This window comes from Podarcis raffonei, chromosome 5 (genome assembly GCF_027172205.1).
Source record: "Podarcis raffonei isolate rPodRaf1 chromosome 5, rPodRaf1.pri, whole genome shotgun sequence".
NCBI classification, from domain to species: Eukaryota; Metazoa; Chordata; class Lepidosauria; order Squamata; family Lacertidae; genus Podarcis; species Podarcis raffonei.
Genome location: NC_070606.1, coordinates 68,716,757 through 68,788,845, shown reverse-complemented (window position 1 = coordinate 68,788,845; position 72,089 = coordinate 68,716,757). Strand labels below are relative to the sequence as shown.

The following is a 72,089-nucleotide window of genomic DNA, read 5'->3' as shown; positions in this document are numbered from 1 at the left end:
TCAGGTTGCTAGTGGTTAACTGTTTAGTTGGGGTTGGCGGTTATTTTAATTTGGGTATAACTGTAAACTGTTTATTATTGTTGCTATAATTGTTGTTATTGGTTTCTATTGATTTACTGGTTGGTTGGTTGGTTGCTTGGTTGGTTGGTTGGTTTCTCATATAGGATATCTTTTTTTTAATGTTTGATGCTTGTTGTGTTTTTATATATGTTGTAAGCCGGCCAGAGTGGCTGGGAAACCCAGCAAGATGGGTGGGATATAAATTTTAAAAAATAAAAATATTATTATTATTATTACACAAAGTAAGCCCCATCAAATTCAGTGGGGCTTGCAGCTGAGTAGACAGGCACAAGATTTCATGTCTAAACTGCTAAACGATGAAACTGTGTCCGGCATTATCTGGATTTATTAACCCCAGGCTCTATATCTATGGAACAGAAATATGGCAACACTAGACATTGTAGCAATTTTGAATACACCATGTGCAATTAATGCACGTTAGTCATGAATGATAGAAATTCATGTGTGTATTAAATAGCATAAAAAGAAAAAAGATGAATCAACAGATAACCAGTTTTCTTGATCAGCATCACCAAGGCATGAGAAATGGAATTTCCAGTGTTTTGGCAAGACAATTCTTATCTTCATCCAGAGAAACAAGCCAAGGCAGATTCCTACATTAGACAGTACAAACTAATCCTAGTATTGCAAGAAAGATGCACACATTCGGGAGAAGACGTGGAAATGCTGTTTATAAACACAAATCTTATATTTCTAATAGACAGAAATGTTTCTGTCAGGACCCACCACCAGAGCTGGTCTGATTAGAGCCAGAAGATGAGAAAGACAGCAATAGATATATGTTCTTCATAGAAAAGATTATGATGGTAAACCCACTGGTCAGAGGAGCATCCTGGGCTAGGAATGCAAGTGAAGTAACTTTCAATTGCCATCGTCTTGAGCTTCGGGTTTGGTTAGAGTGGCAGAGCAATGGTTACAACATATACCTGGAGCAAGGAAGCTATAAGCAAAACACACAGAGACAGAAGCAAAGTGAAGGGTAGTTAAGGTCCTAGAAGGAAAGGAACGGAACTGAAAATTCCTGGTTCAGCCATCCCAGCAGGTCACCATGACAACAAGCCCAAGAAGGAAGGGCGGGAAATTAGGGTTATCCTAGTCGATTTGCACATACACTACAGTCCAGCGCACAGGGCCCATCTGCTGCCAAAACCATCTTGCTACATTTCAATGGGATTGATTCATTCAAGCATTCACAGGGCTCTACATTATTTATTACATTTACTTAGTGTCGTTGGTGTACATAGAGCTTTATGAGTGACATAAGCAAAAGAGAGAGATTCCAGCCCAAGGAGCTTGTGATCCAAATGCTATTGGTGGTGGTAGTATTTATAGGCAGTCTTTCAGGATTGCCCTTCTCAGTAGGGAAGATGACAAAAGAGGGATACATACCCCCAGTGTCCCCATTTTCCAGGGACCGTCCCAGAATTATGAAAGCCATCCCAGCTTCTGATTTAATCCCAGAATGTCCCTCTTTCCACCACCAGTGCTGCCGCCATCAAGCTCAGGGAGGAGGGTGAGCCGGCGCTTATCCCAAGTGGCAGTGGCAATTGCTGCAAGGAAGCATCCCGTTGCCTCTCCATGGCTGCCACTGCTAGCCTTCTCCTTTGGGCGGCTTGTAGCGGATGCCAGGGATCTCGAGGGCAAGGAGGAGAAGCTGCAGCCTGTTACATGGGGCTGGGCCTCCTCAGTTGCTGCCTCTTCTCCTCCACAAGCAGCTGCTATGCGCTGCCCGCTCTGAGGTAGAGAGCAGGGCCGCCCCACACAGGAAGAAAGGGGAAAGGAAGTAATTTTCACTAAAATGCAGAAAGCCCACCTTCAAAGTTTCAAAAGTTTTTGTTTTTATAATGGGCCTTAGGAATTCTCTTCACATTCAGGCAAAAATACTTCTTCGGAAAAAATAGGGATTTATTCCCAGAACATAGTTGTGTTTGAGATATTGAGGGTTTTTTGTAGCTGTTTGGGAGAGATTTGGAACAATGCAGAATTTCAAATACAGCCATAGTGACTGTTATCGCACAAAGATTGGTGTTTTATGTTTTAGCATTATGTGGGTTTCTCCTACAATGAGGAAGAACCTCCACACCACACCAAGTATCATCACATGTGTGAATAATACTCTGGCAGTTAAGCATATATAACAATGTTTCCTTTATATAAAAGGTAAAATGGGAACCTTGAAAGAAGTAAATAAGCTTTGTCTGACATACATTATCTGTCCCTTGAGTTTGTGAATTTTAGATACATGTGCTTTCTGTGTGTAGTAACAATAGATCTTCCTTCTATTTTGAAATATGTTAATTCATTTGAGATGTGATGGTTGCTGAATGAGAATTAATAATAATAATAATAATAATAATAATAATAATAATAATAATAATAATAATAAATACCCCACCTTTTCCCCTGACAGATACTCAAAGCAGCTTACAAATAAAATAAGAATAGCTAACCACAATTGTTAAAAAACAATTAAACATTATATATATTATTTAAAACATACGGAAAATTACAATAAAAACAGCACGGTACCAGATCCTTCATTAAAACTTCCCCAAAGCCTATTGGAATAATAGGTCTTCACCTGCCCCCAGAAGAATAACAAGGACAGAGCCAGTCAACTTCTCTACGGAGGGAGTTCCAAAGTCTGGGAGCAGCCACCAAGAATGCAGCTGTGGTCTTGCAGTTAGCTGTTTACTATTATATTTGAAATATGCCAGTTATAATTGTGGTAGTGCAGAGGCATTTTCACTGGTGACACTGGTAATGTGGAATACACTCCCTGCTGAAAAAGAGGCGCCCATCTATATTGGCATTCCACTGCCTTTTGAAGACACATCTGTTTACATAGGCATTGATTTGCTCTCTTGTCCCAAGCTTCCTGCTTTACTTGCTGTGCTGTTTTAACAGGATTGTTTTATTGCATATTTGATCATGAGTATCTTTATTTTAATTGGATTGCTTTGTTGTGTTTTTAAATTATTGTGTATTTTTTAATTATTTTCTATTTTAACAACAATAATACTATGGTCACAATGCTGCAGCAGGCTGCTGGATGATATTTTTTGCTATGATACATTCCACTACCATGGTTGAAAACAAATCTAGCTGTTACATCCACCACAGAGACTGGCTGATTCTCCACCAACCCCAGTCATATCTCACTGCACAAGGCAGGCCCATCATGTGGATTTCTTCACCTGCAGTCCAATCCCATGGCATTCACCATCTGACAAAGGGTAGGGAAGTGTGGCATGATGGCCTTAAGTTACATGGTAAGTTCTCTAAATGGGCAATTCAACAAGAGGGATACTCATCCCTGTGAGTTGCGAGATATTTTGCTGCCTGAGGCAAAAGAGAAGATGGTGTCTCCATTCCACAGAAGCTGAGCAGCCTGGAGATCTTAATTTTTAATCTTACTGAAATTGCAGTAATTATTTGTAAATTTGAATTTACACACACACACACACACACACACACACACACACAAACATATGTATATTTTATGCAAAACTGTGTCCTCTGTTTCTGTGATGAATTTCCCCCCTTTTTTGGCAGTGCAAGAGTTGTCAGCCTATCACCCCGGGATGTGCCACCTGAGGCAGCCACTCCACATAAAGGGAGAACCATCTCCGGTGGCATGCACAATGCCTAGATGACTGATCAGCAGCCATGCTGAGGACAGTCCTAACTCATCCTATATCAACATCATGGGAATGGAAGAAACAATGGGGGAGGACCATGTTGTTTTTGTGCAGAGACTTCTAGCAACCTGCATTCTGCTTCTATGATACCTCCTCTGGCATATGAGTGAAGTTTCCAGGAAAAGTTTACAGATAACAGCATAGAACTTGTATGAGATCACAAACTATAATTTTCATTTGTCATCCAGATCAAGTTCCTGCATTGCTATTATGCCATGAGAAATTCTCAGTAGCTCAGGTTTTGACATTCACTATAATAGAACTTCCTGCGTGAGTCAGACTTGAAAGATCTGATGGCAAATCAGTATCTGAACCCATCTCGATACAGGTTGGAGACTACAGTCTTGCTATTAACTTGGCAACATCAGCAAGATTTATGGCACCACTTAGTATTACTGAGTCCTCCCCCCACCCCGGAAACTCTTGATATAAAAGCTCAAATAAAATTGTGTTTGCAATGAGGCCTCTTACTGAAGCTTAGTCCCCATAAACAAATGGCAAGGTGGTGAACCTATCTCTGGACTATAACACTTCTTCAGATTACAGGTTAGAGCGCACATGAGTGTACTCTTCCCCCATACAAAACAGAATCAAAATAACCTCCCTCCACATAGAAAACTAGTATGTCAGATAAAAGACCACATAAGTACCCTTTTCACTGACATCCAATTTTGTACACACAGAAATCTCTTTTTTGAGGGGGGTGGGTATGAAGAAGTATTGAATCATATAAGCCCCAATCTGCCATCTTAAATGGCACTATGGTAACAATACAGTGGTAACTCACAGTACATTTTTCCTTGCAGAATATTAGTCAGGACCCATACAGGAAATCATCTTTTTCCATACCATGCCTGGGAATGCTGCAGCATCACTCAAAGCATCACCACAGGGGCTTTTGCTACCTCCTTTCAAAGTGCAAGGAAGCTGTGAAGTTAACAGGCACTCACCTGGGTTGCAGCGCCACAAGTTTATTCCATTTACCCAAGGTTTCCCTAGCAGTTAATTTCTGCATGGAATTTGAGTTTTCACATGATTGAAAATCTGCTTCTGGAAATATAGTGGAGTATAGCACATTTCCATCTTATTTGCTTCCAGAAAAAAAGCCATTTGCAATAATATGGAAATGAGTGCTATGGATGCTTTCAGACATGGGGAATATTGGGTTGGTTTTCCTTATTATAACGCTAGGGCTTCTGTTCCATTTTCTAATGTTCCTTTCACACTGCAGTAGCTGTTATGCGACTGTGGCTTTTTGACCAATATACCAGCATGTCATGAAAAATTTCATTCACACCAGCGGGTGTGGAGTGACACAGCAAGATGCCATTGGACAACGTTACTTTCCCACCCTTTTCACACATGCATACTTCCGTTCCCCCATGAAAATGGCAGGAAACATCTGTACGCTGGCATATCACCCTTAATTTCATCACTTTACTTCTGTGATTTTCTGGTTTAATGGGGTTGCAAATGGATATTTTCTGGAAGCCATTAACATGGAAATGAGCACTAAACTTCCACTATATTCTGCTAGATTTCTGGAAGTAGCTTTTACGTCATGTGAAAGCTCAAATATAATGTAGAAATTAACCGTTAGAGAAACATCGTAAAAATGGAATGAACTGCTGTGTGAGTGCAGTCCAGAGCTTTGGGTAAAAAAACAAAAACAAAGAGGGAATTGGGAAGCCCTTGGACCACCTCATCTTTTAACGTGCCACTACCTCATGTACCAAAATTTCCACTCCCCACCTAATAATAATACCTTGCCCATCTGGTCAGCACCTTCCCCCCAAACAAACCCCCTGAATGTGGAAAAAAAATCAAGGCTCTGAAACATTTGGAGCAACTCTACTCCTAAATACTGTTACAGAACTTAGGGGGGGGGGTTCCCTCTTAACACTAAAATTAATAAATGTTAGGATTTGGGGTTATTTGTGACTATAAGCTGCAAAGGAATTCCTGGGTAGCCTGGCCAAACTAGGGCTGTAGAGAGAACCACTGTGGGTCATTAACAAGACAATGGAACTTCTTGTTCCAGGTGTGACCAGAGACTGGAGATTTGGAAGGTAACTGCTCTGGAGGAGGGCAAGGGGCTTCTGAGAAGAAGAAAGGGGAAGAAAGAGTGAGATCCAACTTGGGAAGGGAGAAGGAAGGAGTGCCTGCAATGCTTTAGGCCATGCTGTAAGATCTGGACACCCCCCCCCCCGCAGACTGAAGGTGTAAATATGTGAATCAAACCGTATTTCTTAAAGCACAACACTCTTCGCCCTGTCTCCCATTCCCCAAAGGGACACAGACCCAGTTGGGTGCCTGAGATCCCATACGCATTTGCCACTGCTTGGCGGAGAGAGGGGGCAGGCACCAGGCTTGTGTAACAACACAAAACATATGCACCACAGTGGTGTAGCATGGTTTTCTGGTGCCCATGACAGGCAGGTGTGTACCAAGGGGCAGGATGCAGAGAGTGAATGGAGCCCACCATGCCAGCCCAGCCCTTGCTGCCAAAGCGACCCCCCCCCCGAGCCAAGCGGGGCCACGCTGCATCGCCTGCCCATCTGTACAGGGGGAGCCCAGCCAGCTGATGCAGCCCCTGACACCCACAGAGAGGAGTTTTGGGCCAGGCCATGCTGGGGTCAATGCCTGCTCGCTTTGCTCCATCCGCACCCACTTGCACACTGAGCAAGGAGTATGTGAGTGTTGGCCAGGTGGCATTCAGCAAGGGCGTTGGCCATTCAGTGAGAGGGCCAGGGATGCAGTAGCAAGGCCAGGCTGGGCTCCAGGCCTTGAGACCCCAGGCAGCAGGCAGGGAAGGACGGAGAGCAAATCGTAAAAATTTAGAAATGTTCTAAATACAGCAGTATCCAGCTTCATTCATTGAATCCCAATATTGTTGCAACCGAGCAAATGGTCCATTGTTTTCTCAAATACAGCTGTCTTGCTCCAGTCTCCCTTCCTAAATTAGTTGGCCCATTCAGAGGATCTTTTCTTATCAGCAACGGCAAAAATCTTTTAGTTCTTTTGGCCAGAGTTTCTGCCAATTAAAACACAGCTTGCCTTAGAAATTTGCTTCTTCTAAGTGGGGAACTAAAGCTGAAAAACAGAAGAGGTATTGGGAGATTTGGACAGCATACTAAAACTCTTCACATTTAGTCACAATTGTGCAATTAACTAAGTGTGTGCAATGTAACTGTTTTTCCTACTGCAGAATGTAAGGCACTTGGGTATTTGAATTTGTTGATAAGGGCTATAGCTCAGTGGTGGAGTATCTGCCTTGCAAGAAGGTCTCAGGTTCAATCCCCAGCATCTTCAGGTAGGCCTGAAATCCTGGAGTGCCTCTGTTGCCAGTCAGTATAGTCAATATTGAGCTAAATGGATCAATGGTCTGACTTGGTATAAGTCAGCTTCCTATCTTCCTGTGTAATAAAATCATGAGCCAGTTGGTGTCTCTAAAAGAGCAGGATGAAGGGACTTAAGATGATGAAAAGAACAGAAAGAACAGAAAGCTGTTGCATATTTGTTTAGTACAGTCATACCTCATGTTGTGTCTGCTTCAGGTTACGTCTTTTCAAGTTGTGTCCCGTGGCAAACCAGAAGTACTGGTTACTTCTGGGTTTCGCCGCTCGTGCACACGCAGAGGCACTAAATCGCACTGCACGCATGCGCAAATGAAGCACTTCTGGCTGTGAAGACTTTGAGTTGCGGACGTGCCTCCGGGATGGATTACGTCCGCAACTCGAGGTTCCACTGTACTGGAAGAAAGATTTGTGAAGAAATTAGCACACAACCCCACCAAAACAATGATACCATTTAAATATTATCTCACCCCCCCATGGAAGCTGAATAACCTGACGAAATGGGAAGTGCTGATCTTACGAACTTAAAAACCGCCCCAGTTTCAGTCTATGGTATATTGCTAGATCCAAATAGCAAAAAATAAAAAATGAAAATTTGACCCAGAGAAAGAAAATGTCTGTTAGCTTACTATTATAGTTTCACTACAATGGAGGAAAGGTCCCTTTTGTATTTTCTGCCACAGACATCAATGTCTTCTACTGCATCTGACCTGAATTGAGATTTCTCACAGGACCAATTTTCACAGTTCTGAAATGCCAACATTTTGTAGGAAACTTGGAAAAGATTAAGCCAGATGGAGTGAACTATTATGTCAGCACAGGTCAAAGCTTCCAAAAGAGTATTTTACACTAACAAATCAGCAAGCAATAAGATCAGTTTCATCTACCAAAAAAAGAGAAACTATAGATTTGAAATTTCTCATTATTCTGCTCCAATCTCTAGGTACAGATCCAGCTACTCAGCTCTTACAGCATTTGAGAATTCTAGAAGAAGAAAGTCTAAAAGTCTGAATAGTAGATTGACTGGCCATTATAAATTTCTCATGGAATAATACTGGGGAACAGAGATAATGCAGGAACTGATTATATATGGCTAAATAAAGTCAAGGATGTTGCAGAAATGTCAAAGTCCAAACACCTTATTAATTTTGGATAAGAAGTGTTGTGGCGGAAAAGGTTGGAGTAAGTTTATTGTCTGGGAGCAATAAAAATATTAAAGGAGCCAAAATATTGTAAAGTTTCTTTCTTGGCTTATTGAATACAAACTTACAACATTGGATGTTGTTATAATGGCACTAGGGAGAAGACTTGAGCAAAGAATGTGTTGCAACTGGATCCATGCATTTCATCTAACACTTGGCTTTGAATTAGCTCACACAACTTTTTAACAGAGTATAGGTCCAACAATATGTTAGCATTGCTGTTTATGTTAACGCATGCTTGATAAAACATTATTGCAGTTATTTGAAACAATGCTGATAGCTTAGTAGTGAAAGCAAAGCAATTAGTTCATTTTCGCTTGCCATCATTTTCTTTATGATCAAATATTTAAAAACTCTAAGGCTTGGGGGGAAGAGACCTATCTTCAGCTGATATCAGAAAAGAGACAACAGCAGACTTCAGTGACCAGGGTGTTGCGTAGCTAGGATGTCATTGTTGCCATTGCCAGGTATACTTTCACTGTTTATTTGGCAAGGTAGGCACTTGGTCTTTGTATGTAAGGTCACAAAATGTGAACTATACTCAACAGAGAGTTGCTTGTATCGTGGATAGTCTTTCACACATCAGGTACATCCAAACCTGTCTTGTAGTAATTCAGTTCACTGGTTTATCTGGAGCTGCATGATTAACTCTGTCTGGCAGTGGCTGTTCAAGGTCTCAATTGGAGATCTTTTTCGTATCTGCTACCTTGGATCCTTTTAACTGGAGATGTCAGGGATTGAACCTGGAACTTTCTGCCTGGAAAGCATATATACTCTACCATTGACCTATGGATGGAATCAAATGCAATTCTTATATCTATATTTTCTTAAATGTGTTTTCCCCATTTGCTGTCTAGGTAACCGGCATTCACCCTGGTGAAATGGTAGTTTGGTTTGTTAATTCAGCAAAAAAATGAAAAATGAAATGGCATCCCACTTTAATATAAAGGCCAAATTAAAGAAACGTAGTAGTCTTATACCAGTAATCAATTATTTTAATATCTGGAACCAAAATCTGAAACAAAGGCAAAAAGGAATAATGTCTTAGGAACCTTCAGCCCCTAAAAACTTCCAGTTCCTCCCTTTGCCTCAAAAACTATGCAGTCTTTTGAAAAATGAATTAATGTGTGCATGAACTGGGAGCTATGGAATGTTATGGTATGCAAGTAAAGAGTTCTGCTAGTGGCAATGACTTTTAGGTGCACAATGGAAATTCCTTATCCTCTCCTCTCTTCATGTGACCCCCTTGCAACCCCGAAATCTACTCTGGGAGTTCATCCAACCCTCTGGAACAGACTTACTGGACATGTATGGAGCACATCAGGAGAGGAGAGGACAGGGAAGTTCCATTGTGCAGCCAAAGCTTCTTTCACAAGCAGAACTGTATACTTGCATCCTGCCCATAGCTCCCCAAACAGAAGCGATGATGTCTAATGCTGCCTTCTTGTTTTCTTTTTTATGGAACAGGGAACTTTTTCGTACAAAGTAAAAGATAAAACTATTTTACGTTACTAAAGAAATTATCCACAAACCTTCACCCATTAGTTAGTACATAATAATCCATCACTCAGTAGAATTCTGTAACCTTTCCCCATCGCTTGACATATAATTACTACTTATTCAGTTTTACCCAACAAGTTCTAAGAAGCAATGTAAGTTGTTTTTCAGGTAAAATTTATTAATGTAAGAATATTTGTGTCTCAGATAAAAGTGCATTCCATTATTTCTTCATAGGCTGCAATAAAATACATTTTACAGCAACCGTGCAAGAAACACAAAGTGATATCCAAGGTAATAGTAAAAAGTAGCTTCAATGAACAATTTCAAAAATGTCTGTGCAAATATGATTTTCATTGTCTGCCTTTTAAATATTGCCCAATACTATTCCTTTTCAGAAACAAATTTTGCAGACTGTGCACATCTTCACTATGCCCTGCTAACCACAGGTCCTATTATGTGTTTAATAATTGACTATTCAATAGAGCATTGAAGCATTTTTATCTGGAGCTAATTCACCTTTGTCTGTGCATCAGCATGTTCACGCAATGAATTACAGACATGATCTTCTAAAGCGCCTCAAGGCTGTGTGCTGTATTTAATCCAACTTTGTAAAAAATGTAGTGAGCCCCATTGTGTGGCTTGGAAAACAAGATCTTAAAACTAGCACATGTAAAACAATGATATATTAATGCACATTTTTAATCAGTCTAGGCTTTGGCCCTTCAGATAGTAAGTCAGTGCATTATGAGCCCCCGAGCAGCAACTGAATGCCTACTGATGCGCTGTCACAAAGCTATGTATATGCCGTACTATTGTCAGCTGGAAGCAGAAGCAAATTCTCCAATACAATGCTAGGCATGTTTACAAATCTCCCTGCAGTTTCCCTATTGACATCTATAGATCAGATGTCCCAAGCTTATAGATCACAATTTTGAGATGCTGCCAAATCAGCACATAAGGTGGCCATTTACAAGTATATACCGTTTTGCTTAAAGTGATGCAGTATGTTAATTGCCTCTGTTCTCCCATCTCCCAAACCACAGCAGTCTATGTATTAACAGGAATTCTTTGAAATACTCTTTATGTACCATTAGGTACTGGCGGAGGCCCCCAAAGCACCATATGATTGAGCAAAACTGAGTTCAGGTTCACCCCAAATGGAACCACCATTGTATCAGGACTGGCCAATTGCTTTAATATCCAGAATGAGGAGTGGGCAGGACCCCCTGCCCAATCAATGTCAGTTTTAAAAGGCACTTGAACCCTATTCGTGCATCCTTAAATTGTATGTGTGGAGCAGGAATGGTGTCACCTATACTCCCAGCCTTCCCTCACTGAGTGGGAAGTTCTGAAGTGGGATTGTACTTTAGCACATTCAGGGAAACGGTTCTTCTCTAGCTTTTCCCTAGACCACTGATAGTGCAGCCCCCTGGCTGCCAAGCAAGCCCCCCTCTGGTGGCTCTGGACTTCTTGTCAGGCCCAACATTGTTTCTATATCTGGGGGTAAAGGGGAAATGGTCTGAGGCTGAAGCAGGGCTCTAGATGTGCTGTGCTGGAGGAGCTAGGCAATTTGGGTTGCATGACTGTGACAGGGGGCTCTTTGGGTTCCTAACAGCGTTCGAAACTCCCATTGTTCTAGGCACATTTTGCGACAGGGAATTTCATTAGCGCAAGCTGTTTCTGAGCTCTGGGCACAGTACTGCGCCTAAGATTTCAGATTAAAACTGCACAGTGGAAGGAAAGGAGGACCTTTTTCTGTCTCCCCACTTCCAGCCACTCTCTGAAGACTGGAGAAGATATCCTCTTAAGAATATTAGGGGGGTGAGCAGGGGAAGCATAGCTTTGTTTTTTGCAGTCTTCAGATGAGGACTAGACCACGTGAAAAATGAACATAACATTTTAGCTGCAGTTCATTCATTTTCAGCTTTGTATTCTTGTTATTAAAATGTGTGCCTAGGCATTCTGTTGTTGCGCCCATAACTTAGCTCCTAGCCATTTAGCTCCTAGCTTTCATATCTCAGTTTCTAACACTGGTTCCTAGCGGCACTGGGGGTCTCCAATCCTCTTCCATCGGTGAGGTATCCCCGAATTACAATAGGCTTTACTGTGAATTACAATAGGCTTTACTGTGCACAGGTACAGAGTGTCCTCTGATCTCCTGCACAATAAAATATAAGAAGATGCCTGCAATGGGTCTGCAGCAATAAAGCACACTTGTCTTTCACCACCATCACTACTCTAGTATAACCACTTCTGTTGGTTTACAGGATGCCAAACTACCCAGCTTCCTGTGCTACAACTCCTACTCGCATGCTGCTAAGTTGTTCTCAACTTTTGTGGGACCATTTACAGAGCCTCAGTCAATAATAATAATAATAATAATAATAATAATAATAATAATAATAATAAATTTTATTTATATCCCGCCCTCCCCAGCCGAAGCCGGGCTCAGGGCGGCTAACAACAATAAAACAGTACAAAAGTACAGCACAAATGTGGGAAGTGAAGGTAATAGGGTTTGTGGGATTTGGTTAAATGTGAATGAAAAGAAGAATGTCAAAAAGGAGTAGGGGTTATGAACAGAATAATATTATGTCACAGTATATAAGATGAGGATTGGGTTAAAATAATGAAAAATTGGGACATAATAATTAGAAGAATATAAAGTTAAGCATGGTTTAAATAAGGGTTTGAATTTGCTGAATTTAATTGGAATAAGGAGGAACACAAAAAAGGGGGATGTGAGGAGGTCAAGACAGAGGGGTATGGAATTTTGTTAATATAAAAAAGTGGATTTTTTTTCTTTTCTTTTTCTTCTGTTTTTCTGTTTTCTGTTTTTTGCTATATATCTCTGTTTTTCTGGTGTTTTTGTTTTTTATGTGAGCTTTATTCATGATAATACTCTATCTGAAACGATGAAATCTTTGATTTGTAAAACCTCAATAAATATTTATTTTTTAAAAAAAAGTATAGCACAAACAACACTCTAAAATCATTCATTATAAAATTAATTAAGAAAGCTATGAAGGCTGAGAACAGCAGATGTATTCCCTCTCCCAATGGTGGGATCACCAGGGCCAGACTCAGCTGATTACTTTCTACCCTGGAATTCAATGAGAAACATTCAGTTTTGTGAGCTGGGGCAGCTAGTGCTCCCAGGTATCTCCAACTTCAGCCCCTTTACCCTTTTTCATTGGAGTGAATGATTCCTATTGATTGCTACTGAAGAAAGTAAATTGCATCCTGTCATACAGGTAGGTGATAGCATAAGATAAAGCATAGCTCTAGTGAGCAGCTCATGCACATTAATCTTCCCAAACTTTAAACCAATATTCTATGCCACCTAGACCTTTATCAAAATTATTTACTTGGTACCTTATATATGGGTAACCTTTGTATACAGAACCTACTTATGTAAATTCATGTCTCACCAGAGCGGATGTCACATATAAGACAAACTACCACCTTAAGCAGCAGCAGATGTGAAGTGTCGGACAAAACTCCTTCACTTTTATTGTTTCCTCCAAATGAAGCTAAGATGCTTTAGTTAAGATAGTGGAGGAGTTGTATCTGCAGCGTGCATCTCAAAGATTGTGGTGTTTGAGCAAAATATTTCATTGTTAATCCACCTTTTGTAAGAACTAGAATCCTGGTTTCAAGGTTATTAAAAGAGATCGGGCACTGCATCATATTGCATTCACCTGTGGCCAGTAACTGATTATTCTGAGGGAAGCAATTACTCAACATAGACTCCAGCTCATTGTTGAATGCCAAATTTTGCATTTGGGGGAAGAAAATGACTCTTGAATATATGCTCTGAAGCATGAGATTTGATTACCTTTATCATCACTTGCAAGGCCATAAATGTTGCAATAAAAGAACATAAACGCATTCAGCCCTTTTTCAACAGTTCATGCACAGTATTTTGCTTGCTTAATTATCTTTTGTGGTTGTGAACTCCACAGATTAAGAATATACAACTGACAATTTCTTCTATTACTAATCCTGCTTTTCATAGTTCTAGTAGAATCCTAAAATCGTTGTATTTATCACCACTGTGAATTCTACAATGACAGAGGAAGAGAATCCATTTCTTGCTTCTTCTTTTTACTCTCTGTTCAGAAAAGGGATGGGAATTTCTTTTTTCTGACTTCTCCCTCTTTTGAAAAAAAGACAGGAGAAGCTACAGCTCAGCTCAGAGGGTCTTATGGTAGGCACTTCGTAGGCAGTTGATTTGGGGGAGAACTAAAAAGGATTTGCTTCGCTCCCTGTGGTTGAACTCAAGGCAACAATGTTATTCTAAAAAAATTCCTAGAGATGTGGTAGAGGTGTCCCTGGGAAAGTAACATGCAAAATATCAGAAGGATGGAGGCTAAGGCTACAGTTATAATGAATTGGGGTGTGTGAAGAAGCTTCAGGCTTATGTTCTGCTCAATAAAAGTAGCAGAAATTAAGTGCAAAGCTGATTTGATAGGAATGGGTGTGTGGGCATGAGACAGAGGCAGAAGGACATGACTTTCCAGCATTTTCTAAGCAAGCATTACTAGCTAAGTGCACAGAACAGACAACAATGTGATACTGCATTGAAATCCCTTCCCCAGAGTCCTCCTGATAAAGTAATTCCCATTGGTTAGAAGTTAGACCTATCAGTCATTCAAAAAGCTCTCCACCTCCCTCTCCAAAAGCTTGTTGTTTCTCTTACATGGCAAGCTTCGAACAAAGATTTCCATTTTTGCAGACACACTATCCACACTGCTCTCCAAAGGACTAAATAGTTTTGAAGGCCCCTGCTTTGAACAGTTCCTGTTTCATCCCAGAAAGCCCCAACTCTATCCAAAGCAGTCCTGCTTCAGGATTTTTCTCATCCATTTGCACCCTACATAGTGTGTCTCTTTCTACATGCATATTATTCTCTGTTTTCTAGTTACCTAGAACAATGGTGGGAAGTTCTACACTGGACATCCTCAAGCAGAGACTGAACCATTAACTGTTGGTAGATCATCTAACTCTAGATATCTTGCATCAAGCATGGAGTTGAACTAGATTGCCTAATACTTCTTTGTTCTTTAGTCCTCTACCTTCATTCATCTTTGTACCAGTGAACCCATGAATGGAAGAACTGAGGTCATACCTGCTGGCTCTGCCCCAACCGACACATGTTTAAGGGCTTTAATGCAGTGTTTATGCGCAGGGCCTTTGGATGACTAGAACAAGTGTGTGTGGTCCCAATTCCTCCTAGTGCTATTCCATATCACTGTTTTTTTTTTTCTGACACAGAACCCAAAGAACTCACTGTCCCTACTAGGATCAACACTTTAAAGCATTTTGCATGATCGCAAAAACAGAAGGCAGAATTTTCGCTGCCGCTCCCCCCCCCATGTTAGCGGTTTTTGCTGCTCCCATCCTTAAAAGTTCAACAACCTTTGACCTCCCCCCACCCCGTGGGTCTTTGCATCCCAACGGCACATATGCTAAAGACGGCCCTGAAAATAACCTTTGTTTCCCCAGCTATATGAACATCCAAAAATGTCGCTTTGGCAGCAATTAGGCATTTAAAAAGCTTCCATTGCTCTTGTGCCCTTGCACATTCTCATTATCAGGTTTCTTTCCACATGCTGTTCTCACTCCTTAACAAACACTATTCATGCCTATTGATTAACAGCACCTAATATTTATTTAACAAGGAACTTCATTCCCCCCCCCCCCAAGCACCACAGCTGTACTTTCACACCAGGGCAGGTTGTATTATCAGTTTGACTCTGATCCTGTTATGCCCGCATGACATAGAGAATGCATGTTAAGACCTTAATTATGTAGCTTGTGTTTTGTAAATGGTATTTATTTTTAACAGAGCCAGGTGTTTTTCATCTGTTTGCAAATAATTCTCTTTTGCACCTAGAAATCTAGGAGAAACAGAAGAAAAACAAGAGAATTTACTTTGAATAAGACATCTTTTGGAAATAGCTATGTAAATCCTGTGAGGGACAAAAGTACTGAAACGTTATTCTATGAACAAAAAATATAAATTGGAAGTTATTTTGTTGCTGCTGCTGCTGCTGCTATAAACTATGCTGCACTAGCTCACCTGTATCTGCCTGTTAACACGAAACAAACACTCCTTCACTGTAGGTACAGTATATCTCATGGATTGTGACATTGTGGGCTTGTCCAAACTGGGCTTTACCATGAGTTTGAATCTAAGATTTCTGAGCAGTGTCCACATGATGCTGCCCTCAATACCCATCCCACGTATTTTGTTGTGTTAATTTGGATTACACGAATCATGGAAAAATCTGAAAAGCAAACAAAACCCAAAGCAAATCTGCAGCTGCCTGGCTGCTGGAGCAGGAAGAATCCAGAGGTTGCTTGCAGAGTTGAAGGAAAAGAAGGACCTTTATCCTGCTCCCCACTTCTAACCATTCACTGAAGACTGGAGAAGGGATCCACATATTAAAGGGAATGGGCAGCATAGCTTTTTTAAAAAACAAAAGTAAACAGATATATTTTTTAACTTCTAGCAGAAGCCATCCAGTCAGTGCCAAGAGGTTAAAAGGTAAAGGGACCCCTGACCATTAGGTCCAGTCGTGGTTGACTGGGGTTGTGGTGCTCATCTCGCTTTATTGGCCAAGGGAGCTGGCATACAGCTTCCGGGTCATGTGGCCAGCATGACTAAGCCGCTTCTGGCGAACCAGAGCAGCACACGGAAACGCCGTTTACCTTCCTGTCGGAGCGGTACCTATTTATCTACTTGCACTGTGATGTGCTTTCGAACTGCTAGGTTGGCAGGTTATTTCACATGTATTCCCAGCACTGACAGTACTTCTGGACAAAGGTGGAAAGAAAACCAATTTAAGATTATCACAGATTCTGTCTGATCTGCAGGGGTAATGTGTATTGGAGCAAAGGAAGTCCAATCAGGACATTTCACCCACAAAAGAGATTGCATAGCAGAGATGAGAGCTACATCCCACAATCCATTGCTGTGTTACAGAAGATCCTGAGGCACAGCTCTTGGATCATGTGCACTTGTGTGCAATCTGACAGTTGCTCCACAGCATCCTGTGTGATGGTTGTTTCTTTATTTCATTTATAATCTCTCTCTCTCTCTGACACACACACACACACACACACACTTAAAAAAACCAATTGGAGAGTTCCCAAGGTATCTCCCATCCAGGCACTGACCAAACTGCTTAGGTTCAATACTATGCCATAGCACCACTGCAAAAGGTATCCAGGATGCACTTGGACTGCATCTTTGGCAGTAATGAAAAGGAAGGTAACTTTCACCTGGCTTTTATGTAGCTCTTTGTTTACAGGATGCCTCCTTTTATGGGCTCATTTCACTGGTGAGCTCTACAGAAATGATTAGGCTGAACACAAGTTAGATGCTACTGTCAGTTTTTGAATTAACTACATACAGACTAGGTATGTACAGTGCAATCCTTTACGTACCTACTCAGAAGTAAGGTTCCAGTGGTGCTTACTCCCAAAGGAAGTGTGTACTAGGATTGTATCCTTAGTGAAAAGCAATAGTCTCTAACTGAAAGGAATATGCAATCTGGCTGTTGTCCTCAAGAGACAGTTATCACCTCATCAACTGCAGCTAACACTTGAAACTCTGCTGCAGCTGCCATCTGGCATGTGAGCAGGGATCTAGGCCTAAATACAAAACAATAAAGATGGATGGGAGATTTGATGATTTGTTCAGCCAATTGCCACTTTGTGTAGAATTCTGTGTATTAAATGATGTAAAACTATATTTCAAGGTTACTCTGGGTATGCTTTATCACCTCATCCATCAAACTGTCTTAGAGGGTAAAACATTTTATAGCCAAATGGGGAAAACCCAGCTTAATCACACAAATAACTTTGGTTTACCTGATAGGTCTTATTTCTTAAACAGAGAGACCAGATTTATATATCCACTGGAATTTGTATTTTACAACTGTTTTATGGTATTTTACAGCTGAAGACAAAGGAAGAAATTAGGCTAATGTAATGGACAGATCACAGTGAGCATAATCCTGCCTGTGGCATGTAGGGAGAGGGGTACTATCCGGCCCCATCACTGATGATGGACCTGGGCCAGTTACCAATTTCCAGAGTAACTTTTAATGCTGCCATGATAAAATGTTCTCTTGAACTACTTGGAAGACACATGGGATCCAAGTGCAACCCATCTGCTGATATCTGGCAGCAGCACTAAGCCAGAATTTTATCAATTTTGGCACAAACCTTTGCCCAGAAACCTAGAAATCTGTACAGTGTGAACATGGAAGTCAATTCCTCCCTGCTTTCAATATGACAGAAGTTGGCCTTCTTCACCACCCTCACCACCACGCAGTAGGCATGATTATGTGCTTTAACTCATGTTCAGTCAACTTTGCAATATGCCTTTCACCTCTTGTGCTCTCAAGCTGTTGTCTAGCGTATTTTATCAGCTGTAGGTCTCTGGTATACCAAGATGCAGAATAGACTTCGTAGTGCTGGAGAGGGTGCTCACCAACCATGTCAAGAGTCTCATGTATTATTATACCATAGCTTCAACGGGGTCTCTTGCTCTATCCACAGGAATTCAGGAATCCATTGGATTCCATTAGTCTCTGGGAACAGTCCTCCACCACCACCACAGCAAAGGGGAAGGACAAGAGCCATGAACCCAAACTTCACCAGGAATGGTACAAGCATGACAATGGAGTGACATTTGCCGCCACCCTATCTCCACACCACCCCTTCCTCTACCTGGACTACCCCATGACAACTTGGGGCAGCCACATGATCATCATGGAGGCCATGAAGTTCCAAACTGGAACACTAGAGGCAGCCTAAGCATGGATGTTGAAATCACTGGAGTTATCATTTCGTCTTCAAATAAATTTTTATTAATTTACATCAAACGAAAAAACAAACAAAAAACATATTAGTTTCACATCAAAATTTCGTAACATATTCCTTTTTAGGACTTCCTCCAGCTTATCCGTAAATCATCCGTAAATTATAATTTAAGTTAAAAAGGTAAAGGTACCCCTGCCCTTGCGGGCCAGTCTTGACAGACTCTGGGGTTGTGTGCCCATCTCACTCAAGAGGCCGGGGGCCAGCGCTGTCCGGAGACACTTCCGGGTCACGTGGCCAGCGTGACAAAGCTGCATCTGGCGAGCCAGCGCAGCACACGGAAACGCCGTTTACCTTCCCACAAGTAAGCGGTCCCTATTTATCTACTTGCACCCGGGGGTGCTTTCAAACTGCTAGGTTGGCAGGCGCTGGGACCGAGCAGCAGGAGCGCACCCCGCCACGGGGATTCGAACCGCCGACCTTTCGATCGGCAAGCCCTAGGCGCTGAGGCTTTTACCCACAGCGCCACCCGCGTCCCGTATAATTTAAGTTACGCATTTCTTAATTTTGTATTGACATTATTTATATCTTTCTTTCTATTCCCTTTAGACAATATTTCTTAGTCTTTCACAGTGCTTCTTTAAATCGCATTAGCGTTATCTGTCCTTCACTTATATGTTCCAGATATTCCACAAATTTCCCCCAGTCCTCGATGAACTTTTGGTCTCTTAAGTATCTAATCTTTCCTGTCAATTTATCCAGCTCCGCATAGTCCAACAGCTTCATTCTCCATTCTTCCACAGTCGGTATTTCTTGCTGTTTCCATTTCTGGGCTAGTAACACTCTTGCTGCTGTTACTGCATATTGAAAAAAATTACAATCTTTTCTTTTTATCTCGTTTCCTAATATCCCTAACAGAAAGACTTCTGGTTTCTTTATAAATGTGTATTTTAGAATCTTTTTCAATTCATTATATACTTTTTCCCAGAAGTCTTTCACTTTCTTACATTCCCACCACATATGATAAAAAGAACCTTCTTTATCTTTGCACTTCCAACACTTATTACATGTCTTATACATTTTTGCTAGTTTTACTGGTGTCTATCATTTCAGATTCTTCCAGCACCAGCTTGGTAACAGAAGCCGCTGGGCAGCAGGATGGACATACAGCAGCAGCAACCCTAGTTGCTGCCCTTTATTGTAGCACCCTCATAATACAATGGCAGTGGTCTGTAGAAGAGGCCATGTTGACAGTCAGTGACTAGGATAGCAATGTAGTAATCTAGCTAGTAAAATTCTGGCAGCTTTACCAGACAGTCCACTCCAGATGCAAACACTAAACACCATTCAGTCAGCACTAAGAGACTTTCCTCTACCTAGAGAGTCCATAGTAAAATATGGGCCATGGCATATTGTGCTCTCACAAAACTCTGTAGGCAGTTGTGGAAAAACTCTTCTCTCTGCATCACATCTGCAGGTGTTGACAGTCTCCTCCTGTACCTACAGATGGCAGCACTGCTTAGCTCAAGTATGATCTACATCAGTTTGGATGGGGTAGTGCCATCTTAAATTTGCTTTACAAATTTGATTCCTCTATTTTTTTTCATGCAGAGTTCAATCTGCCCTCATCTCTTCTTCAAAATGATAAACCCATTACAATCTATAAAGGGGTGGGAAACCTCAGGCCTATGTACATGCAGAAACCTCTGGCTTTGGTGAGGCTGGGCTGCAGCCTACTGAACAAAGGTAAGAGTCACATCTATTGCTCCACCCACCATTGGCATATGGCCCTTGGAAGGTTGGCCACAAGGAAATGCAAGCCTCAGGCATTTTCAAAACAGATTCCTTTCTGTGGACCCTTATTATGTGTAAAGTGTAAAATGACAAGGACAAGCAAGTTGTTTCAACAGCTACTGGAACATAAAATGACTTTCACCTGGGATCCAACAAATGCTAAACCTGAATATCTTCGGGGGGGGGGGGAGGAATGTACAAGACCTGTTAATTTTGACAAAGATTTAAAAGCCTGAGAATATGAAGTGTTTTCTTTCAGTGACACATTTCTTGTTAATGCTCCCTTCATGTTTTCCTCTGAAATATTCTTAAGTGGTGTTTACTCAGCCAAAGTGTTCAGAGAAAGGGGGATTAATGGTTTGAGAACGTAAATGTAACCTATTCCTATTTGACCTTCATAGTAAGCTTTCAATGGCCAATGTAAGAGCCAATGTAAGATTTCAGGAATCATGTATGTGTGAGAGTGTGTGTGTTGGGGGGGGGGGAAAGAGATGGAGTCATTTTGCTGTTACTATTGTTAAACAATTGGGAGTCAAAACTCTTGCTGATCCACCTCAAATTTCTAGATACAGTGGTACCTCGGGTTAAGAACTTAATTTGTTCCAGAGGTCTGTTCTTAACTTGAAACTGTTCTTAACCTGAAGCAGCACTTTAGCTAATGGGGCCTCCCACTGCTGCTGCACCGCTGGAGCACGATTTTTGTTCTCATCCTGAAGCAAAGTTTTTAAACCGAGGTACTATTTCTGGGTTAGAGGAGTCTGTAACCTGAAGCGTATGTAACCTGAAGTGTATGTAACCCGAGGTACTACTGTATATATCAATCTGCTGTCTGCCAAGCCCTGGTCTAATGGTTGCTGTGTGACAACACAGCATTGAATGTCCACTGCCTTTCAAATCAGCTGGAAAGTGTGTCACTTGTGCTTGCCACCTGAGGGCTCAAACAAGTTTTACCTGGAAAAGTGTGTGCAAATACATCCTAAACCATCTGTTTGAATCTCCATGGGAGATAGCCAATTTTGATTTGGAGGTGTATAGAAATTATGTTCAGATGGGGCAATTGCCAGCTGCCTGTGTGATTGCCTCTTTGTCTCCCATTCATCCTGCATATTTGTAAAGAAACTAATTATGATATCCCCAGATATCTTTCTGCCAAAGGAATTGTACCATATATTTTTCCTGTCTTCCCAATGCATTTCTTCATACCAGAGGTATGCATTGGCAAGGACCAGTGCCAGAAGAACAAAAGGCTGTGTTGACTAGCTCTGCTGATTTGTTGGCAGATCTTAGAAATTCATAGCTAAATTCTGCAGCATTTCTGTATTCATAACTCTAACTGAAGTTCAAGGGAACTTTGAATTAGAAGGATCACAGTAAATGCCAAGCTTCTGGCAAGCCTGCGGATCTCGGGCATCCTCCAGAGATACTGTGTAATTGGCAAGCTTTTGCTTCCCATTTGTACTCTTATTCTCTGCTGAAGCACAGGTATTTGTGTACTCTGAGCCACAAACCATGTAATATGTAAAGGGCATTTTTGCAAACACTTTTCAGATACACTTTTCTTTAGATATCCTCTAATACTTGTCCAATAAACACAACAGCAGTACACAACAGGACAGTTAATTAATTTTAATTATGCTATGATTGCATATGGAAGAAATCACTACAATCATATGTAGATGCTTTAGTTGTGAATTTTTTTAACAGTCTTCTTCAGCATCAACTTCTTACAGTCTTTTGTGTATATGTGATGTTTGTTATCCATCAATAGGTCAGTGAGTTAATCTGTTACCTTAAAAATCACCATGTGTTTCACCACTGTCTGTGTTCTGAAGGTTGGGTCCCATGCTATATACCAATGCGGTATGATGCAACAGTATTTGCATTGAAGGGCAGGGCCTTTATTGTAATGTCTCCTGTCCACAGCTATGGAATCAACTCTGCAATGAGGGCCATAACTGTCTGGGGAAGTTGTAAAACATACCAATTCCAAAATGCTTTGGCACACTGACTTGTAATAAGGAGATGGATTTCAATGGATTTGAAAGCCATTCTTTTCCCTCCTCCATCCTGAAAAGCCTCTCCAGAAGGTTGAAGGGTTTCCTCCTGGATAGTTTGTGGGCTGTGTCACACTGAACTTTGGTGTGGTGTCGGGGAAACTGCCCAAAATAGGAACCTTGCACATAAAATTTATTTACCCAATCTTAAGCAATCTCTCCCCTCAGTCTCCAGAGTGTTTTTTTGTGGGAGGAGGATACAGGTGACTGCAGGGGTGAAGAGGTTGGTTGTGCAAACTGCAGTCCACAACCCAAGGTCTTCTATTGTTGGTATGAAGTATATAGTTCCTGGTATTCTGAGTGTGTGTAGAGGTGGGAATGATTTGCATTTTTCTGGAATGTGGTTTTCTTGTTTTAATTTATTTTGTAAGCTGCCTTGAGTTTTGGAGAGACATGATACAGATGTTGTAAATAAAAAAAAATAATTATAAAGAATAACAGTTCAAGTTACATTATTAATTTTGCTATGGCCTTAAACTACTTTAAGATTATTGGTGAATTTTTGCAACCTATTTTTATTCTAGGGTCTAATGTTGTAAGGCTCAATGCAGCATTCAATCAATGAACTGGTCAGAGTAATTTATTGCAAAACCCTTGTTTGCTTAAAAACAAAAACAAAAAACCAACGCTGCCGATTAAATGGAAAACTTACAAAAACTATGGGAGGCAGATGCCTTCTTGGGAGGCATTTCCCATTTTTGCCTCTCACGAATGGAAGTGCCATGTCTAAGGGTGTGCTTTCTGCTTCATGTGTGTGAATCATCAAAAAAGAAAAAGTATTTTCCCCCCTTCAAAATGATTGTCTTTTTCATGTGCATATTTAATCAACTGATCAGCCTCATACTTATATTTTTGAAAAAAAGCATCCAGGTGACTTATCAAGTTGAAAGCAAAGACACAGTATACAAATATAGTAACACAGCCAATAAAACACCATAATTAAAATATAACAGCAAGCATCAACAAAATCCCCTCCACAGGCGTAAACTCATCTGCCAGCGCAAAACCCCCATCATATCAAGCAGCTAAATAATAGTCCAGGGAAACCTGACAGAATACGTTAAAATTTACAAAACTGCTATAGTTTTTAAAGGAAGGTCTTTGCCTGGTGCCATAAAGATTCCACTCCCTGGAAACAGTGGTGGGAGTAGATACTTTCCTCAGATAACAGCTTGTTGTGAGTTGGGCAGGGGATTGGGCTGTATGCCTGAGCCCCCTTCTCATTCCTGGATCCAGCATGGATTCAATTCCTAGAATAGCCAGGCAAGCTTCCTGGTGAAGGAAGTAGCTGTGTGCTAGACATCAAATGGCCCTGCTCCCTCAAGTCACTAGTAGAAAGGCAAAGGCCAGAGTTGAGAGTTGAGAGCATGTGAGCTAGAAGGTAGAAGCAAGGTAAGCTGGGCAGTTGGGAGACAGAACCATGCCTGATTTCTGTTGGAATCCAAGGCTGTGACTACAGGAGAAGAAAGACCTTCTTGGGATGTTAATGCTGTGAGCCCCTCCAATGTAGGCTCAGGTTATATATATGTGTAAATAAATCATATATCATAAAGATACCACAGTCTCCGCTGTCCTTAGTTCTACGGAAACCGAACCCTGAGCAAGTGCCTGGAACCCCTGGAATCTTACACCACTTGGAGATTAGGATGGGGTGCAAAAAGCTCATTGGGAAGAGAGTAAAAGACCTAAAGTAGTAAGCTACAGAACTTACCATCACTGGTGCCTGCAACACCCCAGCCAGGGCTGCACGGAGGATGGCAGAGGGTAGTATACATCCTGCAGCTCCTAGTCCTTAGAGCCATAGCCTACGGAAAGAAACACAACAGAGACCACATGGGCTAGAGAATATATGTCATGATTGAGCACCCTTTGCAGTAACTGAACCAAGCAGGGGCCCTACAGGGGATTGATGGTGCTCTGGAGATCTTGCACCTACAACAGTGAATGGCTTTCTGCCACGGTATCTGCAATGTGGCCTGAGTGTTGTACTTTATGGTGTCTCTGTCCAAAATGTGGGCCAAGGGAGAGAATCATGAACACTGGGCTGGTATCTCCTGCTCCCCACCCAATCCCTATGACATCTCACATGACTCACTCTCCTTTGGGTCTCCAGCAGTGCTGATATGCTTACCCACCCATGCAAGTCTGATACTTTACACCAGCAAGTCCATGTATTGTACAGCAGAGCAAGGTTGCCACTGCAGAAACATCCTGTTGTTACAGAGATCCCAGCACTTTTCTTTGCAGGTATCAGGGGGATTTCAACTTACAGTCTACATTTCTGAGGCCAATTGTGAGGTGCCTCCAGAACAGAAATGTTTATTTTGATACTCAGCCTTATTGCATGTAAGCAGCTTATACATATCTGTGATAAACTTGTAAATAATAATGATAATTTTATTCTCTAACCCCACTGTATTTTCCTTTGTGGACTTAATGATGCTGAAAATCTCTTTAATGTCTATCTAATCAGCTTCTATTATCCATTTCTCTATTCCATTTCACAAGAGAGAGACCACTTTTCTCTCTCTTCAGAGAAGGAAATCAGGACAAAGGTGCCTGCAGAAAACTGGTGTGGGGCCCCAATTCAGATCAGAAACATTCCAGACAGAGCCCTGTAGCTTTTTTCTTCAAAAGAAGACAGCTTATGAAAGCTTTTGCTTTTCTTTTTTTTAAAAGGGTGAACAGCATAGTGTGTCATTTAGAGACCCTGCAACATGGCTAGATTTCAGGTATGCCTACATTAGAAAACAGCTTTCTTTGTTCTTTTAAATCAAGAGGAATTACATGCAATTTCCAACAACGCCTAGAAAAATATTAGTGACAACGCCTCAAAAATCTCTGTACCTAACTGCAGTGTACTTCAGTTTCTTAAGGAAAAGTATACCTTAAAATTCCAGATCTTGCAGAGGCCTAAGCAAGATTTCTCCATTGTAATATATTGTGTGGGTGTACTTTTGGGGTGATAGCTAACATTAGAGTAGACCCATTGAAATTTGTGGTCTTAAGTCTTTAGGACACAGCATGATTTAGTTGAATATCACCTATAGTTTCCCAATTGTTTTTGGTTATGTGTTTGTTTTCTTAGAGCTTGTGCCTGAGAATTATGGAGAGACATGTTTGTGCTTGTAGATGCTGTATCTGCTATTCTACCTTCTCCTTTTAACCCTATTTCCCTTATTTATCTTTTTGGACCTGAAAACCTTGCTTTGGAATATGTTCTTTTGTTTTGCATGCCAGGAATATTTTAATATGAACTATGAATGCTGAGTAATTGTGAGATGTGTCAACAATATTATCAGGGCTCACTCTGGGTGGGCATCTCAAGTAGGATCACAGATGTGAATGCCCCCAATGTTTACAGGAAAACAAAGACAGACAGACACATCACCCAACTGACACAGTCCTTTTCCTCTCCCCAAGTAATGTAACCTAATCATTGTAAGTCCTGATAAACAAAGTCTATATTCTGACACAAAGTATAACTTATTTGGAAGCTCGGTAAAATTAATCTAACCTCATCTGATTGCAATTTTCTCATAAATTCTGTGTACCAAATGTTTCCCAGCCAAAAGCAGCACTCGTTCCTATATACAATGTACTATTTCATATCTATTTCATATCTGCTTTCATTGGGCTTTGAGTGATGGAGTTAGTCAGTTTTAAAACAATAACTTTAAAACTCATTACAAAAGAGACAACATAAACCTGATCAGAATTTGTTAGTGTTGTTACTGATTTGTGGGGTTATTGTTTAAGAAATCTCCATTTCCCTTTTGAATTTTTTCTGTTTGTATGTTCTCCCAAGCTCTGAATTACTGCCAGTGATTAATTTGTGACAGAAATGTGGTAGGAACTATAATAAGGTATTCTGAAAAAACAACCAGTTCAACTGCAAAAATCAAAAGCAGCCCTACAATGAAAGGTCATCTAAATGGAAATGGACCATATACAAATAGGGAAGTTTTGTTTAGGTGCCAACTGGGAAGCTATTATTTTTCCCCAAGATGACATTAGAACACCCCCTTGAGCTCTATAATTGTAGATTAATGAAAATAAAATTGATGTTCTGTCTCTTACTGTTCAGTAGAGAGAAAGCATATGATCATGAACAAAGGCACATACCCCACTGAACTAAATAGCCAGACTAACTTCAATTGATTTGAACAGTCATGGATTACAAAAGCATTGCCTCCCACTTGTCCTTCTATACCCATCAAAAGCAGAAAGCAAAAGCAGAACTTCATTTTAGTGTTATAAGAATTGCAACTGATAGAAGAGAAAGTAAGGGAGATAAAGCATCTGCCAAGCAACCTTCTTCTATCTTCCTCACTAGCCACTTATCGTCATCTCTCAGTGCACAGAGGAATGGACTGCAATTTTGACTTTATGTTCCAGCATTTCTATTTCATGCCAAGAAAACTACCGTATCATGTTTTCTGGATTGACACATTTGCTTGAGGGGCGACACTTAGTGTTTGTTGTGGGACTTGCTGTATGCGGGTACCAATTTGCAGGTGTTGTCCATTGTTATTTATTTATTTACTATTATGTATTACGGTAAATCAGTATTCAGCCCTACAAAAAGGGACACATGTGGCGCTGTGGTCTAAACCACTGAGCCTCTTGGGCTTGCCGATCAGAAGGTTGGCAGTTCGAATCCCCGCAACGGAGTAAGCTCCCCCGTTGCTCTGTTCCATCTCCTGCCAACCTAGCAGTTCGAAAGCACGGCAGTGCAAGATAAATAGGTGCCGCTGCGGCGGGAAGGTAAACTGTTTCTGTGTCCTCTGGTTTCTGTCATGGTGTTCCGTTGTGCCAGAAGTGGTTTAGTCATGCTGGCCACAGGAATCAGAAAGCTGTCTGTGGACAAACACTGGCTCCCTCAGCCTGACAGCGAGATGAGCGCCACAACCCCATGGATGCCTTTGACTGGACTTAACTGTCCAGGGGTCCTTTACCTTACCTCTGCCCTACACCCATAGATCTCAGATTGATTTACAACATTAAATTACAATATAAAAAAGCCACATGCATAATAAAAATAACAAAAACAAACCAGTAACACATTTTAAAGGGCATCAGAAGTCAGTCAGCCAAAGGCCTAGTTAGAGAGGATATGCCTTCACCTGTCTGTGGAGCACAGTACAAGCATATAAGACAAATCTTGGGGGGGGGGTAGGTGTGGGGCTGAGAGCCTGAGCAGGCTTAGTCCCACCATTATCCTAAACCAGAGGTAGGCAACCTAAGGCCCGGGGGCCAGATGCGGCCTAATTGTCTTCTCAATCCGGCCTGTGGACGGTCTGGGAATCAGCGTGTTTTTACATGAGTAGGATGTGTCCTTTTATTTAAAATGCATCTCTGGGTTATTTGTGGAGCCTGCCTGGTGTTTTTACATGAGTAGAATGTGTGTTTTTATTTAAAATGCATCTCTGGGTTATTTGTGGGGCATAAGAATTTGTTGATTGTTTTTTCTTCAAAATATAGTCTGGCCCACCACATGGTCTGAGGGACGGTGGACCGGCCCATGGCTGAAAAAGGTTGCTGACCCACCCTAACCTTTCAAGTACAGTGGTACCTCGGGTTACATACGCCTCAGGTTACTGACTCCGCTAACCCAGGAATAGTACCTCGGGTTAAGAACTTTGCTTCAGCACGAGAACAGAAATCGTGCTGCTCCAGCACGGCAGCTAAAGTGGTGCTTTAGATTAAGAACAGTTTCAGGTTTAGAACGGAGCTCCAGAACGAATTAAGTACTTAACCTGAGGTACCACTGTACAGATTGAGAAGGAGAAGGGGACGACAGAGGACGAGATGGTTGGACAGTGTTCTCGAAGCTACGAACATGAGTGACTAAACTGCGGGAGGCAGTGGAAGACAGGAGTGCCTGGCGTGCTCTGGTCCATGGGGTCACGCCAGAGTCAGACACGACTAAACGACTAAGACTGGATGCGGTGCAAGGACGGGCTTTCCACACGCCCTCCCAAATGGCCAGAGAGGAAAGCAAAAGCGACCGGCTGCCATCTAACAAGTCCCGCTCTCCCGCCCGCCTCAGCCAATCCGCAACGCCCACCCGCCCTTCGCCGCAGTTGGCTCTCCAGGGGTGAAAGTCCCGCCCCTGGAGAGGGGCCGAGCCTGTCAATCAAGCAGAGGAAGCCGAAAGAAAGCCGAGCTGGCCGGTTTCCGCTGGTAAGGGGAGTTGGCGGGAAGGGGGGGAGGGGAGTGGCGTCAACCAGGGAATGCGAACCAGCGGAAAGAGAGAGAGGAGAGGGTCAGTTCGTCGCGGGGGAGGGGCGAGCTCCCGAAAAGGGCTGTGCGCACGCGCGGTCTCGTGTGTGTGTGTTTTTTTCCCCCAGGCTCGTTATTGAGACGGCGCGCGCAGCCCTTTCTCGTTGCGACCGTCTCGTGCTAGGCTGGCGGCAGCGATTGTAACAGCAGGAAGGTCTCATTCTGTCCTCCGTATACGAATCTTAAGGTGGGGGCGGGGAACGTGCTCACGAGCATGTGCAGAATACAGCCACTAATGTTATTGTAGGATTCCCGTCCCCCGTTGGCAGCTGGCCAGAAAATGGAACAGGCAAGAAGTAACAGTAACTGGCTTGCTGCTGCTGCTGCTGGCCCGTGAATACAGAGAGGTTTCCTGTACAGGTGAAACTTTTACAGAAAGGTAGCCGTGTTGGTCTGCCATAGTCAAAACAAAAAAAAATTTTTCCTTCCAGTAGCACCTTAAAGACCAACTTAGTTGGTCTTTAAGGTGCTACTGGAAGGAAAAAAATTTTTTTGAGGTGAAACTTTGTCATTGGGTGGGTAGGGGGGCAAGTTGCTCGGCTAGTGCAAAAATAGGCGATTCTGCATGAACCCCAGGCTCAGTTTTATTAGTCATTTAAGTGTTGGATGCAGCATATGAACTTCAGTGCTTGTGTGGTATCTCGGGTTAAGTACTCAATTCATTCCAGAGGACCATACTTAACCTGGAACTGTTCTTAACCTGAAGCACCGCTTTAGCTAATGGGGCCTCCCACTGCTGCTGCGCCGTCGGAGCACGATTTCTGTTCTCATCCTGAAGCAAAGTTCTTAACCCGAGGTAATATTTCTGGCTTAGCGGAGTCTGTAACCTGAAGCGTATGTAACCTGAAGCGTATGTAACCCGAGGTACCACTGTATATAAAAAAGACCCACATCAAAGGCTTCTGAATGAACATAGCAGCAGGCATAGGATAAAAGGAGAGTGCCTCGTGGGTCAGTAACTGGTTAAAGAACAGCAAGCAGCTGGGATGAATGCGCATTTCTCACAAGAGGGAGGCAGAATACCCCCAGGATCTCTCTTGGGACCAGTCTTTTTTAAAGTCTCCAAAAATCACCTGAGGCGGCAGTCAAGTTCTGTGGTGACAGTTCAGTATAGTGAGAACAGACTGTGAGGAGCTGGGAAAGGATTTCACCCAAGTGGTGAGCTCAAAATGGGAAGTGCAGTTCAATGTCAAGTGATACACAGAGAAGCGAAATACTGTATAACTTTACACGTACGCTTATGGTGTCTGAACCCATCTGGTTTAAGAGCTTCTGCTCACTTATTGGATTGCAAACAAGCCCATACAATCAGGGACCCAGTCAGTGCACACTTGTCATTGATAGACCTTTTACAGTGTACTCTTGGCCACGCTTACTCCGATGTAATCCCAATGGTAAACAAGCACAGGATTGTGCTGCTAGGTTGATACAGTATGTGAAGTATTTTTATTATTTTCTTCTAAGCTATTAAAATGAAGTATTTTAGCATCTGATTCTGGGAGATAGTAATTAATTGTTGGTGTGTTACTTTTAATCCAGAGGTTGCATTGCAGATTCCTTTCCTCAAATAATGACCGGAATTCTTTATGCATTTTGTGAAGTTAGTGCTTGAATGGGAAATTTAACATACGTCCATATGTTCTTCAAAGGCTCATAGCTTAATTCTCAATTCTGAAGTCAGTTGGACTGGTACATTTTAAGGTGGGAAAGTGATGTTGGTTCAGTAGATGAATGCTCTTAAAACTATTGAGGTGAATGTTGGTGGTAAGAACAATCCTGGGTCTAAATACCAACAATTTGAGTATTTATAGCCTTTGCAATGAAAATTACATCTGGAGAGACTATTATTATTCTTGTGCTACAACGGTAGTATGGTGTATGCTGTTAAATCACTATCATTTTTAACCCCAAAGGTATTAAAATTATTCTGCTGTATATCATTTGTAAACTGTTTGAATTCATTCAGTATGGCATGATTAATACTGTACTCTATGGATGAAACTCTTGGCTGGTTGTATTTTTTTATTTTTCCGTATGTCTTTAAAATATATTGTGTTTTTCACAAGACGCTTGAAAACGATCTTTAGTCTGCAACACTTTTTTATACAGGCTCGTGAATATAGTTAATGTGGTATGTTACATGGGGCAGATTTTAGTGGGAATGATGGCCCATAGAAATGGATTATAATTCCAATTAATTTAAGTGAAGTAAGTCATTCTGGTTCTGTGAACATATGCAGTTTTCAAGACAGGCCTTCCCAGTCATCATTTTTCTTTGGTCAGAGCAGCATTGGAAATGGGATACTTTCTGGAGGTATAGCATCTCTTGCGCTAGAAAATAGTTTTGAGAGAGAGAAAGAGAAAAAGAAAGAAAGAAAAATTGAATGCTGCTTAATCCTTTCCTTCACAGCTCCCCCCATGTAAAAAACCCCAGCTTATTTTGCTTCCATCAGATTTCAGTTCACACCTAGAATTCTGCTGGGTGGAAAAGAGCCATGGTGGCAGTAGTGGGGAGATATAATTTAGAGGAGAAAATGAGTAAGGAAGAGGTTAAGTACTATTAACTCCTGGTTCCTTTTCATTTAAAGCACACACACAAAACATATGCATATAATGTATTGTTCACTCCTGAGTAGTGTCTTATTATTATGAAATACATATTAAGGAAAAATGAAATTTTGTCTGCGGTAATCTTTTTTTCATTACATTGTGTGGTAGTAATATATACTACATATATACAAATTAGACTGTATTTATTAACACGTCACATACAGTCATTTCCTTCCTCTGCAGGTGTTTATTTAATATTGGCAGTTCACAGTTCTGACCTAGCTAATTTATGCTCTTCATGAGGAACAAATTACAAATAATTGCTAGTAGGAAACAAGCAATTTGCAGCTATGGTATAGAATTCTAATCAAAAAGTTGCCAATGTAAAATGTGTGCAAACACTTCTAAAATTGAGGCTCTGTATTCCCCCTCCCCCTGAGAAGTTTTGGAAATCTCAGTGTCAAATTCAAAAACTAATTATTTTGGGGAAACTTTTGTATGTGGTCATTTACTTTTTCTGTTATTTTCAATGTAATCTGATACATATCTACTTCAAATGAAGTAAAATAGCAGGTGGTATGTTCTTTGCTTTTGGAAATGTTAAGGAGCTTGTTTCAGAGAACAAAATGGGCACATCAGGAAACTCCTGATTAATTATACCACGTAATGGGGTCTGCAGTTCAGCTGTACATGCTGAGTATTTGAGCATAATGGTTACTGTCTTCCTGATTTTTCTGTTTCTATTTGAAATTGACAAATTTTATTAAATAAACTGGTTAAAAAAAAAAGGCTCTCCAACCAAGTCATAATATATTATGAAATCAGTATTGCTGGGTATGAAGAGGTTTCCCTCACCATCTACATATTGTTATCCCTTTAAGCTAGACGGTTCTTGCAAATGGAAAATTCTGAGGGCTCGCAACAGGTGCTACAATGTGCTTGTAAAAGATAGTCTCTAGCAAAGGATCTGTGAAGAAGTCTGCAGTGTCAAATGGTCTATTGATATAAGAATCCCAGTGGTTTATTATTATTATGTAGAGAATAAAGACTTTCTGCCCCTCTCCTCCCCATCGCATTGTTTCCTTTCAGCCCACTGTATCTCTGTGTTTCTTGCCCTTCATTTTACTAATTTTTACAGCCCACTCAGGAAGCTCAAAAATTAAAATGCAAGCTCATCACTATGTTGTAGATTCTCGTAATTAATCATAAATGTCTCCAATTACTGACTGGCTTCAGCAGAACCTTCTGAGGTAACATAATTTATTATTGATACCTTGTAGGAATAGAAGTGATTCAGGAAGAACTTAAGTACATTTTCTTACAACATTTGATTCCGACACAAACACAGCTTTTCTCAAACTAATTGGAAATAGCTTCTGGGATGTTTGTCCACGTGTTTGGCCAGGGGACACTTCGCTGACCTGTGAAATTTGGACTCATTGAAGTGTTGAAAACACCATGAACTTGGAGCACCATCCAGGTCATAATAGTAGAATGTGAAAATATGTAACATATTGGCTGATGATAGCCTAAACCCCTAGTTTTATGTTAACAATGGACAACTCTTGATTTCCACAAGTAGGCAGCTATATTGGTTGCTATCCTAAGGAACTCCTCATTCAAGATGAGGAAGTGACCTTTAAGGCTAGGTGTGTTTTGCTTGTTTGCTTTCTTATATTAATCTTGCAAGAAATTAAAAAGGTTTCTTCTCTTTAACTGAAATGCTTTTTTGTATATGCTGCAGCTGGGGATTTTTGTAATGTTCACTGAATGTTATTCTGTTAGGGTTATTTAAATTGACTGTTTTTATTGTAATTTGAATTATATGCTTTAATGTTTCTTTTTAATGTAAGCCACTTTGGGAAGTCATGAAAGGCAAATAACTGAAATACATAAAAAGTAGAAGTGAACACTACAGTTTATTTATAACAGAAAAAATGAGTTAACTATATAATAGTTATTAACTGTTATGGCGCATTAGTTGTTTCATTCATCCTATAATTGTGAACATTCATAGAATAGTGTGGTGTTATGCTGCAATGCTTTCTCAATTACTTGCGTGGAAGCCCCACTAATCTCAATGGGACCTCTGAGTAAATATGTATAGGATTGAATTGTAAGAGTCCTTGAAGAATATTGTTCAATGTGTACATGTAAACCAAGATATCATGGGCATTCTTTAACAACAACAACTTTTTAAATGGCATACGCTTAATGCATTATATATATTTTTAAAGTGTAAAATTCTACAATATGTTTGAATGGTAGTTTCTGAGTGTGTTCCAGCTGCCTCTGATGAAGAAGTGTTCTACGTGCATTAAGCTGGAGTGTGTTTGTAAATAAACAGACATTTTCTTCCAGACCTTTTAAGGATTGCTTCCTTGCTATTTTGGTGGTTGGTAAGCCCCAGAGCTAAGAAGCAGAAGCCTGTGACCAAATGTGGAAGGATGAAGGCTTGCCTCATAGCGGAGTGAGGCATTGTGAACTGTGGCAATTCATATTTCCAAATGACTCCTAATTTGAACTTTGACTCAATCACTAGTTCAATGCCATTATTTTTTAGGGTAATAATTATGCTGATGGTGATTTTGTGTTTGGAAGTTAGCAGTTCAGGAATGCTGTTGGGCTTGATGTGGGTTGGCGAGGTTGAAGCTGATGGTGGTGGTCCAGGGCTCCTTCTTTACCAGCTTCAGCTGGTTCACCTGTGTGAAGAGAATGGACCTCATGTAATGTTCAAGCTGGAGTACTGCAATGCTGTCCATGGTTTTGGAACTTCATCTGGTACAAAATTCAGCCTCCAGGTTGTTTGTTGGAGCCAGGCAGTTGAAGCAACCTGTGTTGTACCACTTTGTTTCTGGCCCCAAATTTAAAATGCTTGTGATGACCTTTGAAGCACTGAATATTTTTAAACCAGATTAATTTAGCATTCCCTGCACCCTTATCAACTTACCTGTGCCTTAAGATTCACTTCAGAATCCTTGCTTTTTAGGTTCTCACCTTGAAGTTAGTGGGCTCACGGAACAGGACCTTCTCTATGGTGTCTCCACAGCTATGGAACTTGATTGCATGTGTAGTTAGGCTGGCTCAGTTTTGTTTGTTTTTCAGTTGTCCGTATGATCTCCCTGTCCCTAGTTTAGCAAACAGAGAATGGGTGTCAGACTTGTGTGCACATATCTTTACCTAGTCTCGTCACCTTGAGTGCTGGCTTCACTCCAGCGCTGCTTCCTGTTCTGTCTGTATAGGCCATGTTGCTTTATGAACAAGGATGTAAACTAGGAGGAAACTGTGGCTTAAGAACTGACTGAGTACCCAGTTAGTAAAACCAATGTTCTCTGGTTTGGATATATTGGGAATTCTGACTTAAACAGACCTTATTTGAAGGTGGTGTGTTGGGTGTGTACTGGCCTACTCACACTTGCGTTGCTTAAATGGTAAATAATCTGGAATTGTAAGGAATATTTAAACTTTATACAATCCGGTCAATCATATTTAAATCTCACAGACTTCATAGGCATAGTACTAGCATGTAAAGCTCCCCCTTTAATTTCAACTGTTCCTGTTCTATATAAGAAACTGGACTTTGTATACAGTGTACCATGTTTAAATCTATGGTTCCACATTTCACAGTCTCCAGTTTTAACAGTTCACTTTGTTGTGTTAATAAAGGTCCTTGAAAATGCAGCTGTGCTCAAGGTCAAAGTAGATAAGGCAGAGCCGCCATCCACGCATCTGCTCCGTTTGCATATAAAGTTGAAGAATCTTCTTTGCAGTAAAATGCCTGTGGGGGAGCAAAACTCACTCCTCCACCTTACATGCCGTGTTCCACCAGAAGTGATCTCAACTGGGAAGAAGCAGCTTAAAAGTGCAATAGTTTAAGAGAGCAGGGTGATGAGTTTGGCTTTCCTCCCTCATATGGTCCTTTTCATGTGAAGAATAGGTCCTTACCCAGCTCTGCTTTATGTATGAACAGGGCAGACACTGAGATACATGGCTGCCTTGTCACATCTTGTTTGGTCTTCAGATTCAGGGTGGAGTGTGGGCTTTGGTCCAGATAAAAGACTTCAGCGTGCAAGAACTTGCAAATGGGAGATGTATGTAAGGTACAGCTGGCTGGCATGTGACCCTCTAGATGTTCTTTGACTCCAGCTCTTATCAACCCAGACTGACAGGGGTAGTGATCAAGGGTTGTTGACTTCTAGTCCAGCTTCATTGAGAGGGCCACAGGCTAACACCCCCGGTATAAGGCATGCTGTGCTTGTGGCATTCCTTCGTAGGATTTCTGGAGCCATGTGGGTACATAAGTTTATGTACTTAGTGAGCAGAGTCAGCTATTTTTAGCTAGAGACATTTCTTTCATTTTCATTGTCATTGCAGACACATTATTGATGCGCTGCAACGATCAAAGAGAATTAAGTATTTCCAAATCATTGCTTTGAAGCAGTAAACCTTACAGCTGTGTGCCTTCCTCCTTTCTGATGCTGTACTTGTGCATCTTGATTTTGAAATAAAATAATCTCTGTTCTTAAAATAGATTTCCTGAGGGTTGGTTTGTATCTGGAATTCCAAATACCCCATTTTTACTAGAAGCCTTTGTAAGAGAAGTTCAAACCCTGGGTTTCAAGTTAATGCTTACGGGCAGATCTCTGTATCCTCTTTGTATGATAACTGCACTACAAATAAACCAAAAACAGGTTGTAAGCAGTGTGGCAAGAAACTGCTTTCAGCATTTGAAAGTACAACAGCTATTTGAAAATTAAGTAGTTCAGGTCATGAGCTTTGAAATGATTCCTGACTGGGCCTGCAAATTCTTACTTTTCCCTCTTGCCATGGTGAGACGTCAGCAAATCTCTGGTGAGCAAGATGAATCCTTAAACCAGAGTGGGAAGAATGACTCTTGCCCCTTCCCCAGCCACAAATGTAGATGGAAGCCTGCTTTTTAGCTCTGTGCTTGTTGGGTGCAAACAGAGAGCCATTTTTAAAATCTTCTCTGGCTCTGAGCTAGAGTTGAACAGGGTAGTCACAATAGTTTGCCCCTGCGCCTGCTGGGAATTGGGAGTTCCAGTTGCCTGGTAGAAGCCTTCACTGCCCCTTTCTGAGCTGGAGGGGTAGCTATATAGCTGTGTACAGCCTCCTGCAGATTGTTCTAAAAAAAAGGCTTTAGAATAGAAGCAGCAACCCATCAGGTCATTTTTTCTTTTTAAAGAAAGCAACTTCCTTTTAAATATTAGGAAGAACTTTCTAACAGTAAGAGCTGTTCAACAGACTCCCACGAGAGATGGTGGATTTTCCTTCCTTGGAAATTTTTCAGCAGAGGTTGGAAGGCACCAGTCATGTACATAGGATTTCATTAAGATTCCTGCATTGCAGGGGGCTGGACTGGATGACCCTCAGGATCCCTTCCAACTCTACAATTCTCTGATTCCAGAAGGTACAGAGACCTGGAAGATGCTTTCACAATATCTTTTATTTGAGTAAGGGTAAAAAAAAATAGATGCTAATGATTTCCACGTAAATCAGGACTGCCTACTTGAAAGTCAGATATTGGACACATAAATCTGAATATTGATGCTGTAGCTGCTTTGTCTCCCACTGTTATCTCACTGGTTCCCTTGCCAGGCCTTCCATCCATATCACATAGGTTCTTCCACATTGAAAGAATGATTTCTTACAACTGTGGAGCAAGTATTATCTGGCACCTGCAACAGGGCCAGTTCTGCAGATGGAAACAGTCAACTGGGAATATATGGAGTAGGCAATCCCATAAGTAAACATGTCTCAAACTTTTAAAGGCTTTATGTACTAATAGGAACACCTTGAACTTGGCCCAGTAGCAAATTGGCAACCAGTGGAGATCTCTAAGCAAAGGTGTTCTATGCTGACTGGGTCCCACTCCTGACAGCAGTGTGCTGCCGCACTAACTGCAGCTTCTGGATCAAGCGCAAGGGAAGCCCCTACATTAGCAGCTGTTGACTTTCTGGCCTACTCCCAGGAGTCTCTGCATAGGCTTCCTCAATTCAGACATCCCTTCTCAACCTGTGGGTGTCAGGAAATGGGGTAAAGGAGCTGCATAACATTGGGCGTGCTAAAAGCACAACCCTATCCCCAGCGAAGCCTACTTCGTGAGGGTATTTGAAGGGAGATCTGCTCTCCTTTTTCTCCCTTTCCCACTTATACACAAGTTTCTTGACCAGCTGCCCTCTACTTTTCTTTCTCTCTTTCTCTATTCACACCCCACCCCCTAACATACATGTGTCTCTTGCCCAGCTTTTCCTCTCCTTCATTTTCCGTGACACAGTTACTGACTTGTCTACTCAACCAGGGACAGTTAATGAGGAACAAATTCAGCTAGGTCTCTTCAGTGACTAAACTTTGTATGCAGAGTTTATTTCAGGGTGCTGTAAGTGTCTTTGGAAAGGTGCAAATTGGCTCTTATGTTGACATCTAAGCAGCTTGAGAGTGCTTCTCTTTTCTTTAAGCAAAGGGGTCTGTTTTCAGGATCTTTGTTAATGGCCCCCTAATGTACACTGTTTGCTGTTACAGTCACAAAGTAAAAGCTGCTGCTTCCCAGCATCCTGTATTCTTAATTAGATTTCCATTAATTTTCTCTGTGAGAGATAAGTGTGTACATTCACTTATTTATTGAGTGTTGTGGTGGCAGGTTTTTTGGATAAGTGCAGTCATAGCAGATCAACTACATAGAGAACAAAGTATTTGGATTCATTGGGACTGTTGGGTGCAGGGCATGTGAATGTCTTGTTTTTATACAGTGTGACTTACAGTAATTTGCATGCTCCAGTCATCCAGGCAGTAAGTATTTCTTCTCCAGTATCATGGTTCTCTTTTTTCTGATGTAATGTAGCCAAAACACCCACCACCTTTGCAGAAGAAAGAGGTAAAGGCTGCCTTGATGAACCCCAAAGTTTGCAGAAGTACAAAAAAAAAAAACCTTAAGAAAGAAACCCTAAGAGGGGAAACCCCCCAAAGTCCAATGAGCACTGAGCATACTCAGTGGCCACAAAATGGGATTGGTGGAATGGAAAACCAGATCGGAGTCGAGTGGTCGGAATACTAAAGAGCAGCACTCCACACTGTAACATTTTGTAGTGATCCCACTTGCGACTCTGCTAGTGATAAAAGTTCCAGACAGCCAAGCTGGTTCTGATCATAGGTAGGCCAGAGAGCCAACAGCCCCTAAATTCACTTTGGCCTCTGGCTTGGTATCCCATTTCTGAGGGATGAGCCATCAAAATTGTTGTGACTGCTACATGGAAGCTGCTCGAAATCTATATACTGGCATTACCACTTGGCGGCCTTTTTAATATGTGAGACCCACTCACAACACAATTTGCCACGATTATGTGGGGAGTCACTACTTGAGCAACAGGAAGAGTTAGGTTTGAAAGGCATAAATAGCTCAAAGAGTCTGAAGCAGAAGCATTTGGAGTTCATTCTCATGTAGACAGTGGTGGTCCCTTCAGGTTACGAATATTTGTCACGAATATAATGTCATGAATATTTGTTGTTTCGAAGCGACAAACTATTTGGAGTTCAGATGAATGTTTGTAGGACAAAGGCTGAGAGAGGAGCAGACTCAATCTGAGTTATGAACAAAATATCCAGAGCTGCTTGTCTGCCCTCACAGGTTTTAATCTCTTTTCAGAGAGAGAAGTCACAGAATTGAAAACACTGTCTTGAGGCCTTAGGGCCGAGCTGACAATGTGAGACAAGGGTGACCACATTTCATGAGTTAGCTTCTGTTTTCAAAACAAAACATGTATAGGATGGAGAAACCATTGCACATTGGAAGGGGCTGTGTGGATGTAACAAGCCCAGTGGTCCTGGTGAAAATTCTCCCAAATTGTTGAAGCTCCTGTTCTCCCAGGGGAACAGCCACTGTGCAAAAATGACAGCTTTTTTCTTGCAGTAACTCAGCAGCCTTAATGCATAATTGTAGTTACGCTGTAATGGAAATAGATGCTGTTGTTTATCACATGATGAGCTAGACATGTAGCACGGGTAAAGGGAGAGCATTCCATATTGATGAAGGTCCTATCAATGCAACGGACAATGATAATGAATAGGAAAAGTGCTGATACCCAACATAGCCATGTGTGTATGCAGTATTTTTCTGAAACATTTCCATACAAGATTTTGACTTCATTGTATTTTCTTTGTGATTTGATCCACCCTGAAGATCCTATGGGACAATATAGTGGGGGGAGAAGACATAGATTTCAAAACTAAATAAATCTGATGTAGCTATAGTATAGTCCTCCCCAGGGCTCCTATTTATTTCAATAAAGATGTAGATTTCAGCATTAGGACTTAGGATATTCATTCATTGTTAGTCTACTATAATGTTTCAGTGGGTTGCTTTTTTAAAAATAGAATGATGATTCATTGTTCATTTTGAGAAAAAGTTTCAGAAGGCTGTTAGCTGTATGAGCTAATATAATTGCTATTTCTCCCTCTCCCCTTTAGGGTGTGTTGCTGCAGAAGATTGCTTGCCTCAATGAAGCATCTGACACCCCTCACCCTTCTTGCCTGTGGCTCTTTTAACCCCATAACAAACATGCATATGCGTCTATTTGAACTAGCAAGAGATCACCTTCATCAAACAGGTCAGTGTGCAGAGTTGGAATGTGGAACCATTGGAATCTCGGAAAATTGGCAACATTTCACATCATTGCAACACATTTTTATTCCTGTTAATTAAAGTTCAAGACTTAGATATTTCACAGCATGCTGAACAGAATTTTTGCACCTTTATCACCTCTTAAAATAAGGCTCAAAATATGGAGATATAAAATGGGATTTTCACACCACAACGGTGAAGTTATGTCAGCTGTTTAGTAGAGCAGTTGCAGATTTAAACTTGTTTAAAGGGGCCTTACTCCCCCTGCCCCATTTTTCTTGAGGAGCAAAGAAACACTTTATGTATGTATTACCATTTAGTCTAAAGATTTACAGTTTACACTAAGGGGGGAAATGGGGAAAGGGGGCATATTCATCAAGGTGTAGAACTGCTTCTTCAAAACAGAACTTGCAAAAGAGCTATGTTTCAGCAGCTTTGGTGTTTCATTCAAATGACCAGGATAGCTCTCTGGATCATCTAACTCATGTTCATTCAGGCACCAGCAAAGCCTCAAGGTAGGGATAAGTAGGTAGCTATTTATTTAAAGGCTCAGAATCATTGACAGATGGAGTGTTGGACATGGATGCTTGGAAAGCATCAAGAAACAGTTCAGGAGCATTTAGCAGATTGCAGATTTCCAATGCTTGGGTGAAACAAAAATACCAGAGCAATATTAGTACATCATAACACTTGCATAAGCAAGTTACAGAACCAGAACTCAAATACAGTTTCAATGACCAGTGACAAGGCAAGCTGTGAACATTGATATTTGGCCCAATTTACCCTTGCAGTGCTACAATGTAAAAGAGAAAAATGGGAAGGGATCTATTAGTAGAAGCCAATGATTTTTTAGTAGAAAATTGGGGAGGTACTTCCTCAGCATCAAGGAAGGAATGGCTTGCTAAAATGAATGAAGTGGTTGACAGACTTCATCCAACTGAGAGAAGGAAAACAGAGGTTAGCAAATTTTAACAATAACTGGCTTCTGTTTTTTCTTTTGTGAATTTAAGGTATAATCTTAGAACTGACAAATATTGAAACTTTCCCCTGCTTTAAAGAGATGCCTGCTGTTACATTTTCATAGATGTGACCAAGCAGTTATATTTTTCTATATTTTTTTCAGGTTGTTATCCAACCCATAGTAACTGGATCTCTAACAACTGCAGTCTCTAACAATTATGTTCTCTTCAATTACACATAATGTTTGAACTGTATAGGCTATTAATGGTGTATGGTTTTGTATAGGTCTGAGTTTAGCTTTCTGGTAAGTTGTTTTAAGGGAAACGGAGACAATTAGCCAGCAAAACTGGTGAAATAATGACAGCTGTAAAATAAATGAATGTTGCCGAGCAAAACAAGAGGAACAGAAAGCTATCCCTGCCCTTATGAAGGACATTTAGAACCAAACTAGACATGAGTATGTGTGTTTTGTTTAGGTAAATGGCATCACAGGGAAGCCTGATCAACCTCCAGCCTGTGTGTGGCAGTGAGGAGCATTTTAACACTTTCCCTCTCACAGTCCTGACAAAAAAATCCCCTTTCTGAAGCTATTTGCATTTTAGGGAAGCCTCCAGTGACACCATTGGTACTGACGCCCAAGGCTTAAACCCTAGGCTGCTATTTATATAATGAACAAATGGGCATAAGTGCACATTAATTGCTCATGTATTCAATTAATGTTACATCCAGTTTGACCCTTGGTTGATCAGGAGGCTTTGGCTGTGGCCCTCTGACCCTGCATATTTGAAAGCACACAGGCATTGGTCCTGGTAATAGCACCCTGGCATTTGTGGGGATTGCATTGTTTGGAGCTGCTTAGGCCCACATCACTTTCTTCAGTGTCTTGGCAGTAAAAGCAGGCACTGTTCTTTGGTCAAGACAGGTTCTTAAATTGCCCTAAATGAAGACACTTCCTTGTAACAAAAAGAGCTCTGGTCATCAAGTCAGAATCCATGCGTTGGATCCAGAGCACATTAGTTGTACTTGAGTCTCATTAACACTGTTGAGGCTTAAGTTAGGCATGCCTTACTTTTCCCAATTACTTCAATTGGGCTTTGTGCAACTAACTTGGTCTGCATCAAATCCAGTGAACCCGTTTTCACAGAATTCCAATTCTTGAAATCTATTTCTTCATGGGTTAGAGTACATACAGCTATGAATATAAGGGACACAATAAGTATGATAAACAGATTCTGTGAGCGCAGTGCCCGTACATTGCAAGTTTTTATAGGGATCAATAGAGCAATGTTCCAGCACCAGTTCAGTGCCACCTGTTTCACTTGCACATGCACAGGCATACAAGTAGGAAAAATGATGGGACATTAGAGGGCATGGCTCTGGTACTTCCCCTCCACTCAGTACAAGTGAGTCTATTGAACCCTATTGAATTCCTAATTGTGCAAATATGAACTTGTAGTGTTGGGGATCGGGCCCACCCCTTTAGGAGTTTCCTTTGGTAACTCTTTATACACTTGTTGGTGTCTCAGCACAAACTCTTTCTTTTCCTTTTCATTTTTGCCATTCCAAGCACAGCATCCTATTCATCCCTGCCAAGCAACTTTGGCTGTGTATGTTAAGTGAATTTCTCTCTGCTCTATTCACACCAGTGGGCAAATTTTATGAAGTCACTTCCTAAATACAATGGATGTGACTATACACCAGTGAATAGCTATGAGAGTAATGCACCCCTTTGTATTTTATTAGTACTCATGTGAAACCTTATTTAACTTTTCATGCCTTGTCATGCATGGCTAGATATTTCGTCTCATAATGTGATTCAATTCCTTGTTCTACAAGTGCCTTTTAGTACCGTGCTGATGGTGCCAAATATCTTTTTTTGCAATCTGTTACTGCTAATGCGCTCAGATGCTCATGTTCCTCTGTGCTCTTATTATCTTCCATTGCTTCCTACAGTTTAAAGAAGGTCAGAAATGATCTATCTTTTCTATGTATTTTACCTTTAATGAAATCTTTTTTATAGAGTGCTTCAGTCTACATAATGAAAGGAATGTAAGATGTCGGCCTGAGGGAAGATGAAAAATACAAGACCACTCGCCTAGTGCTCTGGGTTAGATAATAACAACATGTGTGGTTTTATTTCTCTTCTTTCTTGAATTTGTTCATTTTTGTCCACTAGTGGAGAAGGAGGCCAGCGTATAAAAAAAGCATCAGATTGTGGGCTTAGGTGAACCTTTTGTATAATCCTTATCTACCCATAAGCAGGCTCTTCTTGGCTAAGATGAATATTGGAGATGTATACCATATTAACATTTGGCAGGCAGTTAGTAGAAACAAACTGCTGGACTAGATGGATCTTTTGTTCTGAACTAGAAGGATTTGAGAAGAGTCAAGGGAAGATGAGAAAAATGTAAACCAGCAGCGGACTTGGTCTCTAACATTAGGAAGATATGATACTCGCAAACACCATGTTAGGCATTGTGCCATTTAACTCAGTATTGCCTACACATCACTAGCAGAGGTTCTCTATGGTTTAAGATGGCTCCCTTTCCCAACCTGAGCTGAAGATTCCAGTGATTGAACCTGGAACCTTTTGCATCAAAACAAGGGCTCTACCACTGAGCTTACAGCTCTTCCCTCTAATATTAGCTGCTAGATCTCCCATGCTACTTGCTACTCCTTCACTGAAAATAACGGATATCCAATTTTGCCTGTTCTACTAAATCTAATGAACATGTGTAGCAGTCAAATCAACACATCCCATGGTTTTGCCACCTGTTTGGCAGATATGCTTGTAGGGCAGCGGCTGAAGAAGGAACAAAAAGGGTTTTCTTGTGTGAGTTTCTTGTGGCTGATTAGCTGCTTTCTCTGTGCAAAGGTCAGAGGGGGCAGGGCTTCTGTTGAGGTAGGGGATTAGCTGTGGGAGGAGCTTGTCAGAGCTTGTAGGGCAGCGGCTGAAGAAGGAACAAAAAGGGTTTTCTTGTGTGAGTTTCTTGTGGCTGATTAGCTGCTTTCTCTGTGCAAAGGTCAGAGGGGGCAGGGCTTCTGTTGAGGTAGGGGATTAGCTGTGGGAGGAGCTTGTCAGAGCTTGTAGGGCAGCGGCTGAAGAAGGAACAAAAAGGGTTTTCTTGTGTGAGTTTCTTGTGGCTGATTAGCTGCTTTCTCTGTGCAAAGGTCAGAGGGGGCAGGGCTTCTGTTGAGGTAGGGGATTAGCTGTGGGAGGAGCTTGTCAGAGCTTGTAGGGCAGCGGCTGAAGAAGGAACAAAAAGGGTTTTCTTGTGTGAGTTTCTTGTGGCTGATTAGCTGCTTTCTCTGTGCAAAGGTCAGAGGGGGCAGGGCTTCTGTTGAGGTAGGGGATTAGCTGTGGGAGGAGCTTGTCAGAGCTTGTAGGGCAGCGGCTGAAGAAGGAACAAAAAGGGTTTTCTTGTGTGAGTTTCTTGTGGCTGATTAGCTGCTTTCTCTGTGCAAAGGTCAGAGGGGGCAGGGCTTCTGTTGAGGTAGGGGATTAGCTGTGGGAGGAGCTTGTCAGAGCTTGTAGGGCAGCGGCGCGCGCCTAGCGGCGCGCGCAGTTTGATCCATCTTTTAGATTTAGGGGAGCTAGTCTCAAACGTTTGTTGGGGGAGATATAGGTTTATTTGGGGGGATTTATTTGTCCTGTCTTCACGCTTTTTATGATGGAGGACCGCTGTAGTCACCCCCAACGACACCTTCTCAAGATGGAGGGTGAGGGAACAGCTGCAGTCGCCTGTGGTTCCTGCGCAATGTTTGCCATCTTGCCAAAGGTTGCAGGCAGCTTTACCTGCAGCAATTGCATGTTGATTGCCCTCTTAAAAGACAAAGTCCAGCAACTGGAGGAACGTGTAGCTACGCTCCAAAGAATTAGAGAGCTGGAGCTCTTCTTGGAAGCAACAGAGCACACCGTCTCCACCAAGGAGGAGACAGGGGACTCCCCTGAGAAGGAGGCTAGTTCACCAACACAGGAGCCAGATATATGGAGAAACGTGACTCAAAGAAGTAGGAGGCCCAGGGTTCGCTCTGATTGTTTAGAAATACGCAATCGCTTTGAGGTCCTTTCCCCTAGCATGGAAGACGAAGAGCAGACTCCATTTGAGGATCTCTCCCTCATTACAGTCGATCAGGTATATGAAGACGAGCAGCAAAGGCAGTCTTCAGGGAATGTGCAGGCGACCTTGGAACGGACAGCTCACGGAAGAACCCCGACCAGACCTAAGAGGAGGCGTGTAGTGGTGATAGGGGATTCCCTACTGAGGGGAACAGAAGCAGTGATCTGTGGGCCTGACAAGATGTCTCGGGAAGTGTGCTGTCTCCCCGGGGCTAAGATCCAAGATGTAACTGAACGACTGCAAGGAATCATAAAACCCACTGACAAATACCCCTTCCTCTTGGTTCATGTGGGAACCAATGACACTGCAAGCAATAGCCTCCAGAAGATCAAAAGAGATTACGAGGCTCTGGGCAGGAAATTGAAGCAATTAAATGCACAAATTGTCATCTCATCTGTCCTCCCAGTTGAACGACGTGGCCCAGGGAGAGAGGGAAAAATAGTGGAAGTGAACAACTGGCTTCGCAAATGGTGTAAACAGGAACGGTTTGGATTCTTAGATCACGGAATGCAGTTTCTTGAAGATGGACTTCTGGCAAGCGATGGGCTGCACCTCACAACGGTTGGTAGGAATGTTTTTGCAAAAAATCTCAGAAACCTCATCAGGAGGGCTTTAAACTGACTAATGTGGGGGAGGGAGACAGTGCTCCTGAAGGTAGGAGTCTATCAATTGATGAAGATGATCATCCAAATGTCATAGACCGAATGGAGCAAACAGCACGCAGACCTAGTGGTGGGAGGAAAAAATCCTTAAATAAGAGACACGGGGGAATGATTAATGGACTTCAATGTCTGTACACTAATGCGCAAAGTATGGGAAATAAACAAGATGAGCTTGAGCTCTTGGTACAGCAAACTAAATATGACATAATAGGCATCACTGAAACCTGGTGGGATAAGTCCCACGATTGGAATGTAATAATGGAGGGATACAATCTATTTCAGAGAAACAGACCAGACAAGAAAGGAGGAGGAGTGGCGTTATATGTCAGGGATGTGTATACCTGTGAAGAGATCCAAGATTTAGAACCTCAAAGCCAAAGTGAGAGCATTTGGGTCAAAATTAAGGGAGAGAAGAATAACAGTGACCTCATTGTGGGAGTTTACTATAGATCCCCAAGCCAAACGGAGGACATAGATGATGCCTTCCTGGAACAGATGGCCAAGCATGCAAAAGGAAGGGAGATAGTAGTAATGGGGGACTTCAATTACCCGGATATTTGTTGGATGTCAAACTCAGCCAAGAGCATAAGGTCAAACAGATTCCTCACTGGCCTTGCAGACAACTTCATTGTCCAGAAAGTGGGAGAAGCTACAAGAGGAACAGCCATTTTAGATCTGGTCCTAACCAATGTTGATGACCTGGTTAGTGGGGTAGAAGTGGAAGGATCATTAGGCGCGAGTGATCATGCTCTTCTGAAGTTTACTATACAGCGGAAAGGAGCAGCCAAGCATACTAGGACTCAATTTCTCGACTTTAAGAAAGCCGACTTCATAAAACTTAGGGAAGTGCTGGGTGAGATCCCATGGACAGTAATACTAAAAGGAAAGGGAGTTCATGATGGCTGGGAGTTTGTTAAGAGGGAGATAGTAAAAGCACAACTTCAGGCAATACCATTGAGACGGAAACATGGAAGGTGCCTAAAGAAGCCAGGGTGGCTATCTAAAGAACTTTTAACTGAGTTAAGATTAAAAAAGGATGTGTACAAAAAATGGAAAAGGGGGGAAACCACCAAAGAGGAATTCAAACAAATAGCCAGCACGTGTAGACACAAAGTCAGAAAAGCTAAAGCACAGAATGAACTCAGGCTTGCTAGAGAGGTTAAAAGCAACAAAAAAGGCTTTTATGGGTATGTTCGTAGCAAAAGGAAGAACAAAGAAACAGTGGGGTCACTCAGAGGAGAAGATGGTGAAATGCAAACAGGGGACACAGAAAGGGCTGAACTCCTCAATGCCTTCTTTGCCTCAGTCTTCTCCGATAAAGAAAACAATGCCCGACCTGAAGAATTTGGAGCAAATGATTCAGCAGAGGAAACACAGCCCAGAATAACTAAGGAGATAGTACAAGAATACTTGGCTAGTCTAGATGTATTCAAGTCTCCAGGGCCAGATGAACTGCATCCAAGAGTATTAAAAGAACTGGCAGATGTGATTTCAGAACCACTGGCAGTCATCTTTGAGAATTCCTGGAGAACAGGCGAAGTCCCGGCAGACTGGAGGAGGGCAAATGTTGTCCCTATTTTCAAAAAGGGGAAAAGAGAGGACCCAAATAATTACCGCCCAGTCAGTCTGACATCAATACCAGGGAAGATTCTGGAGCAGATCATTAAGCAAACAGTCTGTGAGCACCTGGAAAGGAATGCTGTGATCACCAATAGTCAGCATGGATTTCTGAAAAATAAGTCATGTCAGACTAACCTGATCTCGTTTTTTGACAGAATTACAAGCCTGGTAGATGAAGGGAACGCAGTGGATGTAGCCTACCTTGATTTCAGCAAGGCATTTGACAAGGTGCCCCATGATATTCTTGTAAAGAAGCTGGTAAAATGCGGTCTTGACTATGCTACCACTCAGTGGATTTGTAACTGGCTGACTGACCGAACCCAAAGGGTGCTCATCAATGGTTCCTCTTCATCCTGGAGAAGAGTGACTAGTGGGGTGCCACAGGGTTCTGTCTTGGGCCCGGTCTTATTCAACATCTTTATCAACGACTTGGATGATGGACTCAAGGGCATCCTGATCAAATTTGCAGATGACACCAAACTGGGAGGGGTGGCTAACACCCCAGAGGACAGGAACACACTTCAAAACGACCTTGACAGATTAGAGAACTGGGCCAAAACAAACAAGATGAATTTTAACAGGGAGAAATGTAAAGTATTGCACTTGGGCAAAAAAAATGAGAGGCACAAATACAAGATGGGTGACACCTGGCTTGAGAGCACTACATGTGAAAAGGATCTAGGAGTCTTGGTTGACCACAAACTTGACATGAGCCAACAGTGTGACGCGGCAGCTAAAAAAGCCAATGCAATTCTGGGCTGCATCAATAGGAGTATAGCATCTAGATCAAGGGAAGTAATAGTGCCACTGTATTCTGCTCTGGTCAGACCTCACCTGGAGTACTGTGTCCAGTTCTGGGCACCACAGTTCAAGAAGGACATTGACAAACTGGAACGTGTCCAGAGGAGGGCAACCAAAATGGTCAAAGGCCTGGAAACGATGCCTTATGAGGAACGGCTAAGGGAGCTGGGCATGTTTAGCCTGGAGAAGAGGAGGTTAAGGGGTGATATGATAGCCATGTTCAAATATATAAAAGGATGTCACATAGAGGAGGGAGAAAGGTTGTTTTCTGCTGCTCCAGAGAAGCGGACACGGAGCAATGGATCCAAACTACAAGAAAGAAGATTCCACCTAAACATTAGGAAGAACTTCCTGACAGTAAGAGCTGTTCGACAGTGGAATTTGCTGCCAAGGAGTGTGGTGGAGTCTCCTTCTTTGGAGGTCTTTAAGCAGAGGCTTGACAACCATATGTCGGGAGTGCTCTGATGGTGTTTCCTGCTTGGCAGGGGGTTGGACTCGATGGCCCTTGTGGTCTCTTCCAACTCCATGATTCTATGATTCTATGATTCTATGATTCTATGAAATCTAAGAACAATGTGCTGATGGTTTAAAATTCCCATTCAGACCAAGAATCTGTAATGTTGGTGGCTTGTATTATAATAATATGAAGCTTCCTCTGTCATTTTCTCATTATTTTCTTTTCTTCTATCATGAAACATTTGGAGTGTGCCTCTCTTCATAAATTCATTTCTTCCTCATCTGTCTTTGTGCAGACCAGAGGAAACCTCAAAAATAAGCTGGCAAAAAGGCAGTTGTAGTCAGTTTCTTACCAACTGGAACAAACATTATTTACCAAAACATACTCACTCTTAAATCTTTTTTCCTGCACATCAGCCATACCTGAATCACACCACTTGAACGTGTGTTTGACTTGAGGGAGAGTTTGTACTTGAGCAGTGGTTGGGTCTGAAGCTTTATTAGTTGGCTCAGCAAGTCTTAGATCAGGCTGTAACACTCAGATCTGACAGCATGCTATTTTTTGAAGTCCCTTAACCCTACGATCTCGTTATTTTGGAAGGAATGCATACCTCACCTATGCAAACATACCAGCATAATTCCTCTTTCAGCCTTCTTGTTTCACAATGGCACATAATTTGATCAGGGTTTTTTGTGTGTGTGTTTGAAGCACATATGATTTTTCTGCTCAGAAATTATGAATACTATTAGTTTTACTTTATAGTCAGTCCCTCCCATTCACAGTGTCTGGGCAGGTTTGCTCTTATTTCACACTCTTGGCTGGAGGTGGATAGGCTTGCACAGTCAACTTTGTTTTGAAACATGGTCTATTGCAAAGTACTGTATGATGATCATGGTATTGTATTCCATATGCTGTTTCCATTGTAGGGTTGCTGCTTATCTCCAAATGGTCAGTTTCACACTAATGCTTCCTATACAAGGAAGTGCTCTTAAGCCATCTCATGTGGATACTATTGCTGGGACAAAAAGAAAAGAAAAAAAGCCAGATTTCTCCATTGATTTGTAGGGATCAGAAAGAAAATGCCCCTGAAGACAAGTGGGTGACCAAAGTTTCCATAGGTGCTCTAGGAAATGTATTGAGTCTGGGAAGCTATGGAGAGTCTGAAGGTGTTGTGATGGTGTTCAGTATTACTTAATTACCACCATGGCATAAGCAAATAAGTTCCACTATGCTCTTCTTTTCCAAATGAACAGTAGATCATGTAACAGTTGTGTTACATTAACTTAATTATGTACAGTCAATATATTAGATAGAAAATAAAGTATTCATTTCGTTTACTGTGGGGCAAAAAGACCACCTCCCGCTTTGGGTGGATTTCACCCAAAGATTACTGTGCAACATCGTGTGCCAGTTTCACTGATCTCAAGTTATGAGTTTCTCTAAGGAGCATTTAATCTAATTTGAAGGTTTAAGTCTTATCATTAACATTTCTTGAATACAAGGATGTTCTAGTTTGACATATTCCTGGTCACATACCAACTGAGAATAGATTAGAATGCTGAACACTAATTAACTAATAAGGTTCTGGAACCTTTAAGGATACGAGTAATGTTTAAAAAAGGAAGGAAATTATGTGGGATACTAGGATTGGTAATAATCAACTTTAAATATCTGCAAAAAGAAATTGAGTGTTTGGGTTAGTTGCAACAGCATTTTCAGTGTTAAAATCTTATTTTAAGAAGCTTCTATGATAAAGGAGATGGGACAGGTTAGTAACCAGGAAAGGGTAGCACAGGACCTCTGTATAGACCAAGTGCAGGCAGGTTGTCTCCCTTGAAGGAGGTACAAGCTCCATTCAGGGGGTGGGTAGGAATTCAATTGGAGTATCAATAGGAGTACCAAAGATCACAGGATGCAGAAAAGATGCATAGAGAATGGTTCATTGCCCTGATTTTCTGTAAATGACAATGGGCTGGGTATCTGCAAGAATGGTCCATGGCCATCTGGCGAAAATGACCAGCGGCTGGCCGTGTGAATGTATCCTAAGGGGCCATCTCTGTCCTAGTGCAGAACAAGCCATCTGGGCATGGTCCTTGTGGCCCAAGCATCATGGCTTTCTTCATTTGTGTGTTGTCTTCTTTGGGAGTAGTCACAAGGTGATGTGATGTACACTGCAAAATCCCATTGCATATCCAGCTGTGTATTCTTCCTGAAGACTGTCACTTCTACTTGGAACAGATATCTGTCCACTGCTTGCCAGCAAATGTAAGGTCCTTTCCAGCAGCAAGATATAATGAGAATAGCAACAGAATGAGAAATTGCCCTTTAATCATCATTAACAGGTGCTGAATGCATATGAGGATCCCAGACACTTGATAAAAGCAAGGGGACTGCATCTTATGTAACACACCTCCTTCCCTCCACCTTTTTGCCAGGGATTTGCAACATATTTAAACCAAAAGCTATGCAACTGAAAGAATAAAATGCTTGATCCCAGGTGCCAGGTTAGTGTCAGATTTAATTAATGTCACAGCAGTTGCTGGCATGAGTTTAACTTTGATTTTCCATTACAGAATGAAACTTGGGGAAATTAAATACTGCATGATAAGGTATTTCCATGTAATCTGGAGAAAAGGTTAGAGTGTAATCTGTGATAATTCTATTTAAGATGGCAACAGTGCCTTTTTCAAACCTTCAGAGCTTAGAAGGTGCTGAAAGACATAAAATAAATATATAAATTTATTGTTACTTTACGTTCCTATTCTTGGTGTAGCTTTGATAACCAAACAAAGCCATATAATAGTGAGAAATACTCCCCTCTCCTCCTGCAAACACCCATAGGATTTATATCTAAAACCTTCAGTGTTTCCAATCTTTCTATCCATTATGCGCATAAAACATGATCCAGCTCTTATATGCAGGGAGAGGAAGAAAAAGAGTATAACTGCATTGCTGGCCCTGCACCAGCTGCAATCCACAGGAATGACATCTCTTCCTTGAATGCTTTCCTGGAGATGATGTGATCATTAAGCTGTATCCCCAAAGCAGTAAAGTGACAGAGGCAGGGTCAGGTTCATAGGTGCAGACTGGCCGCCCTGGCCAAATGCAAGTGTGTGGCTGCATGACCGAAAAGGATCCTTTACAGCTGATATAACTTGCTGTTGTCTTGCTCTCAGCGACTCATCTGGGAATGCAGGCAGTTATCAGATTGCCCAGGCAAGGCTTGCAAATCCTTCCCTGCATAGCATGCCCTCAACTATGCTCTGACCACCCCCACCCACAAACCAGCAGGACTGCATTCAAATGCCGCTTTATTCCATTTTCATGACTTTTCCCTGTTAAGTTCTGCAATATATATCTGAACTTTCATACAATGAAAAAGCCACTTCTGAAACTATAGTGGAATATAGTACAAGTTTATTGCTCATTATTGTGTTATTTGCTTCGGGGGGGGGTACGGACCCTATTTGCAAATAATATAGAAATGAGTGCTAAACATGCACTATATTCCACTATAGTTTCAGAAGTGGCTTTTATGTTGTGTGAAAGCTCAGATTTAATGCGGAAATTAACAGTTAGGGAAATGTCCGTAAAAAATAAACAAACTGCTGTTCAAATGCAGCCAAGGGATTGATGGTTTGACCTATTTCATGCCAGGTTTGTATAGATCTCGTCTGTTTTTTTGTGGATTTAAAAAAAGCACGAGAAATGTGTATTTACATTTTAAACACTTTGTACACATTTTGTATGCCTTCCATTCCATTCGTGTATATTTTGTATGCTTTTCAGTGCATTTTCCTCTGTAATGTACATTTCTCAGCATAAATTTTCTTTTTTTAATTCTACTTTTTTGAGCAGAACTGTGTTGCAGAATTTGGATAAGTGGATAAGTTTGGGATGGGTGAGTTAGATTAGTTGACTTTAAAATATAAAGTAGGGTTGGAAAGACCCATTGAAGTCCAGTTCATCTGAGTTTTACATGAAAACAGGAGTAAGCACATTGCATTTGTGGTCTTTTAAGAGGAAATCCTTAAAATCCACAGGGAAGCACAAAGGCAACATTTGTGATGAAAAATACAAGTTCTTGCGATTTGGTCTGAGTGTTGCAGCCCTGCTCTTTTACAAAAAAAGAGAGTGCAGTTGACTAGAGCAGCTCATGTGTATGAATGAATCAATTTATTTCAGTCACTAACTATAATGCACATGTGTAGTGTTTTGAACTGCTGCACCCCTGTATTGAAATATTGCAAGTCTTCTTGATGATCCCTTGCTTGGAGTTGGATGTGACATGCCTATCCCCATGTAAAAGTCTCAGGCGAACTTGCAGTATTTCAGTACAGAGCACATAGTGGCAAGGAGCACCACACGCTAGCCAACTAGATTGCTTTAAAAAAAATGTAAAAGAAAGAGGTCAGGCATTGCGTCAGTCCACATATTGCCTTATGGAGGGTTCTGCATGACTGCAGAATGATGCAGATGTGGACTAGATTGAATCATGTGAGTCTGCTTTGGAATCTCCCCACATCTCTACCACCACAATGACTCTAGTTGGGTTTTTCATGCTGTAGGTAGGAATAAACTGTGATCTAAGATTTGGCCTGGCTATAGATGTCCTCTTAGAAGGTGTGGAGGGACTTTGAAAACTGGTGTTGATGCTACTGCAGGAATGTTTGAATAAACCCTTGGTCTGGAAGAGGCAGCTTTTAATTTTTTACACATTCTTTCACATTCAAGACAGCCAACCTTATATTTAGAATGGCTGCAGAATCAACATACAAGTCAGGCATGCTTTTACTTTTCTACCTCAGGCTACAAGTAGGGGAACTACTTTTTAACTTTAATTGTAGCGAGCATGACCTGGAGTAATTGGTCAGCAATAAACATGATGCCACTTTATGACCTCATTTCAGTTTTTTGGTTGTTGTTTTTTACTGTAATAGAAAGGTTTGCACTTTCTATTAAAGTGTAGATCTGAAGTGAGGCCATAAATTACTCTGGCAAAGTCTAGAGTGCCCATTACTGGAACCTACTAAAAAAAAGATTAGAAAAATCATCTATCATGGCTAGTTCGTGTATAGCCTCTACTTGCAAAAATATGCTAGAAAACATTCCCAAGCATCTGCTAACCCTGAGATTTTGGAAAATGTCAGAGCAATCATTTGACTCATGCCAAGAAGATAGATAAGGATTTTGCTACTTTATTATAGGGTGAGGGCTCACATTAGGCAATAATATTTTTTGGAGATCTTTTCCTGGATACTGGCAAAATTTACAGCTGGCTAAATTATAGCAAGAGGAGCTTTAAAATTCATAGGCTGCTCTAGCCTAAAACGAGCAGCTCCAGCTAGAAAGTCAGATGATAATGGGTTGTGTTCAGTGTAGCCCTGAGGATTCCAACAGTGCAAATATTTCTTCTTGAACAATAGAATGTTCTCCTGCTCTCCTCCCCCCCCCCATTCAGCCCCTAAATCTGTTTCAGCGGTTCTCCCAACTACCCAGAGCAGATTTGGGGACCACATGGGGAAGAGAGGGGAAATCCCATTGTGCTAACACTAATCCTTGCCACTGGTGCAGTTATTTTGCTGAGTACCACCCAATAGCTGTAAGAAAGCACAAACTAGAAAAACCAATAAAGCGTAGAACTGCAGTGATGAACTGTGGATCTCATAAAGAAGGCAATGGGGGAGGTATTGTTGGCTGAGTGGTGGTATGCACATCTTGCATTAATTTGGTCCCAGACCGAGTCCCCAGCATCTCATGAAGGACCCCTCAAGACCTGAAAAGCTGTCAATCAGTCGGCAGACAACGCTGCACTAGATGGACCAGTGGTTGAACTTGGATAGGTCATACAGCTTCACAAGTTCACAATAAGTAATGCTGTATATTTGATTAGTTGTAGGTTGACGTTGTTGCCAAAGTTAATCCATGAAAATATTTGTGATCATTTATTTAGCTAGACATTTTCATCCACCCCAGAGTGTTGGGAAACAGATGGATGAAAGCTTGTCTTCCTGCAGGCTTCCCTTGCTATTTATACTTGGATAAATTTGATAACTTTTAGGAAAACATCATATTGACTTTCCTCAAACTCAGTTGAGAACATTAGGGCCTGCCTTGAAAATCTTATTACATCAAAGATTTCATTGCACTGTTGAAGAATAAGGGCTTCTGTTTCCATTTTAATTAACGTGGTCAATCATATGGATGGAGATCTTTGTCGCAGATAAGCACAATTAAAGATTTCTCTTTTTTTCTTTCATAGCATTCTGGTCTTGGTCTGAAAAACCTTTCTTATTAACCATTTTCTCCCTTGACTGTCCTGATTTGCTTTGCTGTGCACTATTAAGCAGAGTGGCAGAAAACATCTACAGAAACATGGCATTATTCCTTCAGCATGTGGATAAGGCATGATAATCTTGTTAGCTAGTATGCATCAGATACTAAGAAATAAACACTGGTCAATTAAAACATTCATCAACTGCGCTATCTTGAAACTGTTCTGGTACAGTTGCTAGAACTAAAAATTCATTAGCCTTATCTTCAGTCTGTCTAATCCTATGCATTATAAATGAAAAATGTTTCTATTTGCAGAAGGTTTTACACACATCCACTTTTCCTTTTAGTACTATCTAATGGAGTTGACGCTTCAGTAATAGAACTTAGAACAGTTTAATCGCCAAGGAGCGGGAACAATGCTTTTTATTGTTTACATAATTTTCATTTCCTCATTTATCACCATTACAAAACAGATATACAAAGACTGTCCCCCCCCTTTCTGTTTTCTCCCTGTACCAAGGAAAGTACAGAGTGATTGGAGGTATAATTTCACCAGTTAATGATGACTATGGAAAGCAAGGTTTGGCAGCAGCAAAGCATCGCATAGCCATGGCTCAACTTGCACTGGAGACCTCCGACTGGATCAGAGTAGACCCTTGGGAGAGTGAGCAAAAGCAATGGAGTGAGACTGTAGTGGTTCTCAGGTAATGATGATGTCTCTCTGTGTGTGTTCCTTCTGCATTGGATGATCAAAAGAATCATGGGGTATCTCAGATAAGCTGTATTTTAGGAATCTTTTGCCAGCGCTACGAAATTATACGCCAAGTGCAGAATGAGCAAAGGAAATTCAAGTGAGTGGGGTCTTATGCTACATTTTTGCAAATCTGGGCTTTCAGTGTACCAAAAATGTCTTGAGATGGACTAGGGGAAATGTAAAGCTGGCAGTGAAGAACTGGCTGATATCCCAGGGAAGGAGCCAAGAGCTTTTAAAGGGGTACTGAAGCCCACCAGGCCACTGGATGGTTTCACACATACACAGTGCGGAGGGTTAAATGGAAAGTCTGGAAGCTGTGTTATCTTGTTATGTATATTTCATTAAAACAATAACCTTCCTGAGTGAAGAATACTCTAATTACTGTATGCAGTTCCAATCACGGCATAACAGAAAAAACTAAATAAATATTTTTCTATTTTAGATTACTGCTAGCTAAACATGTATGTTCTTCAAAGCCAACAAATTGGGCCTGTAGCTCAGAGTAGGTAGGGGAGCAATATTTTCTCATAATCTTTGAGTCATACCTGTAGAAGTAAACTTAGATTATTATTTTTTATAGAAGCTCTCCCTTTGCATCAAACATGTTAGCGTGCAGCAACTTATCACATGCACAGTGGTGCCTCGCAAGACGAAATTAATCCGTTCCGCGAGTCTCTTCGTCTTGCGGTTTTTTCGTCTTGCGAAGCACGGCTATTAGCGGCTTAGCGGCTATTAACGGCTTAGCGGCTTTAAGAAAACAAGGAAACAAAGGAACAAAGGAAACAAACTCGCAAGAACTCGCAAGACGTTTCATCTTGCGAAGCAAGCCCATAGGGAAAATCGTCTAGCGAAGCGACGCAAAAACCGAAAAACCCTTTCGTCTTGCGCGTTTTTCGTTTTGCGAGGCATTCGTCTTGCAGGGCACCACTGTACTAGGTAACTTTTATCTAAGCCAGTGCTGTCCAAACTTTTTTCAAAGAGGGTCAGAAGTAAAGAGCTGTGAGGGCAGACCAAAGGGCCAGCCAAAGTTGTTGACCATTTTTTTAGGATTGAAGTTGCTGAGGGTATTTTTAGGATTTTACCCCAGGAAATAAACTGCCACAGGTTCAGTTTAAACCAACCAGCGGGCTGGATTAGGCCCCTGAAATGGACTTTGGACATGCCTGATCTAAGCCACTGTAAACATTGAGTGAAAATATCCTTTGGTGTTTGAAAACTAACACTTTTTAACCAAATGGATGAACTTCAAAGGTGAGTCCAGTTACTCTCCTCTTAATGCAGTGTTCTACCAATCACTTTATTAGAGTGTGTGTTACGTATTTACAGCTCAGTTCTCTGTATGTTTATTCCAGAATTGCCATTGTATTTAGTGGAGCTAAAGGGATGCGGGTGATGCTGTGGATTAAACCACAGAGCCTAGGGCTTGCCGATCAGAAGGTCGGCGGTTCAAATCCCCGCGACGGGGTGAGCTCCCGTTGCTCAGTCCCTTCTCCTGCCAACCTAGCAGTTTGAAAGCACGTCAAAGTGCAAGTAGATATATAGGTACCACTCTGGCAGGAAGGTAAACGGCATTTCCGTGCGCTGCTCTGGTTCACCAGAAGAAGCTTAGTCATGCTAGCCACATGACCCGGAAGCTGTATGCCAGCTCCCTCGGCCAATAAAGCGAGATGAACGCTGCAGCCCCAGAGTTGTCCATGACTGGACCTAATGGTCAGGGGTCCCTTTACCTTTACGTTTTAGTGGAGCTTACTCACACTTAACCTGGGAGTAAACATCCCCCTGTGCATAGGAATACATTGTTAATGTACTTCCTCCAAAGAGAGTTTTCCCCTCCCAATCTACAACAGGTTGTAACACTCATAAGCATCTGAACTGGGGATGCCTATGCACATAGACCTTGCCCTTTAAGCATATATGGGCATACCAGAGGTCCTGATGGTACAGACTTCAGTTCCTAGGAAAGCCTTGGTGTGTAGAGAAGAACTATACTCAGGCTTGCCCAGCTATACCCATCTATGCCTAGGATATTGGGGTGGGTCTGAGTTAAACTGTGATATTGGAAGCAGGGCCAGCTGCACAAAACCATTGTCCCTTTCTCTGTGTGAACCCCTTCACTAACATATGAAGGGATCTGCCCCTGTGAGATGCATGGTGATGAAATGGTACCTCCCAGCTATCTGTTTCATTGTCTGAGGTTCATTTACAGCCATGACTCCCTAATATCTGCTTCATCCAAATGTCTTTTGGTAGTATTTTTTTCCTCCTTCCAGACAAATGCTGTTCACTTTCCTGTGATTAAATTTATATTCTGCTCCTCATGCCAAGTCTCTTGTGCTTTCTAAGGCTGTGTGTTGAACAATCTGAAGTCCTTAGAAGACCCACCTTGGGTTGTTGTTTTTTGCTTCATATAAGGAAAACTTTGTCTGGCATTGTCATCATTAACAAAGATGGCTTAGAATGGGTGTCTGAATGCATTTTTCATTTCTGTGGCATGGCAGACACAAAACTGGAGGGCTGTGTCAAAGCTCATTTGATCACCGGAAGGCATGTATCCTTTGTATACTTCAGTGTTTTTGTCTTACATTTCAATAAAACACCTATGCAGATCAAATGTCTGTCAGTCGTTCACTTGTGAGACAAGGAAGGTTTTTTCTACAAGTTAACTTAGCTAGGGATCCTGGATTTCCTTCCTCCTGTCCTCGCTCCCCAAAAATCTGGGTGCTTTCTTGAGTTTTGGCTTGCTTGCTTCAGTCATCTGACATCTTTTGATATGCATCAGATTAAAATAGTGAACCTAGTTGTTTGCTAATGTCTGGCTTCTGTAGGCTTAATTTTGGTAGGCTTGGGTACATTGTGCTTCATTGCAACAAATGTCACTTTGATATTTTCTCATTCTGTAGTTTTTGGATATTCTTGTCATAGTCCTGCAGAACTGATTCACCAAAGAAGCCAAAATTCTCTTTCCCAGACTTCATCTCAGATGTCTCTCTTACCTTTTTCTCCCATGGAGCTAGGAGGCACAGTCCTTCTTTTAGGCACTTGTACTTTTCGCATCTGAAGGCACTGAAAACCTGCTTACCATTCTATTGTACTGATCCTTATGCTAGTTTACTGTGCAAGGATTATTCTGTTGTTCCCACTTACTTTTTCTTTACGCAGGCACATACTCTTGTTCCTGTCTCCATGCCTTGACAATTATTCATGTCTGTCACAGATCACATTCTAGTTCTCCAATAATGGCATTGCATCTTGCTTTATCATAGAATTGTAGAGTTGGAAAGCACCACAAGGGTCATCTAATCTAGCCTCCTGCAGTTCTGGAATCTAAATTAGATTTTGTTTTTGTTTTATTATTATTATTATTATTATTATTATTATTATTATTATTATTTATTTTCCTTCCTCACTCTTGACAAGAAGGAATTGAAGTTGATTCTACAAAATATACAGGAAAAGAAATGTTTCTTAATTGTCTTTTGATCCAACTCTCTTCCCATTTCTCTTGCATTACCCGATTTGAGAGTTCATGCATGCCTTCTTCCTTGTCCTGTAAAATTACAATATTCAATTAATGCTTAACAGATTCTGCTAGGCAGTTGTCACAAGCTGCTTTGCTTAATCTTTGAGGACTTCTATAAATAAGTAAAATGTCTAGTGATGCTGCATCTGGAAAGCATCAACACCAGACTTTGGGAAGAGGTGTTGAGAATTGTCAGGAGAGAAGGAAAAAAACCTATTCAAGCTTGCAAGTATGTTTTTTATGCTTTAAAAGCTAGGCGATATGAGTAGATTGACATACTGCTTGCCGAAAGTGCAAAATATAATCAAACTGTAGTAGGAAATCTGTGCAAAATGAATGTATATTCGTCACATAGCTTGGTACTTTCTGTAATCCTCAGCTCATACTGTGTCTCGGCTTGGCTGGACTCTTCCTATGCAGCACTCCTGACACTGATCATCTATCTAGCTGAATCAAACTGTGAGAATTACAGCTGGCAAACTGCATCTCCAAAGCTGGTGCTTTTTTTCTTATCCTTAATTAACACTGTATTATTATTATTTCTTGGGATTTCTTATTTGCTTCCACCATGAGGTTCCAGAGTGGATATCAACATTTTTAAAAATACAACATTAATTCAGTTAAAATAAATCAGCATTAGTTGTGATGTATCTAATTTACAGTACAGCCCTATACATGTTTACTTAGAAATAATTCCCCCCCCCCATCCACGAGCTTAGTAGGACTTACTCCCAGGAGTGTGTAGATATAGATAGGATTGCAGCCTTAAGATGTCAAGCTTTGGCACATCTCCCAGTAGAGGAATGCAAGAGGAGGGAAATCCTTCTTCCTGTCTTTAACATTTTAAACATCTACAACACTGCTGCTTATTCAGGTGTGAGGAAGTTCATATGGAGGTGAATTGAGCTTGTTCTTAACCTTTGTAGGCCTCTGAATAAGTTTGGCACATTGCTTGCAGCTTGCTTAGAGTGTAGCTCTACAGTTGTTTACTGGTTTTGGCAACCATATTCATTGTGCTCACTTTACATTCCTTACATTTGGATGCCTGTAGAGTAGTGGGTTCCATTTAGAGCAAACAAATCAACACTGAATGGTATAGGTTCTGATTGTAGAAGAAAGCTGCTCCTGGAATCTAGCTGCAGGCTTGTGTTTGAATTTTTCAGTATTCAACTCCATGGTGGGTCTTGAACTGCTATCAACTGGGAAATGTGAGGAGATGATTCAACATGTCCCAATCCAACCTTCCCCAAAGGAGACCAGTCACATCAGCAAGGAAGCCTCTTGACGCAAATAGGCCACATGGGAGACACTTTGATCCTTGTAAATAGGATCTGGGTCAGGCTTGTCATTGGTCTGGGCAACTAAGAAGCTTTGATGTCTTTGTTGGAAGCTGCCCAGAGTGGCTGGGGAAACCCAGCCAGATGGGCGGGGTACAAATAATAAATTACAATTACAATTACTGCTGGCTTCAGGCCACCTTTGCCTCATGCCCCTGAGCGTGGCATCTGCTTTACCTATCTCCTGAGAAAGCTTTGCTGTGCTGAGTTATTCTGTTTGTTCCCTTCCATATTTCTATGTTCTCACCTTTTAGAAAGCTCTTCCTGGTTTCCGTGCCAGCGTGGATCCAAACAACTGTGGAGCTAACTAATCAGTTCCTGTTATGTTGTTGGTGTCTCCCATTCAAAAGAATATAAAGTAAAACATTCTATAGGACATTCTCAAAGAAGAACTTTGAGCCTAGTCAATGACCTTTTTTGTTGTTTTCCTCTTTTTGAAATTGGAGCGATTTTTTTTTATGTGACCATTTTGCAGCTTATTCTGTAAATGCCTGAAATCTTTATTACATTTTATTGTGTGTTATAAAGCTGAAGTCCAACAAAAGATACCGTTTTACATGCGTTATATCTCCTAGAGGAGTAAAAGCAACATTAAAAAGAAATAATGGTCAATCGAAGATGTTCAAGTTAGGACAAGAATGTGAGCCGCCATTGACACAAATCTTGCAATGCACAGAATTAATATGGCAAGTTCTCCAGCCATCTAATTAAGCCCTGAAGTACACAAAAGCCGATTGAGTTTTAGAAACTGAAAGTGCAAGATAATCGCTTTGTGTATCTCTGAGAGGATTACCTTACACAGAGCCTTTTATTTTAACACAGGCACCATTACAAAGAACTGCTTAAATCACACCATATCAAGGAACTGCCCGGAGAAAACAATTGGCCCATAGAAAAGGCTGCCGGAGCATCGTTTGCTTCATCACTCACAGGTTTGTTACTGCTTTCGGTAGTGTTCCTTGTGTACGTGATAATGCCTTCCACCTTTGTCAGATTAATACCCATGCCTAAGTAGGAAAATAGTGCATTTATTTATGCTTGTGGCTGGAGCCAGGGGTCAAAAGTTGGAAAACTAATGCTGTGGGAGATGTATCTGATGCAGCTTCCCAGGTGTGGACAAAGGAAATGCTGGTATCATGGTGGCTGGTTCTGCCCTACCAACTACCTGTGGTTCGTTAGCATGCTTCAAGATTTCCCTTGCATCCATTGCACATACAGCATGTGGGGAGCTCTCTCCAAGCAGCTGGCAACTTTGCAGGATTTGCAATCAGAGGGAAATTTATTTCTGTGTGTTTAGTTGTACATGTCAGTGTACAGAGGTAGAGCCTGCCACAGCAATGCCATTGCATCACCGTGTGCATTCATGTTTCACAAACAAATGAAAGAAAATGTCTCAAATTGTAGTTTGAGAGCCTGTGAAGCAGTACAGTAATGAATGTGCGTTGTTGTGTCATGACCTACCTCCCTGAACACCTGGAAAATGCTATGGATTCCAGTGATGCCGAAATTTCAATTTAAAACCACAACTATGCTTTTTTGTTTTAATTCCCGATTAGCTCCCTTTCTAGCCCTTTTCTCTTCCTCCCAAGTTGTGCTCGCTCTTCCCTGCATGTACTCCTAAATGAGCTTTTAATTCCTATTTAGTAATGCATAGTCAAGACCCCAACAGATGTTCTTCAACCACCTGCAAGCAGTGAATGATTTTAGCTTATCTCTCCCAAGCTAGGTTTAATCCCTCCCATGCTGTTGACAGGCTTGCCTGATGCTAAAAATTTCCATATGTACCTTGCACAATGTGTTAGTAACTACTGTTATCCCAGTTGTCCCGTGGATCATAGGCCAGGGTCATATACATATAGATATATGATTTGTATTTGCAGCCTGCCCTTCTCCAAATAGTCCCAGTACAAATTATTATTAAAAATCGTAAAATAAAAACACAAAACTAACCAACAGCAAAGTTAATAGAAGTATAGAAAAGCAATGCAGGATAATGGAAGGGCATCCATTCAACCAGTTGTCAAAAAGCCTACAACGATGGTGCAAGACTCACCTTGGAGGGGAGGTTATTCCACAACCATGAATTATGCTGACTTTCCTCTAACATGAGGAAATCCCTTCAACAAATGGAGGGAGTCCTGGATCCAACCCAGCATCTGCAACACCCCTATTACTTACCTATTTCTAAATTATATTTTCTACGCTTGCTTTAAAAAAACAAAACTTAAGGAAGAACTTTTTGTAGAGAAAGGCAAGCTCCGCTGAGCATGCAGAGATTTAGCTCAAGAAACAAATTTTGGAAGATCTCTGATCTTTTATTCTTAGGCTTGCATTCAGCAAGGTTCTACATAGAGTAGACCCATTAAAATCAATAACCTAAGTTAGCCTCCATCAATTTCAGTGGGTCTATTCTGACCAATACTAATAATAACAATACTAACTACAGTGAGGGGGGAAAGTATTTGATCCCCTGCTAAATTTACCCGTTTGCTCTCTGATGAAAAAATGACCAGTCCATAATTTTAAAGGTACATTTATTGTAGCTGTGAGAGACACAATAACAACAGGAAAACACCCAGAAACCCAGAAGACAAAAGTCAGAGATTGATTATAATGAGTGAAATAAGTATTTGATCCTCTTATCAACCAGCCAGATGTCAGGCTACCTGGTATCTTCACTGTATGTAACGAGCTGAGATTAGAAGCACCTGCTATAAGGGAGAGGTCTTACCTGTAATCCCAGCTCGTTACAGTACTTATACAAAAGACACCTGTCAAGAAGCAATCAATCCAGGAGATTCCAAACTAGCCACCATGACCAAGATCAAAGAGCTGTCCAAGGATGTCAGGGACAAGATTATAGACCTGCACAAGGCTGGACTGGGCTACAAGACTATTGCCAAGCAGCTTGGTGAGAAGGTGACAACAGGTGGTGCAACAATACACAAATGGAAGAAACACAAAATAACTGTCAACCTCCCTCGGTCTGGGGCTCCATGCAAGATCTCATCTCGTGGAGTTGCAATGATCGGGAGAACGGTGATGAAGCAGCCCAGAACTACACGGGGTGAACTTGTCAATGATCTCAAGGCAGCTGGGACCATAGTCACCATGAAAACAGTTGGTAACACACTACGTCGTGAAGGACTGAGATCTTGCAGAACCCACAAGATACCACATGTACAAGCCCGTCTGCAGTTTGCCAATGCACATCTGAATGACCCAGAGGAGAACTGGGTGAAAGTGTTGTGGTCAGATGAGACCAAAATTGAGCTCTTTGTCATCAACTCAACTCGCCATGTTTGGAGGAAGAGGAATACTGCCTATGACCCCAAGAACACCACCCCCACCATCAAACATGAAGGGGACATATTATGCATTGGGGGTGTTTTTCTGCTAAGGGGACAGGACACCTTCACCGCGTAGAAAGGACGATGGACGGGACCATGTGTCATCAAATCTTGGGTGAGCACCTCCTTCCCTCAGCCACGGCATTGAAAATGGGTCGAGGATGTGTATTCCAGCATGACAATGACCCAAAACACATGGCCAAGGCGACAAAGGAGTGGCTCAAGAAGAAGCACATTAAGGTCCTGGAGTGGCCTAGCCAGTCTCCAGACCTTAATCCCATTGAAAATCTTTGGAGGGAGCTGAAGGTTTGAGTAGCTACACATCAGCCTCGAAATCTTATTGACTTGAAGAGGATCTGCAAAAGAGGAGTGGGACAAAATACCTCCTGAGATGTGTGCAAACCTGGTGGCCACCTACAAGAAACGTCTGACCTCTGTAATTGCCGACAAGGTTTTGCCACCAAGTACTAAGTCATCTTTTGCAAAGGGATCAAATACTTATTTCACTCATTATAATGCACATCAATCTATGACTTTTGTCTTCTGGGTTTCTGGGGGTTTTCCTGTTATTCTGTCTCTCACAGCTACAATAAACGTTCCATTAAAATTATGGACTGGTCATTTCTTCATCAGAGGGCAAACGGACAAATTTAGCAGGGGATCAAATACTTTTTCCCCTTACTGTATGCAACAAAGAAAAACAATTCCCATTTTGGCTCCTTAAATCACCCTCTATTCAATGTCATGCCATTACATTAAACAGAGGGAAGGAAAGAGACTACAGGGTAAATAGTGGGGGTGCAGATGGAGCACTCATGGGAAATAAGCTTCCACACCTTAGTTTTTTACTCCGGCAGCGTACATTGAAAGGACAACATCCAGCAGGTTGTGCAATGTCTGGCTGCCAAAAAAAGCCCATCCTTCAAGACTCCTTAAAGGAGTTTCCAGGGGGTGGGTTGAATGATCTGTGGCGGACAGAAGCTTTCTTCAGCTCAGCTAAGAGAGAATACTCTCGTGACTGCAAAACATTTGTCAACCAGGAAATATTATAATTCTTCTCCAGCTTGGATTTCAATCTGAGCTGGAGAAGAACTCAGACCCTTGTAAAGCTTGCATCTCCTTTGAGATGGACTTTAATGAGTTCTCAATGAGCCTGGCTTCTCTGACATCTCTACTTTCTTGTTAGTATAATAGCAGCCTGCCATTTTTGAGAACATCTCAGTTATTTGCTATTTCCTTTTGAAAGGTCCTCTGAGATATTTACAAGGGCTGCTATCAGTTTAAAACGCTTTCTGCTTCTGTGTAACTTATTTTAGTAGGTCTTCACATCTCCGATAAGGGTCACTGAGTTTAGCATCACATACAGAGTAGTCTTTTTATAAGAAAACCTTGATCTTTATTTCATTTCAAATTGAACTTGGGCAGATAACCTGGTTGGTTTCCTACCTGTTTTGGTTTGAGAGTTTTGTCTCTTAATGAGATCTTGCAGGCTGTTAAAGCTAGCTGCTTTGTTTGTGCTGATGACAGTTTCTCCTTTAGCTAACTCGGTTTTCCTTTCTGGCAGGGTATTATGGAGTATTATAATAACTTTTTTGCTACCAGTATTGATTCAGATATTCCATTCAGAACCTTACCAAAAATAAAAAAAGGTTCAAGTATGCTACAGAAACTGAATCACTCTTACTGGAATTGCAGTTTAGAAAAACCATTATCAGTTGTGAAACTGCAAGATCATTATTTAACAGTAGCCCTCAAAAGTCCAAGGAAGTTATATTCCTGTTTTTCGTCCCTCTAGACTTGATTCTATCAGCAACCTTCTTTAAAAAGCCATTTAGTTGTTCAATTCTGGTTTCAAGAGTTGATGCCTTTCTGAAGAGAGAGCCTTAACGCTGTTCTCACAATTTTTAAAAATAGACATTTTAATGTCAGGAGTGATGGATGATAGTGTGTTGTATGTTGCTTGACCATGTTGGCATTTGATGTTGGTTGTCAAAGAGGGTTGCTTGTATCTTTATTCAGAGGGAACCTGCTAGATAAATCTCTACCCCAAGCTTCAGAATATGCTTTATAGTTTGGATTTTTCCAAACACACACACATCCTATCATCCACCTATCTATCTATCTATCTATCTATCTATCTATCTATCTATCTATCTATCATCTATCCATCATCTATCATCTATCTATCTAAATTGGTGTGGGTGTAACCCCTGCTGAATCAGTCTAGTCTAGCATCCGTTTCCAACTAGATGCCTGTAAGAATCTCACAAGGAGGACCTCATTTCAACAGCTCCCTTCCCACTTGCAATTCCCGTGGAACAGGGACAGCCTCCCTTTTTTGTACATTGCCCCTGTAAGGCTACAAGGCACATTATATGTGTGGGTGGGAAAGTTGGCTGCCCCCATATGTACATGGGAACCACAATCTTTTTCTCTGTACAATCACTGAGGAAATAATGGTTTGTCATAACTAAAGTATCAACTAAAGCATCAACACAAGAGAAGGAAACTGGTGGATTCTACACACATATAAAAAAAACACTGTGAAAATCCTTCTTTTAAAAATGCTTTGAAAAATACATTGAATTTGGCATACCTCACTGTCACCATCTAGTGTCACATTTGTATATTGCACTTTACAACACATTTAAAACGTTTTATTTGCAGTTGTAAAGCTGAGTCTTATGTGTAACTGTGTGGTGCAGTGAGTGAGATAGTGAGTGAGTGAGTGAGTGAGTGAATGAATGAATGCATATTTGCATGTATGTACCTCTGAATATTTGCTGGAAACTCTGTGAGTTTCCCATTCTTTCAAATAATTTAATCAAGGGTGCTTACAAATGGGAAGGATTGTGCAATCCAGTGGGAGTGGTGCGCATAACATCATTTTTTTCCTACTGGAGCTCCTGAAGCAGCCACCTCTGTCTCTGCCCTTCCCAAGGGTATCTGTACCTATTTGGGCATGGGAAGGTGGTAGAGCCAGTGTCCTTCAGGTCTTAATGTGTGTTCATTTCCAAAACTGATAAATTATTGACCACCTTCAGCATGAGCTCAGAGATGATCATGCATTGCTACATGGAAACTTCTGTTAGGAAACTCAAAGAATCTGTAACTTCTTGCATTACAAGTTGGGCCTATCCATATTTGTAGCTGCTTCTCTTGAAATATGTGGATCAGTCCTTAAAGCTTGAACAGATTGCTCCAAAATTTCAAAATAAAATTATTAATAGTAATAATAAGTAACCTGTATTTTGTTATTGTGGAGATCTTCCTTAGTGTGCATATGCTTATTTGAAAAGCAAATTAAGATGTATAATAAGTGGGCTTAAAGGTTCACTCGTTTTCTGGAGAACTGCATTCATATGCTTTAAAGAAGGATATTGCTGGAGTGAGAAGGAGTCAGCCAGGGCAGCAATTATTATTAAGTTCTTGTAGAAGCTTATCTGAAGGAAGATCCTGATAAGACTGCATTTGTTTACATTATGAAGAAGATGAAAGGAGACAGAAAATAATGGTAGACAAGACAGTGAAGAAGCTAGAAAATAAAGGTGTTTCTAACATGCCTCAGAAGTGCAACGGTGTTGGAGTATGCCTTATTTCAGTGGGGAGGCTGCTCCCAAGTGTTGGTGGCACAACAGAGAAGGCTTTGTTCTTGGTTGTTGCTGGATGAATGTGTGCACAAGCAGGAGGGGTTCTGAGAAAGACTGCAGGAACAGGTGGGTCTGTGTGAGCAAAGGCATATGATGTCCATTTGCCATTTGAAATAATACACTCTAGGGAGGATTTTACAAATGCACACTATACCTTTAAAGCACATTCTTTCAAAGAATCCTGGGCACTGTGGTTTCTTAAGAGTTGCTGGAAGTTATAACTCTTTGAGAGGCAAACTACAGTGCCCAGAATTCTTTGGAGGAAAGAATATGCTTTAAAGGTTTATTGTGTAAGCAGCCTTAACTTCAGTAGATTCTAGCAGGATGCTGGTTGAATTTTAAGTGTGTGTGTTCGTATAAACTACAAATATAAATGTACATCTAAAGGGGATGTTTCAGCAAAAGAAAATAATGCAAATGATATTATGTTCTTGCAGTTGTCCCTGAGTTAAAACTTCTGTGTGGAGCTGATGTTCTGAAGACGTTTCAAACACCTAACCTCTGGAAGGAAGAACACATTTTAGAAATAGTGGGCAAATTTGGGTTGGTTTGTATTAGCCGCATTGGCAACGATCCTTCTCAGTTTATCTCGCAGTCAGCACTTTTAAGCAGGTACCAGCACAATATCCACTTGGTTAGGGAGTGGATTCACAATGAAATCAGTGCCACAAACATAAGGCACGCCTTGCGCAAAGGGCAAAGTGTGAAATACCTCGTTCCAGATTCTGTTATTTCCTATATTAAGCAACACAATATATACACGGATGAGACTGAACGAAGAAATGAAGGGGATTTGCTGCAGCCTCTTAAGCGATATTGTTCTGTCGTCAGCCCTCTTAATGACTGATGGTAATATGGGCCTTGTCCTCTCTTCTGCTTATCCTGTGCCTAGAAATCATGGGTCTGAGTGGGTTTCCACTTTTCCTATGATTTTTAGGCATGGGTCCGAATAGCATTACCTTTGCCCCACCTCTTTCCCTCAAAAAAGCCGCTGTTAGCACTAAATCTGGGCAAATGCCAATTCAGAGAAAACCCGACTGACTTTTGCTCCAGTTCAGCTGTAAGCAGTGGGTTTGCCTGGGGGAAAGCAGCAGGGCAGGTAGATGTGTGGTTGAGCCCTAAGTTACTCACTTCTCAGAGTGAGAATCCTAAACAATATGCCTGTAAAGGAAAGTAAGCTTGGTTGTGATAATATGGGAGTAATCCATTTTAGGGAAAAATCCATCTGTGCCAGTCAAAAGCTGTGATGAATGAGCCTATCTCTGTTCACAAAGGGACTCCCCCACTGACCTTCAGCGTTGGGGACAGTTTTGCACACTTAATAGGGATGTAGATCCAGGTCTTTCCTCTTGTTGAAATGAATGAAGAAAAGAGTCCTCGTTCCACCTGATGTTTCTTGCAAGCACTGGAGTCTATTTATAGGCACTGGAAATCTAAAACAAGGACTGCCTGCTGCATTTGGTTTCTGCCTTGCCTCCTATCATTTTAAGTATCACTATTGACAGTGAATCAAAACAAGCTCCCATATCACGTGATCCTAAACAATTCACTTGTAAGTCAGCCCCATTGATTTCCATAAGATTTACTTCCAACGTTGTGTGGTGTGGGGTTGTGATGTTACAATCTTCTTTTGTTTCTCGGTAGCTCAGCCAATAAAAGCATGAAACTCTTGATCTCAGGGTCGTGGGTTTGAACCCCATGTTGGGCAAAAGATTTCTGCGTTTAAGGGCATTGGACTCAGTGACCCTTGTGGTCCTTTCTAACTCTACAATTCTATAATTCTATGTCTGGACTTTGTTTGAGGTTTTTCTTTTCTTTCCTTTCTTTTTGGATGTTGTGAACTATTTTTGTAAGCCTTTCACCACATCGCAATGTCACAATGCTTTCAATGTCTTTACTGCAAAATTGTCAAGCCGTTGCCTGCAGTCCCACTTACCAGCACTGGATTTGCAATGACGCCTTCCTCCACCCTCACTTCATAAATGGACTTACAATATTTCTTGTAAATTGTATTTTAGCACTGCAGCATTTGTATTTCTAAAGACGCAAAGAGAGAAAACATATATTTTTCTGCAGCTGACATCTTTACATCTGTATGGGTGTTTCACAAGCTCTTCTAATAAATTCAGGGGGTGGAAGCTATATAAGGTCTTTTAACTCTGCCGTTGTGCTGAAAAAGGTTCCCAGAATGGCTTACAAAGTTCAGAAATAACTTGCAATCCAATAAACAAAGACCAGGTGTGAATTTACAATTGAAAATGCATGACACAAAAGGAAAAAAGGTGTGGGAGGGAGGAAGCAAAAGACAAACCCAGAGACTAGTTCTTGGTTACAAATTTCCCCAGGCAGAAATTAAGCAGGTCATGGAGTTGGATCTAAGCACAATGAAAGGGCAACTGCTTCCAGTCAGGCACAACAGATTTGCAGTGACACAGGTACTACAGCAATGCAGTTTTCTGCCATGAGGCACACCCGCTCAGCTTTTAACAAAAGAGAGGATCCAGCATATTTCATCTTAACACCAGCCAACCCAGAAGACACAGTTGTGAGTTCCATTACTTCAGGGCAATATTTCAAAGGAGCATTGTCTATATGTGGTTTGTGCCAGTGACATAAGTCTAGCCTGCCTTCCTGCTCAAACGCAGGGAATCATCTATAAAAATGTCTTCAGCAACCTCATTACGAAGAGAGAAGAATACAAGTCAGAATTCTGAAAGATGCTTCTTTCCTCTGGCCTACTCAGCAGTTCAGACAATGTGTGTGAGAATAAAAAGACAGCCCCATTGTCTCTATCTCCATTGGTTCTACCCCAGATGCAGGATTGTCTGAAGGGGGTTTCTTCACATGTTTGGCTGAGTACGCTTACACAGTATTCCTGTGACCAATAACACTGCACAAGCAGGATTCTAAGTACATTTTGCATGTAGAAAACTCCCATTCAAACCTTCCTGCTCCATGTGAGATGATAAGGGATGGTGCTTTGGGGGGGCACATCCACTCCCTCTTTGAATTTCTTTTGTGGATCTGCTATTCTGAAATAATCTGGTGGTTGCAGAATACCATATATAAAACATTGCTTTGCATACAGCTTCATAAAACACCTATTTTGCATGTGACTTTTGGAAGAATGTTTATAACTTGCAAATGAAGTGGTACATTTTTCTGGAAACTGGTTTCAACACACCTACTTCTGTGTCTTTTAGAGCTTGACAATCAATGTGATTGTCAAACATCCATTATTCCCTTGTCCTTACCCTGCTTGGGGGTGGGGCTGAAAATAAAGCAAGGGAAGTTGAAAGGAGGACAATTCAAAACTGGGGTGCCATATGGCAAACTTTTCATCGATTCAATTTCTGTCCATTTTTCAGGTAGAACTTGCAATATAATAATAATGGATAGGATGTTGGACTTTAGACAAGGGGTGCCTGAATTCAAACTCCTGCTCAGCTGTGAAGTTCATGGAATGAGCTATTACGGTAATTTTTAGCCAGCTGCGCACTCTCAGCCTAACCTACTTCACTGTGCACATCCTTCACTTATAATGCTCCTCCTCCTCCCTTTTGGTTTGATCAATATCTCTTGAGCAGATTGTACCCCTCAATTTCTACATTCCTCTCATGAGTCTCGACCCACCAGGTTTCAGTAATGCCTATTAGGTAATATTTGCCATCCTGTATTAAGAACTCAAGTTCTTTTTGCTTGTTTCCCATACTCTGTACATTTGTGTAGAGACAACTGAACCATGAGTCATGCCTTTGCACACTGCTGCCTCTGTCCCCCTCCATAGGGAGTCAGCTGCTGCCACCACACATCTCTTCCTTCTCTGGGGAGCAGCAGGAATCGTTCTGTACACTGTATCTTCCACTGCCACCTTCTCTGTTCTGAGGTATGCAACCACTCTACTTGCTCCTGTAGCCTGAGGTGAGGGCATGAAATCGACACAGCCTGGCTCCTGGCAGTCCTGCTTTTTGTGCCACATTCCTCCAGGGGTTCATCTCTTCCACTGGGTGATCCTTCTAGGGGCCTGCATATCTGTTCCAGGACCGTCCACTCTGGTACATCAAAGCTCCAGCCCCACACTAGTAAATTAACACAAGTAAGCAAGTTTATGTTATTCACAAACACCACTGCAAAGAAGCCAAACTCGTGCAGCTAATGGTATATGGCCCACAAATCCATAAATGGGAGGCACTGGCATAGAGATCCAACCCCATATTAAGTTGTTTTCCCTCCTATCGTGAGGTGGCGCAGCTCCTCTGTTCTCACTGTCTTTGTGTGTTTTAAATTTAAAAATCACCCGCCACTGGCAGATTTTCTCTTGCCAGATTTTCCCCTTGCACCACAAATTACTTAGGCTTTGTTACTCAGGATTTTAAGGTAGAGCAGGCTTCTCTGGGGATCTCTCCCACCACCCCTCAGCTTTCAGAATTTCTTACATATTGGTCGTCGTCGTTTTCAGCAGGATGCTTATCAGTTGTTAATGGGGAGAGTTTGAAGATGGGTCGTTATTTTCAGATTTTTTAGGTATGTGAAATAAGTACTGTGTGACTCTGAACTAAACATCATCAAATACATATGAGAAGCTGGA

General features: G+C 41.5%; 1 protein-coding gene across 4 annotated transcripts; it reads left to right on the top strand.

Moving 5' to 3' along the window:
- The first annotated feature begins 28,571 nt into the window (after positions 1-28,571).
- Positions 28,572-68,746, top strand: NMNAT3 (nicotinamide nucleotide adenylyltransferase 3). Of its 4 annotated transcripts, none has more exons than XM_053389988.1 (5): positions 28,572-28,709; positions 39,840-39,979; positions 55,411-55,594; positions 61,324-61,433; positions 67,939-68,746. In XM_053389988.1, the coding sequence occupies exons 2-5, from the start codon at positions 39,871-39,873 to the stop codon at positions 68,346-68,348; spliced, it is 813 nt and encodes a 270-aa protein (XP_053245963.1). In that variant the 5' UTR covers positions 28,572-28,709; positions 39,840-39,870; the 3' UTR covers positions 68,349-68,746. The 4 variants fall into 4 exon arrangements, with proteins under 4 accessions (XP_053245963.1, XP_053245962.1, XP_053245964.1 ...); XM_053389987.1 differs by lacking the exon at positions 28,572-28,709 and adding an exon at positions 28,890-28,962; XM_053389986.1 differs by lacking the exon at positions 28,572-28,709 and adding an exon at positions 39,006-39,132.
- The last annotated feature ends 3,343 nt before the right edge of the window (positions 68,747-72,089 follow it).

Coding starts and splice junctions, on each gene's coding strand:
- NMNAT3 (XM_053389986.1), top strand. Junction 39,980..55,410: donor AGATCACCTTCATCAAACAG/GTCAGTGTGCAG, acceptor CCCTGTACCAAG/GAAAGTACAGAGTGATTGGA. Junction 55,595..61,323: donor GAGACTGTAGTGGTTCTCAG/GTAATGATGATG, acceptor ATTTTAACACAG/GCACCATTACAAAGAACTGC.